General features: G+C 36.2%; 4 protein-coding genes across 4 annotated transcripts; 1 reads left to right on the forward strand and 3 right to left on the reverse strand.

Moving 5' to 3' along the window:
• Window positions 1–226: 226 nt before the first annotated feature.
• acte1 (actin, epsilon 1) lies at window positions 227–5,776 on the reverse strand. The gene is made up of 8 exons (XM_079413882.1): window positions 5,634–5,776; window positions 5,249–5,377; window positions 4,238–4,348; window positions 4,065–4,149; window positions 3,817–3,978; window positions 3,324–3,515; window positions 1,397–1,578; window positions 227–522 (listed from the first exon to the last, which is right to left on the reverse strand). Exons 1-8 carry the CDS (start codon window positions 5,760–5,762, stop codon window positions 379–381), a joined length of 1,134 nt encoding a protein of 377 aa, XP_079270008.1. The 5' UTR covers window positions 5,763–5,776; the 3' UTR covers window positions 227–378.
• A 7,738-nt stretch (window positions 5,777–13,514) lies between these two features.
• On the reverse strand, window positions 13,515–15,622 carry LOC306868250 (guanylyl cyclase-activating protein 2-like; the record flags this gene model as incomplete). The annotated part of the gene is made up of 4 exons (XM_079414337.1): window positions 13,515–13,636; window positions 14,932–15,022; window positions 15,101–15,250; window positions 15,425–15,622. The coding sequence occupies 4 exons, from the start codon at window positions 15,620–15,622 to the stop codon at window positions 13,515–13,517; spliced, it is 561 nt and encodes a 186-aa protein (XP_079270463.1).
• A 2,553-nt stretch (window positions 15,623–18,175) lies between these two features.
• LOC306868322 (transmembrane protein 263-B-like) lies at window positions 18,176–45,503 on the forward strand. The gene is made up of 3 exons (XM_079414427.1): window positions 18,176–18,334; window positions 19,383–19,476; window positions 43,633–45,503. The coding sequence occupies exons 1-3, from the start codon at window positions 18,329–18,331 to the stop codon at window positions 43,911–43,913; spliced, it is 381 nt and encodes a 126-aa protein (XP_079270553.1). The 5' UTR covers window positions 18,176–18,328; the 3' UTR covers window positions 43,914–45,503.
• Window positions 45,504–50,531: 5,028 nt separating this feature from the next.
• On the reverse strand, window positions 50,532–53,458 carry chst1 (carbohydrate (keratan sulfate Gal-6) sulfotransferase 1). Its single transcript, XM_079414493.1, has one exon. The coding sequence runs from the start codon at window positions 52,288–52,290 to the stop codon at window positions 51,028–51,030; it is 1,263 nt and encodes a 420-aa protein (XP_079270619.1). The 5' UTR covers window positions 52,291–53,458; the 3' UTR covers window positions 50,532–51,027.
• Between the last annotated feature and the right edge of the window lie 18,631 nt (window positions 53,459–72,089).

Below are 72,089 nucleotides of genomic sequence, written 5' to 3' on the forward strand. Positions count from 1 at the left end.
AAATGACATTATAATGTGGTAATAAGCAGGTTTGACGCAAGTTATTTAGCATAATTTCTTAAGCAAGTTAGTACACTGATCTCAAGGGTGTTTCGTGGTAATATCACAGCAGCAGTCTGCCATCCGGTGGTCTTGCTGAAGAATGATCTCAACCTTGAAAGCTGAAGAACGTACTGTCAATTTGTGGACAAGAAAGTGCTTATATATATACAAAGAGAAAGTTATTGAAAATATGTATTTATTAAACAATTTATTGAGGCTGGAGATGTGAATCCTTGTACAGGGGAACTTGAAACAAATGTCCGCAGTACAAACACAAGACGTGGTGCAAAGGCTAGAAGGAAAGTCCAGGACAGAGGAGAATGAAAGAGGAGGGATTTAGAAGCACTTCCTGTGGACAATGGAGGGTCCGGCCTCCTCGTACTCATCTTTGCTGATCCACATCTGCTGGAAAGTGGACAGGGAAGCCAAGATGGAGCCGCCGATCCAGACAGAGTATTTACGCTCAGGAGGGGCAATCATCTGTAGTGGACAAAGGAAAATGTAATTATTATTTACATCACCATTATCAATAATAATAATAATAATAATAATAATAATAAAACAAATGCCATTGTTGTTGTTGTTGTTGTTGTTGTTGTTATTATTATTATTAAATTATCCATAATGCAGACTGCATAATTATTTTGTGATTTGTAATAATAATACAAAATCAATAATCCATCATTACAATAATACCATGTATAATTATTATTATTAGTATTGGTATTATTATATTTTTATTAAAATAGCAATAATACATAACTACAATAATACAAAGTACATTATAAAAGTTTTTATTATCAATATAAATATATTCAACTACTACCTCTAATATAACTACTACTACTACTACTAATAATAATAATTTGTTATTGAAGTATCCATATTGTACATTGTGTTATTACATTGTGATTTAATATAATAATAGAGATTTAAGATTTTAAGATATAAGATTAAATATAATATTTTTTGTTGTTGTTGTTGTTATGATGATGATGATTATTATTTTATATCCATAATGCACAAAGTATTATTGTTTTGTTCAATTGTTTAGTCTGATTATTATTAATTTACTATATTGTAAGTAGAAATATAACAATAATTGTATATTTATAAATAAAACCTATATGTTTTGTATACTGGTCTGCATATCGGACACTTAAAAATAATCTGTACCTGTCATAAAAAATCATTTGGATCGTAAAACAACTTTGCATAAACATAAAATATGATTAAATATGAATCATAATAAAAATGATTAAAACAAAAATGATTCATTTTTTCATATTCATTATTTTTGTAGTGTAATGATTACTTATTGTGTAAAAAAAAACATTTTAGTCCTTTACTGTACCTTGATCTTCATGGTGCTGGGAGCCAAAGCTGTGATCTCTTTCTGCATCCTGTCACCGATACCAGGGTACATGGTGGTACCGCCAGACAGTACGTTGTTGGCGTACAGATCCTTACGAATGTCAATGTCGCACTTCATAATGCCGTTGTAAGTGGTCTCATGAATACCAGCAGACTCCATACCTACAGACAATGTAATTTAGATAATGAATGGGACTATACATGAAACATACTTCCATTTAAATACATTACATATGCAGTACCATGCTAATTCACGATTACATAAGTGCGCTGATTTCATTAAGGGAAGAACTGCTGGTTAGCCATTGTCCTATCAGCTCCACTGGATAAGGAAACAGTGATTGATGTACAATGTCAAGACTAAGAACCCTGTACACCATAAATAGCCCCTCAGCCTTTGGCCATATACTGAAACACTCCTAATTATTTCCTGACAAAAGGTGATCCGTCACCATGTCACCTCTCCTAAAAGTGCACTGTAATGTAAGAAAAAGCTCTGAAAATGCAGTTGGTTGAATTTTTCTCAGTGGGAAACTTGACCGCTTCGCTGTGCCCATGGAAGGTGGGTTTAACTGTGTTGCTGTGCATAGACTGATGTGCAAATGATTGAGAATTATTAATAACATGATTTTTTCATCAATGGGAATGCTGGCTTGGCAATGGCTGAAAAGGGAGAATATATTTTGAGTGTGGGCTTAGAGGTTCAGTGTAGGCCTCGTTTCAAAATTGCTAGAAACTTACATGAATAATTGATAAAAAACAAGGCATAATGTAGGGATATTCAAAGCTTGTCTATCATTAAGAAGAAACCTAGTCAAAAATCTGAAAGGAATGTGAACATGATTGTTTTCTTGTTATCTCGACATAACAAATGTTGTTTTCTCAAGAGCATGATTATGCCAATTAAATCATTTGTGCCTGACCAGCAAAATAATGACTGACTTATTATTATTATTTCTTATAATAATAATTATTATTATAAAACAAGACAGAAATAAATAATTATTGGATTACTTTAGAAACATCTCATATTTTAGATCTAGTACTGTAATTAAATAATCATCTAAAATATATCTAAAAAATAGAACAGCATAAATATATATATATATATATATATATATATATAATCTGGAATAATCAAGGAAGTAAAATTGTTACTCTTAAATTATTTGTATTTAAAATAATTTTATTATTTTATAAATAATCATTGAATTCTGATAGGAACATTAATCATAGTAACTTAGATCCAATTATAAAAGGTTAATCCCAAATAAAATAAAATAATTATATACATATAATAATAATTAAAATAAAAAATGTAATTGTTACTCTTTATTAATTTATTTTATTTTACTTTTTTATTATTATTTTAGAAATATTTACTGGATTCTTATAGGAAGACATATTAATCCTAATCAAATCTAATAAGAATCATCGAATAAAATAAAACAATCGAATCAAATAAGAATCATGTAAAGATAAAAAGTAAAATAACCTCATTACTATTGGCTCCTGAAAAATAATTTTATAATTATGATTTATTTTTACTCTTGTTTGATTTTAAGGTAGATATTACATTATCTTTATCAGCTGAAATTCACAGGAGAACTACAAGTTTTACAATCCTGTATAAATTTCTCTACGTTCTGCTACTATACAGGCCAGGGATATTTGATCCTTCAGGAAACATCCCCCTTTAGAGAAGTGTATTTTCTAAAATATTTTAGTCTAAGTTATGCTACATATTTTAATCCTATAGCCTACAGAAATTCCCATTAGGAATTATTATAATTGTGACATAAATTCCAATAAAATGTTGGACTAGGGAAATAAAACAGAACCAAGGAGTACAAGGCGGAGGCGATGAATTATGTACCCATATTCAAATGAACAAATGAGAAACTGACCAATGAAAGAGGGCTGGAAGAGGGTCTCGGGGCAGCGGAACCTCTCGTTACCGATGGTGATGACCTGACCGTCGGGCAACTCGTAGGACTTTTCCAGGGATGAGGAGGAAGCAGCGGTGGCCATCTCATTCTCGAAATCAAGAGCCACATAGCACAACTTCTCCTTAATGTCACGAACAATCTCCCTCTCGGCTGTAAAAGCGAGTTAGAAGGGTATTAAATGCTTTTTAATTATTAAAAAACAGCAGCTGGTTCAATTCACTTTTAACTGCAAATACTAGCATTGACCAAAAGGTGGCTAATGGAGTAGCTAATGGAGATTTCATTACAGCGTAAACAGTGAAACTAGAACACTTTACGACTACGAGACGTATAAAATATTCAAAATGAATCGATATTTTACATTTAACATCTAGTTTATTATCTATTAAGGGACTGCATTAAAATATAACCTTCATATCAAGTACAAGCTGCAGAAAGTGAGGTAATTTACCAGTGGTAACGAACGAGTAGCCTCTCTCAGTCAGGATTTTCATCAGGTAGTCAGTCAGGTCTCTGCCGGCCAAATCCAGTCTCATGATGGCATGTGGAAGGGCGTAACCCTCATATACGGGCACATTGTGGGTTACACCATCACCAGCGTCCAGCACAATACCTGGAGCATATCATAAAAGCATGAAAAACCAAATATATGCATTTTAGAGAAGAAACTGTATGATAGGCAATGTAGGCAAAGTCAACCTGTGGTACGGCCAGAGGCATACAGTGAGAGGACAGCCTGGATGGCCACGTACATAGCCGGAACGTTGAAGGTCTCAAACATAATCTGAAATACAGATAGAAACCAACATATTTTAATATTATGGACCTAATACCATTAATGCCATGATTCTGAAGTCTTCTAAAGGACTTGCCTGGGTCATCTTCTCCCTGTTGGCCTTGGGATTCAGAGGAGCCTCAGTCAAGAGGACGGGATGTTCCTCAGGAGCCACACGTAGCTCGTTGTAGAAGGTGTGGTGCCAGATCTGAGAAAAAAATACTTTTTTCATTATATATGGAAACACTCGTCACATTTACTGTTGTTTGGCAAATTTTTGAGAGCAAAATGTATGGGACTGCATTTGTGCCAAAAGGTCAATTGTCCATGTTGCATTCATTCTGTAGGCCTACTTGTTAAGATAAACTAATATATGTTGATATGTATGTTTATGTCGTCTTCTTCTGTCATCCTCCATGTCATCTTGTTCTGTTGTCTAAAGGCTGTTTCCAAACATTATAGCTTTCTATTTGTGCCAAGAAAGTGTTGACTCGAATATCTACTCTTAGTGCTGTTTGTTTCGGGTCGAAATTGTGTCACCCTCCTTGTTTAATGCTCTCAGTGAATGTTCTGCACCACATTTTACAGGTATCCGGGTAAACAAATAGAATGTTTACATTTTTTCAAAAATTTGTTTTCTCACCGTCTTTCTAAAACTCTGAATTTTTGTCAAAACACAAAGATGAAACCTAAGGATTATAGATTCATTCAAGTTTATAGAACGAAAACATAAATGCATCTAAAGATTTTAGAAAACTCATTATTGAAAAAAATCTAAAATCTGTTTATCTGGATGTTGCAGAATGCTTATCGAGTGATAACTTACAAAGCATAAAACTGAGCTTTTTGGCACAATTGTAACACCATAGAAATCCATTGATTTCAACTGGAATCCATGCGATTGTGAATTTTGTGTGAAGGCGAAAGGTTTCAACATAACATTTCGCAACAGGTTCAAGTTGTTCATGTGAATTTACCTCACTGACCAACAGAAAGTTACTTTGTTTGACTTCTTTGTGATTTGTGCTCCATAGATCACTACACTACTGACAATAGACATTTCTTGACCGCACATTGCTTCTTAAAAGTGAGTATTGGTATGGTCTACCTTCTCCATGTCATCCCAGTTGGTGATGATGCCATGCTCAATGGGGTATTTGAGGGTGAGGATGCCTCTCTTGCTCTGGGCCTCGTCTCCTACATAGCTGTCTTTCTGACCCATACCGACCATGACACCCTAAAAAAAGAGACCATAGTGCAAGTTTTCAGTCACAATCTTTCTACATTTGATTCACATACGTTAGCACTCACACTCCTTTTCTAGAATTAATGTTTGCTTATTAACATTTTGAAGCAAGGATTGATTCTAGCAGTGTATCGCTTTTACGGGTCAAAGGTCAAAGCGTAAGAACTGTGACTTAAGAGGTGTTTTACTGATTGGATCAAAAATAAGACTAAGCCCCAGATTACGTAAATGAACGTTGTCATCTCACCTGATGGCGGGGTCGGCCCACAATGGAGGGAAACACAGCCCTGGGAGCGTCATCCCCGGCAAAGCCGGCCTTCACCAGACCTGAGCCATTGTCACACACCAGAGCGGTGGTCTCTTCCTCGTCGCACATGTTTGCTTAGACAACTGGTGTTTGGGCACAAACACATGACATATCCATTAAAAAGCAGAAGGATATTCTCATGCCTATTAATTACTTGTCTTTGCTTGTTGAATTCATGTAGTACTTGAAGCTAAATGTAAATGATTCATCTTCTGTGCTTAAAAAGAGCTTTTCTGACATCTTCAGTTATGCAGACCTACCCTCCCTACGGCAGACTCACAGTGCGCTATAAATAATGCATATTTTATTATTATTTGATATCTTGAGTTGTGCATAAAAAGCTTTAGTTTGTAACATTTTTATAGCGCTGCTTCTGTATTTGAAGTTGTTTTAAAATGCAAAATATAAGCATTTCATTGGTCCACTGCGTACTGTATGTAACAAATAATTCATTAAGTAATTCATTATTAACAGGATAGTTCACTCAGAAATGGAAATTCTGTCAACACCCTTATGTTGTTCTAAACCTTTATGACTTTTTTTTTCTGCGGAATATGATTTGAAGTGATTTTTACAGTGAAAGTCACTGACTTTCATTATACACTACTGTTAAAAAATGTGGGGTCACTAAGTTTTTTTAAATAAAACTCTTATACACAACCAGGCTGCATTTATTTGATCAAAAATACAGTAAAAACATTAGAATTGTAATATATATATATATATATATATATATATATATATATATTACAAATTAAAATAACTGTTTTAATATATTCTAAATACAATTTATTCCAGTGATGGCAAAGCTGAATTTTCAGCAGTCTTTGGTGTCACATGATCCTTCAGAAATCATTCTAATATGCTGATTTGTTGACCAAGGGTCAAAATTTGAATGGTAGTGTATGGATAAAAAGTTCTTCAAAATATCTCCATTTTTGTTCCACCAAGTCATCAGGTTTGATCAGAATTTTCAAATTTGAATGAACTAACATTCCAAATGTCCAAAAGCCAAGCTTCGCTACACTATCTGCTGTAGTCCAACAAACTGTTTAAAATAAACCATCCATTGAAGTAAACTCACCCAGGAGAGCTTGCACAAGAGGCCTGGAAAACTTGCTCCCTCAAGAGCGGTAGAAAATAAGAGAGTGAGCGGCCAGTTCACCTGTCCTGTATTTATATAGGAGCCTTGTCACCAGGGCTTCAGAACCTCAAGCCTTTTTAGGATACATTACAACCCCGCATCACTCAAAGGAGGGCCGTCCCATGTGAAGATGGAGTATTGGAACGGGTCTCACAATGCAGACTGTCAAATGACAGTTGCATTTAATATTAGAAGATAATTTATGTCTCTCGAGAACAGTGTGGACTATTGTTGGAAAGAGAGGTGGCCAGTTCACTGGGAGAGAATGGCATCCCAGGGGCCGTTATAAATAAGACGCCGAGCATTGGTCATAATGGACGAATGACCATTTGTCTGTTGTCTGATATCTGTCAGTTGTGAGGAACTTCTAGCTGGCCTTCAAAGGAAATGCACATTGCCGCCCCATATGGGTGTGGACGTTACAACCAAAGCCTACCAAATGAGGAATGATTTTCAGCATCTCTTCCCAAAGTAAAATCATGGCCTCTTGGAAATTGACAATGTGCCATACTTTGTGATGTTTGTAGGGCTGTTTTATGTGTGGGTGGTCTAATAATTACATGGACGTAAAAGCTACTTGATTGCATAGTGTCAAGAGAACGGCATTGTGCTGCTAACAATGACTCGTGGCACATGAAGTTACTTTCAATGACTTTTTTATCTCTACAAATCCAATCTTTTACTCTTAGACATGTTTGATACTCCATTATCTAACATACAATTAACCTACTGCATAAAAAGGAACTAGTTTTAACAACATAAAATACTGATGTCTTGACCTTCCCAACTGTTTCTAACAATTCCTAGCATACGAAAACATAATTTAAGTTTTAATTAATGGTAAAATTTTCTTCCAGTTATAATCTTATTTTAATGACCAACAATATATTACATAAAATAAGCTAAATACATTTAGCCAATTTTATGCAATGCAACCCTGTTACCCAGTGTTGTTATTGTTATCTATAACTTTTAATAACTGAAATACCGCCAAAATAAAATATAAATATTAGATAAAAAAACTTAAACTTGAATTATAAACCAGAAATTAAATAAGTAATTGAAATAAGCTAAAGTACTAAAATTACGAAAACAATTACTTAATTTTAAAATGTATTAAGAAACTAAAGAAAATGAAAAGAGCACATAAATTACTAACATTTAAAATGGAAAACAAAAATATATGCTAATTCAAAATATGAATAAATATTATAATAGTAGACAAATAATACTAAAATAAAACTGCTGTGTTAAAAATTGTGACACCCAACAATATCATTATTTGGTGGGAAGACAAATAATTACTGTAATTTCATTCCATTTTCTCAGGAGACTAGCCTTCAACCCGGTTACCTGCAATATATGTCTATTGTAAACCACAAACCAACATTTGGTCCCAAATTTGAAAGCTCTTGTTGAGTAATAGAAAATTTAGGTTAAATTTTAGATAAAGCTAAAAATATTGTAACATAGCTTTCCCTTTTTCAAGCATATTTTTGGTATATGTTTATGTATGTACTTACAAACAATACATACATATACAAAAACCCCTCCATTTTTAAAAGTTTCGGCCCAGTTTTGTAACCAACACTGTAAAAAATGACCATGATTATAACTGTAAAATACTGTGAAAATGCTACAGTAAAAACCTGTTAAATGGTTAACGGTAAGTTAAGTACGGTAAGTAAACTGACCTTCCCAGAATTCCCTGCGTTGCATTTAAAATTTTGTCTGAATTTTATGTTTCTTCATTGAACTATGTTTCTTCTTAGTTTTTTCTTATCAGTTACATTTATTAGGGCTGTATATTACATCTAATGTTGTTAAATTAATGTTCAATAGGTTGGTATATTAACATTATATCAGTTAATAAAATTACAGTATTTAACTGTAAATTGAAATTAAATAAAACCTAAAATGCTGTTACCAGATTTTTTACGGTAGAATTCCTGCAACCACAGCTGCCGTTTTTTTATCGTAAATTTTACGTAATTTTTTCTACAGTGCAGTCTAGGATAGTGGCACATAGTAAATATCTTTCTTATGCCAAAATGGCTTTTACTCGATGTTTTAACAATAACACATTTAACTGGTTGACTTGTATGGAGCCTTAAGGTCAAATGTTAGTCAAAGTTTACATTTTCAAGGGCAGCTGGCCATTTGCATTCTTCAGCTCACACAGAGATAATCCACAATCTCCATCGTTTGACTCTCTAGAGGCCTACATTTTGGCAACGTGTCAGCTGGAGGCCACCCAGTAACGTACAATAGCGACAACCTGCCACCTGGCCTTACATTCTGTTCATGACACACTGACAGACCCACCAGCATTGACTGTAGATGGTAAAAGAGCCCCTCTCTCTCTCTCTCTCTCTCACACACACACACACACACACATTTGCTCATGTTGTTTTTATCACAGTTACCATTTTCTCTTATTTCAGGTTAAACGGTCATGCTGTGTCAATAGCATCAACAGCATGCCAATGAAATCACAGAAACCCACAATGCTTGCCTCATAGACTTCCATTGTAAGTACACTGTACAATATGCATTTTCCGTTTGTTTTACACACTGCAGATACTGACAGTAAAGCTGAAAAGTAACCTGAAATATTCATTTACATACTGACCGGAGTTTATGATTAGAATATAGTGCAGCATATACTGTAGTGTGTGCTGCTTATTTTTATCACAATGTGAAATAGTACACATCATGCATTGATAAAAAAATTAATTAAATATATTATGTGAGGAATAAAAAAATGTAAAACAAGGTAGGTAGACAGACAGACAGATAGGTAGATCTAATTACCTCTGGCCCCTATCCCACTGAAAATGGAAGGTCAAGTGGAGCACATTGAATTGTGGGATATTGCATTCCATGAAGCACACTCTGTTGCATACTGCTCATGTTGGCAAAGGTCATCCAGATATTGTATTTTCTATTTTACACATAATTGCATATTGTCCACAGTACCACACACTACATATATAGTAAGAATAGCAGTATGCTACTCTAAACATAGTAAATGTATACAGTACATAAACTCTGACCGTTATGTAGTTCTTCTGTTTCCTTTAGTCCAAATGGCCCTGAAGGGACAACAGTAGACTGCAAGAATGTTTGTACATGTGTTTGTAGCCAAACAATTGCACAAGCACACCAACAGCAAGATAAATATAAAGACTCTCACTGCAGGACTGCATGCAATATTTAACAGTAAAAAAAAAGACTGCTGCTGATAAAAATGCTGTGATCCAAATGATTGACACTTTACATTAGAGCCGTCATACTGTCCTGCCATCACATTAGAGCTTCAGCCTCCCCAGAAACAGTGACACATACTTTACACATTCACATATATGGTTACAATAAAAGGTCTTGTCAATCCTAGATAACTTTTGAGGGTAAAATTTGACCCCAAAGTAAAGCCACACACTTGTGTTCATGCATACAGGATCAGCTCTTGCCAGGGTTTCTCTAGTGAATAAAAACAAACATCGTTTTATAGTGGTTCCACATTGATGCGCTTCTGTCATGGATCATGTGACCTCAGTCCTCTGCTCTTCTGCTGCCAATGCCTTTGTCTCATAGCTGAAATTCCTCCTCACTAAACATAGATGCATCCATTCGTAGTGCCACAATGGTGCATTTTGGGATACAGATCAGAATGAGTTTCAGAATGCTATCTTCAAAAATATTTTATCATTCATAAGTTGGACTCAGACATGCTTCAGAGTTCCTTATGAGAAATGAAAATGAAAAGAAATAAGAAAAGAAAAATATTGAAGTTCATATCAAAATCTCTGACGTTTGATTGCACAAATCAAAACACTTTTTTTTGACACTGTTGATATCTCTCCTATATAGTAGTAAGGAACAAGAAGACAGATATTAATAAATGCATAACATGTTAAACAACCTGATAACCTGGAATACAAAGATAATAAATAGAAAGTACAATAAAATATAATATAAATGTGACTAATATAAAGTACAGACACTGTTAATATATATACATTGTTGTATATGAATTAATATATGCAAAATACTAATAAGAAAAGTAATTTAAAAAAAGATTATGCATTAACATATAAACCTAATGACCTGATATATAAATATAAAAATTACTAGTAAAAATAAATATTATATTTTTCATGCACTTAATTCATTATGTTTTGTTGAATATTAAGAGTGTCTGTGCTTCATGTCTCTGCACACCATTTATTTTTTTTATTTTATTTTATATTTTTCCAGTGTGTTTTATTGGTGCACAGCATTTAGCATCTTCCTGGTGACTGGGAGAACTATGGAGAATTTTAATGTGCTTGTTATGGAGGGCCAGGAAGCCACATGAATTTTGAATAAACTGCCAGGAACCGCTTCAGAAGGCTGTTAAAATGATATGTTACAACAGATCTGTTTCAAGCTCTTTGATGCAACAGAAATGCTTTTGAAATTAGATTAAAATTGATTTAATCCTTCAGGAATACCAAACCCCAGTGAGTTTACAGAAAATGAGATACAACAAGCTACAGTTGTTTTGAAGTGATGAGTCCAAATTTAGTTACATGTAGATTGCTGAAGTGAAAACTGGAAAAATAGGACAAAACACAGCCAGACCACTGAGGCGTTGGGACATGTTTTTCTGTATCCATGTTTAGGTAATTACAATATGCAATACCTTTACATAAGGACAATAAACCACATATTAAATATGCAGAACCACAAAATCCTTCACGGGTCAAAAGTTCACCTCCATTAAAATTTTATGATTTCTATTAGAAACAGCGACAAATCACCTCTGAAATTATAAATGAATTTCCTGTAGTAGATATTAATTACGAGTAACTCAATGTAATATGCAACTTAACTAATTTATATATGTATGAAATATGATCAAAAATATATATAAAAGTGATACAAAATAGGACCAGAAAATTAGATAGTCCTCGGATAGATGGATAGATACTCACCATGTTCATCTGTTCATCACAGAGAAATTGTGCAAGGAAAAGGAAAAGTAAATGAATAACAAATCAATCTGAGGAATGCAGGCCCTATCGAGATGATTTAAAGGGGTTAATTGTGGTTCGGCCAAAGGATGACCTCCATTTAGGCTTAAGGGTAAAAAAAAAACATTGTTTGAATTATGTCACTGTTAAGAATAGTTCATTGCTAAGCACCATCTGTGAACACATCACATACTGGGAGGCACCATGCTGGGGTAAATCTGTCTTCCAATTCAGGTCAATAAATCATAGAAAAATACAGTTTATTTCTGTACATAAATGATGCATGCACATGCATGAGTGGCCTGTGTGTCACATGTCCTGTAAACTTGGCATATGTGAACTCATACAGACATGAATTATAAATGTGCTTCAGGCTCCAGGCTTGGAGAATCCTGCAGAATCGTTTGATTACAGCTCTTATTCGTGCACACACTGTAGATTCTACAACAACACTGTATAACAAGCTGTGGCATTCAAGCATTTTGTTCCACTCAAAAAGATGAGCATTATTGCAAAATGTTGAGTCGCTCAAAATACGCACAAGACATCGAATAAGCAGTTTATGACATTTACCTGATAAAAGAACAATTTAAGGCGTCTACATGACCTTACATGCTGTCGGGAATAATCGGTGGAAGATCCTCAATATAAAAGCGCTCATTGTTTAAAATATCACAGAATTGGACAACACTTATTTGCATACCGTTTATACGCTGCACATTGGGATGTACAATTGAACACACACAGCACCTTTAAGATATATATATCTTAAATATATATATATAAATAAAGGAAGAATCTTCCATAGGCATTAAAAGTTGTATGTTATTAGTTAAACAGACAAAACAAACAAAAACAAGCAAACATATAAAGTACACACATTGTAGGATGACACTTTTGCCACTAATAATTTTATATAATAATTCATTTTAATACTGTATTATGTTATAATCAGTTTGTATTATATTTTATTATTTTAATTATAAATTATGTATATATATAAATATGAATATATTATATTATAATAATCTGACTATATCATAATTGTGGAAAAAAAACATTGTTTCTTACATAAAAATGAATTGGGTTAAATCATAAAATTACAGATGTATGAACATGAATAATTTAGACACACTGTATATTTTATGGTATAAAATAATCACCACTGTAATAATACTGTAAAGACAATTAAATAATACATAAAAATGTATTTTGATAATTATATTAATTTATGTAACATGATATTACAAGGCCTGCATAGGCCTGAATAGTCTGATAATAACATAATTGTGAAATAAATAATTTAAAAAAATGCTTCTTACATACAAAGGATGCAAATGGGTTAAATAGTAAAGCTGACTGCAGATCATAATTATAGTTCCTTCTATAAACATATGATTCAAGCTTTTAATGTCATTTTTGGGTAATTAAATATCAGCATCAGCACCACACCAAGAGGAAATGTGAGCCGCTTTTACATGTGCAGACCGGTTGAACATCAAGTCCTCAATGTATGATGAGGCACGTACTTGCTCATGACAGAAGGCAAATATTTTCTGACCTCCATACCAGGTCTCTCCCGTTTGCAGCCCCCAACATTTGAAGGATTGTAAAAGGTCACGCAGGTTTTGGCTCATGGGCCTTGACCTTATTGAAAACTCATGTTTTTTTCCCCCAGTTTTCCCTGAACCAGCTCCGTGCAGTAGTGTCTAGTTTTAAGAGGTCCATAATCCAGGCATCTTTTTGGGCTCCTTCCATGAACTCTGACAGGGATATTTGACCTGTGAATGAAGAGGAAGAGTCTTTAATGAATTCCTACATCAACCCCACCCCTCTCTCACAATCTCTCTCTCTCTGACCACCGACAGGCTTAATTTAGCAACATTATAAGCCTATACATATTTAGGCTGCCACACATGGGTTTATTATATAAGGCTGTTTACTTATCAATGTGGTCCTGTGGATTTTTAGAAAGTAAACATCCTTTTGACACACCCATAAGTTTATTTACTTATTTACTATAAATACAAACGCATGCATTTATATATTTCAGAAAAATATGTTATGTTTATATATTAAATATATTTATATACAATATAAAATATAAATATATAAATGTAAATTTATTTCCAAAATATATGCTGTATGTAAGTGCATGTATATATATACATAATAAATATACAAAGTACAAACACATATATTATGTAAACAAAAACTTTTATTTTGGATTAATTGTGATTAATCGTTTGACAGCACTAATACACACACACACACACACACACACACACATATATATATATATATATATGCAAATTAATTATGATTAAATTATTTATTATGAAATTACTTTAGTTTATCATTAAATAATATATAAAAAATATTACATGTTTATATACAACACATACATATATTAAAAATATATATTGTTTTAAAATTAAATTGGACTATTTCCAATTAATGTGATCTTCATTTAAGCAAACAAAACCAACCGTGTGACATAAGCACCCATAGTTGAAAATAACAAGATTAAAGGTCATTTGATTGATATGCAACAATTTAATAGTCAACCCATCTTCTGCGCTTTGCTGTTGGATACATTATATGGTCAAAACTGAGGAAAGCCCTTTAATTCCAGTAATGACAGATCTTAATGTAGGTCTATACAATGACACAAAGAAATGAAAGAAAATAAATATACAGAGTTTACTGTAGAAGGCCATAAATAGCCCTCACAAAGCCCAGACCAGAATCCCACTAAACAGCTTTGGGATGAACAGGAAGGCTGTCTGTAAGCCAGACCCCTTCAAACCAACATTAGCCCTTGACCTCACTGTTGCTCTCCAACAGAAGCAAATCCCTATATAGACATGCTGCAACATCTAGTGGAAAGCTTTCCTAGAAAAGTGAAAGCCTATGATTTGAATTTAAATTTTTATCAAGCTGTTATGAATGTGTTGTTCAATATATACTTTTGGCATGATAATAGCTGTTTACCCCAAGATAGTACATGTTTTGGTCTTTTGGTCTTTGGTCTCAAATAAATAATATATTTGAGAATGGAAAAAGAGGCACTTACCATCATTGTTTTCATCCAAAAATTTGAATATCCTATCGCAAATGTCGCTGGGTGTCATGTTGATGCGGCTTTTCTTAAGTTGGCAAATTACCTAGAAGCAAAAAGTGAGAAACCCATTAGAAGAGGAAATAAAAAAGATGAAAATGGTGAGACTCAAGATCACTCTTACCTTTATAACACGTTTGATTTCTTGTCTGTCCAACTTTCCATTGTCATCTCTGTCGTAGACTTTAAAAGACCATTTCAGTCTGTCCTCCAGTTTTCCTCTGAGAACCAGGTGGACGGCCGCTACAAATTCCATAAAGTCTATAACATCATCCTGCAAATAGACACGAATGATTTCCATCTGATCACACATGCAAATAATCACAGATTATGCATACAAACTGCTTTGCAATCAGCACTCAATTTTTAAGGAAATGAGAAACTTGCATTTTAACATTTTTAAATAAGTTATGTAAAAATAGTTGACCTTTTCAACTCCTACACTTACCCTGTTTGTGTCAAAAGATTTGAAGAGGGTTTCCATGTACAAAGCCTCATCTTCTGATGTGCTCTGAATTCCAAAGATCTTGCGGAATTCATAAAGATGCAGGGCTCCACTTGGGCACTCTCTCATGAATTTGGTATAAAGAGGCTGGATGTCTGCTAGTTCCACTTCCTTATCTTCATCGCTTTGAATTTGACCCATCTTTGTCTAAAACTCACAATGTTGATCGTATGAAAATGGCCACGATAACGGAGGCAAACCTGCTGTGCTGCATTCTCCTCACAAGTAAACTGATGTAATCCACTTACAACTAGAAACGTGTTGTCTTACTATGAACACACTGGTATTTTTAGAAGGCCTAAACCTCATTTGCTCTTTGATCTGACGTGTGGAATATTCACAGTGAAACTTCATGATCTAATAAATGATATGAACTTACCTGTTAGAGAACGATGAGTCATGTCTCAAACTTTTTATTAATTAGGCCCTATTATAGTGAGATGAGGTCTTGTTAAAATAATATAAATGAATAAATTATACATAATATATGTGCATGTATATGTTCTTAATAGATAAATAAATAAATGTTAAAGAAATACTCCAAATCCTTTTATATTATATTATATTATAAATTAGCATCAAAGTACAGCAAATACTATGGTGTAAAAATGACTTTTTTATATAATTTACATATGTTATTTATTGTGTAAAGGTAAAATATAAGCCAGACAATAAATAAATAAAAAATACAACAAATACTTCAAATCATATTATCTTATATTAATACTATCACTTGAATAATACTTACTTCACATATTATTTTTTGTTGCATTATATAATTTGATTTTGGTTTATGATATGATCTATACGTTTTAACATTCTTTGTGAGATTCGCCCATCTATAGCTAGACACAGCACTGAAACTTTCATATACTTCTGTGTAGTTGGCAGCACAAAAAAAATGTAAAAATAAATCAAGCTAACACCTCTCAGCCTCTTGTATGAGTCTCTCTAAATGATTCATCAATTCTTTTAGATGATTGATTATTCATGAGTCATAGTTGATTAGATCAGCGAGCCAACATTCTCAATTACACCAGTGTCAGAAAATGTCTTGCGTGACTAGTTAAGTTAAGCCCTGACCTCCTATCACTGCACTCTTCTATTGCCTTTCTGTAAAACATACGGTTTCAGTCGGGGTTTAAAGGGCCAAACCATTCTCACCAGTCTTACCTTTCCTCTACAGTATCTCAGGCAGTTGTCCTAACAGGACCTTTTAACTAGGGTGGCCTATAAATACACCCTTTAACAGGTTAAGATGAGAATCTCAGTTCATAGCTGCAGTCAGACAAGACTAAACAAATCTGAAGTCACGTTAACATCACTGTTGACATCATGAATAAATTATTAGGATGAGGTCATTTTAAATACTTGACCTGCAAAGAATATGCATACTTGTACATAAATAAATAAATAATTGAAATAATTAAATAAATAATCAGCATAATTGCATGAACAAAAAATAATTCCAATCAATAGAGAAAGAGAGAGAAATTTACGTTTTACATTGACTTTACTGCTGATGTCATGAATAGATTAATAAATTATTAGGAAACTTTAAATATTTGACCTACATAGAATATGCATACTTGAATAAATAGTTCAAAACTAAATAAATAACCTGCATAACCAGAACGAAGAGAGAGAGAGAGAAAGAAATGGAGTATTTTATAATGATTTTTTATAGTGTACTGTTCATGTCATGAATAATTAATACATTATTAGGAATAGGATGCCTATAAAGTATGTGCATTCTTCACAATAAATAAATACCTTATACCATATGGTAAGAGTAGCATTACAATTTATTATTTGTTAAATAGGTAAACAAAGACTTCAAATATAGTAGCATTAAGGAGGAAAAAACTAGAAAAATATCATTTTTGATGCCATATGGTAAGAGTAGCATTATAAGTGAATATTTTCTAAACGGGTCAAGTCCATTTATGCCCTCTCTCCACAACATTTCTGAACACCAATTTAACAGCAAAGTGAACTCTGGCCTAAATGCAGAATCACATCAATTTTACTTCTGGCCAATAAAACCTAAATCCACCCCCGTTTCACCTCCAGTCTTCTTTTGATGAGGTGATATATTATTTAGCAGCATGTAAGAGATAGTTTGTCAGGACAGACAGCGGAGACATAAAAGGTTTCTCACCTTTTCTCAGCTGTCATTAATGTCAGTGAAATCCTCCGGTCTGAATCACCACAATAATCCCACATCCTCATAAAACACAGGACTGTAGGCAAACATATTTATAAAAGTTAATATAACAAGATATTAAAATGTGTATGTAACACTAATATTTTATAAATCTGAACATACAGTATGGGTCCCCCTACATATCTTTTTTTAAACCCAGATAAACCTTAAAAAGCTTTAAACCATAATGTAACGTTAAACACAGTATTATTTGCTCTGTTTGTGCAGTTTTGTAATCATGTAAATCCAAACAGGCCTAAAATTATATTTTGAGAAACACAAAAAATTCAAAATATGGAACTCAAATATATCGTAGAATTCTGGTTCATCTAAGAAAGAAAAGTCACACCTAAAAATGTTGTTTTAGTCCCTAATGAAACATACAGTAAGTACAATTCTTCAACAGTCAGCGTCAGTGAGTATAATTAACGCGCTGCTGCCCCCTATCGACCAGCAGATGAACAGCCTCTCCAAATTCCGTAAACATCCCGACGTCACTTCCGCTTACATTCGCAGGAAAAACATAGCAAACGCTGACATTTATTTCGTATTAAGCGCTATTTCCATTCTGTAGTCTTGTGCATCCATCAGTATTGAATTGCAGAGACGGGCGTTCTAAAGCTGTATTAATAGCCTCAGTAATGAAGGTGAGTGGATTTGGTTTGTTTTGCGTGACAGTATAAAGCCAAACCTGTTCTTACCTGATTCTGCACGGATACAAACTGTTGAATATTTATATTTGTATTCACATATGGGCCTTTTTTATACTGTGCCGTGATATTAACGATTACGTCGGATGAATGTTGTGTTATCTCGCTTCTGTTATATAGATAGGCTGTAATAAAAGCCTAAACGAGGCTAGATATAATATTACATCAGCATGATAGTGCAAAATACACTGTATAAGCTATGCGATTTATATTTGCAGCCATAAAGTTTATGTTTCGGAGGCTGTAAAGGGAAGAGATGATGATTATTATTGTAGTGATTGGGTCATTCTTGCTATGCAGTATCTTTTTGCTCTCTATAACTTTGCAGAAAGAAGTAAATTGTGTTTGCAAGATGTATTCATATAAATTTGCATAGCAGACTTTCATAAATGTGTCATGGTGAAGCCCAAACATCTTAATTTAATAAAGTACAGCTTGATTTGACAAGAATGCCTGACAAGATGCAAATAAACATCAACTGGTTTAGTAAGGGCTTGACAGATTAAATTACGTGAGGGTGTCGACTTGAAATGAATTTTGATATTTCATACATGATGGGATGAGTTAAAGTGGAAACACCCAACGAATACTGCAAAACATCACTGAAATATCAAATCCATTGCTACTTACTCATGCTGCTGTTTTCCCACCAAAATGATGTCACTTCTTGCAAGATGATGTCATTAGTCCTTGTTTATCAACTTGAATTAGTGTCACATTAGTTCAAATGGAGGTATGATTGTGTGTAGTTCATGTTGTAGAACTATTATTTCTACTAAAAATAACTAATATGATCATGTAAAAATAACTAATGTAATAATAATTATTATGCAAACAGTTTTACATCGCATTTTATCCGATTAATGTTAAGACTCCATGGGAACTTGAAGATGTACTGCATAACAGCAATGACTGTTATTGTTTGCATTGTAGCGTGTGTATTTATGTATCGAGAGTGTGAATGGTATAATTATGTTAACTGAAGGGCCCAAGTGCAGATACTGAGGTGATCGAGGAAGCACCTGCTGACCTTAACAATGATGAACTTCCACCTTACCTGCGTGAAGAGCCACCTGAGGGTATGTTCAGCCTTATTTATGCTTACAGAGTATTTTGTTCTTAAATATTAATTCAAATATGTTATTGAATGGATTTCTATTGCTGTAATGTATGCATGATTTTTTTTTAATCAACATAAGGTTTTGGTAAATAAATGCATAAAGGAAAAATTATATTTTAGATCTTGTCACTGAAGTTTTTCATCTTTTAAGTCACTTTTTTGCCTTCACTGGCTTTTTTTTTTTTTTAAAGGTTCCATGGTGTAACAAATACTAGCTTTTCAAATGTACAAATGTCTCTATTTTTTTTTTGTCATTTTTAACATTTCTAAAGGAATATGTATTTGCGACAAAGATACTTTTGGTTCTTGAATATGAAAAAGTTTAACGGTTTTTTTTTTGTTTGTTTTTTAAACCAAAGCTGCATTAAAAAGAAAAATACAGTAAAAACAATAATATTGTTAAAATTTAACTTATTACTATTTAAAATAATTGTTTTCTGTTTTAGTTTATTTTCAGTGTCACATGATCCTTCTGTAATCATCCAAGACACATTTCTTAATATTTTAACATTTTTAAACATTTTTAATATTTAATATCGATGTTGAAAGTTGTGCTGCTTAATATTTTATTTTCAGCAATTTTGATGAATAGAAAGTTCAAAATCATTTATATGAATTAGAAGTGTTTATTTGTCACTATAAATGTTTTTACTGTCACCTTTGATCAGTTTAATGCGTCCTTGGTTGAAAAAAATTAAAATTAATGTTTTAATTTTTACTGACCCCAAACTTTTGAACGACAGCATATATTTGTATTTGTAAAGCTTAGTAAAACATGATTCTAATCACAGATTTTTGTCTAGCTTATTAACATTTAAAATGCACAGAAATCCTCAAGGAAATCTAGTCTATTTTTGTCAAAGAATATGCCATTATCTATTACTTTTTAATGTTGTAGTAAAGTATGGTGATCTGCAGAGGGCCACACTGACCAACATAAGACAAATAAAGATTACTGTAGTGAAAAATCGCTCTAATATTTGGAGTGCCAAAATGTACAAAGGTTTAAGTACGTTTAATTCCCAAATCCATTCATCTTTCCAAACCGCTTCCCAGAAAGCCCTGCAGGTGCCCTCTGATACACAGAGGCCTGCATCTGTAGTTAATAACGGGCACGTAGGCTCTATTAATGCCTTTCATTAAGAGCTAAAGATCTTTCAGTAACAGAACATGTTTAAGTTAAAGTGGACTTTTGTGCCCAAACCGTGATCAATGTCCTCTCTTTGTTCTCTGTACTATTTGATCTTTACGTCCAGGGACGGCACAAAGAAACAAAGCTCACTTGTCTTGTCTCTTTATAAAAAGTCTATTCGAGGAGAAGGCTCTGATGCTGCTGCTTTGCCAGAAACAATCTCTTTAGTTTAAATGGCTGCATTATGTTGCTATAAATTGCTTTGGGATCCTTGGTGCCTGCTGCCCACCAGTGCATCACAGGTGATTACATAACAGCAAACGCCTGCCCTCTGGGTTTTTGGCTGCTGCCTCGGTGCATTATATCGCTGAGATTCTGTCCGTCTTTGTTGCTGGGAACAAGAATCTCTCGGATCTGGGCCGTGTATATTGAGTTGTTTGTTCTGATTCAGGGTGTGTTGATCCGTAGATGTATACAAAGCTATTTCGGGTGAATCAAACTGTCTATTTTGGTGAAATTGTCATCGTGATAACTGCCGTTTTATGAGAGATGAGTTTTGAGCTTGAGCACACAAAGCACAGTGGGTCTGTTCACAAGGAGGGGAATTGTTTGGATCAGGCTTAACCCTTGTATTATGTTCCGGGTCAATTTGACCCATTTAGATTTTTGAGCTGTCGGAAATACCAGTTAACCTGTGATGTTATTCTTGATATTTTGTTACTTCTTCTCATTTAGGGCCATGAACATGCATGCAAAGTGAGGATACACTGATGTGTTTTGAAGTTTACACAAATAATTTTCTAACGATTTTAATGTTCGCGGGTCAATTTGACCCACTTTTTTTTTTGTTCCAAGGCAACTGTACAGACCCAAATTAAATATATTTATTGGGTATATATTGTTATGTTGGTGTTTTTCCTACCCTGGAAAGGGAAAAATTTGCTTTTCCTCACTATATTCAGTACTGAAAAGGACTTTCTCAGACAAAGATGGTAAAAGTGAACTATCATTTCTATTTTCAACAGATATGAAATACTACCTAACTTATCTTTTTCTTCAAGAAATTGTGTGACTTTTTCCCATTTAGGGCCATGAACATGCATGCAAAGTGAGGATACACTGATGTGTTTTGAAGTTTACACAAATAATTTTCTGACGATTTTGATGTTCGCGGGTCAATTTGACCCACATGTTTTTTTGATCCAAGGCAACTGTACAGACCCAAATTAAATATATTTATTGGGTATATATTGTTATGTTGGTGTTTTTCCTACCCTGGAAAGGGAAAAATGAGCTTTTCCTCACTATATTCAGTACTGAAAAGGACTTTCTCAGACACAAATGGTAAAAGTGAACTATCATTTCTATTTTCAACAGATATGAAATGCTACCTAACTTATCTTTTTCTTCAAGAAATTTTGTGACTTTTTCTCATTTAGGGCCATGAACATGCATACAAAGTGAGGATACACTGATGTGTTTTGAAGTGTACACAAATCATTTTCTAACGATTTTGATGTTCGCGGGTCAATTTGACCCACTTTTTTTTTTTTTTTGTTCCAAAGGAACTACAGACCCAAATTAAATATATTTCTTGGATATGTGTTGTTATGGTGGAGTTTTTATACCACCCCGAACTTTTCCTCACTATTTTCAGTACTGAAATGGTAAAAATGAGCTATTATGTATCTGAAAAAACTTTGTAAAACTAAGGTCCCGTTTCTACTTTCTCTCAAGTTACATGAAAAACTATTTTAATTAGTTTTATAATCCAGTCTTTTATATAGGTTAGAATGACACACTTGCATTTGTTCAAAGGCAGCTGCACAGACACAAAATAAAAACATTTCTTTTGATGTATGTTTTATGTCTGTTTCTCACTCCCCTGTGAAAGTATTCCCACACTTTTGCTCAGTGTTGCAGCAGACTTTTGACAGAGACAGCAGGAAAAATTATCTCAAAAAGATTAACAATCAAAGAAGTAATTTCAGAGATTATAGAGTCTGAAATTAGCTGCAGTTAGGGATGTATGGGATAAATGGATTGATATCCTGCCTCTAATGTACAATCCTGGACCACACGTCACAGTGGATGAACGCCTTGTTCCATTCAGAGGACGCTGTCCTTTTCGCCAGTACATGCTCAAAAAGCCTGCAAAATATGGCATTAAAATTTGGGCAGCCTACGATGCCAAATCTATGCATACAACATGCAAATTTACACAGGCAAGCCACTAGGTGAAACACCTGAGAGAAACCAGGGGATGCGGGTTGTTCTTCAAATGAGTGAAGGGCTGCAAGGTCACTGCATAACCTGTGACAACTTCTTTACATCCTACAAACTTGGTGAAGAGCTACTCAAGCGAAAGCTGACTAAAGATGCGAGGTGTGCCCCACCAAACATGACACCAAAACCAGCACCATGTGTGTAAAATGCAAGAAGTTCATCTCCAGAAAGCACATGCTTGCTTTGTGCACATCCTGTCAAGAGTGACTTTTTTATATTGTTCCGTCATCCTAAAGAACAAAAGAGCCCGTATAGGGAAGCCAGTTTATGGAAAAAAAAAATTTATTTAATTTCACAGCAATATTAAATTGTTTATTTAGGATGTTTTGAACATAAATGTGGAAAAAAAGAAAAAAAGAAAATGTTGAATAAAAAATTTTAAATGTTAAAAGTTACAGTAGTTTATTTTCAACATTTGTTAAAACAAACATGTTTAAAAAATTGTGGTTAAACATTTTTGAAAATCATACTTTTTGTTATTAATTGTTTGCAATGTCTGGCAAATGCTCATATTAAAATTGTTCTGTTCATACCTGATTCCTCCTTGTTTTTCATAATGTGATATTTAGGGAATTGCATTGAATTCAATTAGGGTCAATTTGACCCGCTCCATCAAAATCGTACCCGAAAATCGAACATAATACAAGGGTTAATATCACTGAGCAAATAGCAGAAGGGATTGAAGTACAAGGAGAATTATCCTAGTTCAGTATCTCAGCGACCTCACCTAGATCTGCTTTGGGTTTCAAAGCCCAGAATGCCGTTTTCTCTCAGGGTGCGGACTGGCATCTGTTTGTCGACAGAGTTCGGTTGGTGTGAAAGTGTACCGCACCCAAGTCCGCTTTGCTCATGTGAACAATTTAGTGCACTCTCTAAATCGAGTCTCCTTAAAACACCAAAGTGATTCCTTTGGCAGAAAGAACCTTTAATGAGTACAGTATGTATGTAATACTAAATCACTAAACGGCTTCAACTAACAATGGAATATTTACATTATGAAACATTTATAATATTTTACATTTTGTGTGTGTGTGTGTGTGTATATTTAAATTATTCCATCACTAATGATTGTTTTGATGATTGATCTATCAATTGTCCTTTTTTTCTTTGAATAAAAAGCCGCATTTATACAATAATAGTAGTTGTAATAGTAATAAATAGTTTGTGAAGTTACATGTCTGTAAAGTGTGTACACTAAAGTATATGTTTTCTGTGCATGCACAGATGCGGGTAATCAATTAAATTCATTGTTAATTGTTTTCATTAAAAGTTTTATTGATAATTTATTGCAGTCCTTAATGAAAGTAAGGATAGCTTTGTTGACTGATTCAAACAGCAATTCCTAAGTTTTTTTGAATGATTCATTAAAAGAACCTACTCTTAAAGGGATAGTTCACCGAAAAATGAAAATAACCCCATGATTTACTCACCCTCAAGCCAGCCTAGATGACTTTCTTCTTTCAGACGAATACAATCGGACTTGTATTCAAAAATGTCCTCGCTTTATAATGGCAGTGAATGGTTGAGATTTTGAAGCCCCAAAAAAGTGCATCCATTCATCATAAAAAGCACTCCACATGGCTCCGGGGGGTTAATAAAGATCTTCTGAAGTGAAGCAATGCATTTGTGTAAGAAAAACATCCATATTTAAAACTATAAACCATAATCTGTAGCCTTTATTAACCCCCTGGACCCGTATGGAGCACTTTTTATGATGGATGCACTTTTTTTGGGCTTCAAAATCTCAATCACCATTCAATGTCATTATAAATCTCAGAAGACCCAGGCAGATTTTGTTAATACAACTATGATTGTTTTCATCTGACAGAATAAAGTCATATATATTAAATGTACATATATTTTTTTAGATGTTTAAGCACAGACAGACTTTTTGAATTTAATGATCATAATTGAAATGCTTTCGTCATTTAAAATAAAATTAAATATTTTTGAGTGAGAGATTGCTTTATTTTAGCATAACTTTTTGTACTGAAACCAATTTCTTGTGCACTAAAAATGTCTCAATGTAGATTTTAGTGAGCTTAATAGGTACATTTACCCTAATGTGCAACTTTGCATGCTCCTGGTCACACTTATTATAGTGTGACCGCTTTCCATAACTCTGAATAAATTGGCTTGGGAGAGAAGTTCACATTCTCTGCATCACTTGCAGGTGCTGTTGTGTCTGTTTGTGAAGTCTTGGTGGCTAGTCCAGTGTGAATAAAACATGAATAAAACAGTGAAGCTAGAATGTTCTCGTCTTGAGATGTTACCTAGTTATAGTGTTAAACAGCTGCTAGTTCTTGCAGTGATACTCATGTTGATAACGCGGTTCGACCCAGAAGTACTTTGTGAAAAGTGTTCAGCGGGAGCGGGAAGTATCAAAACCCATTTCTTACACCCTTATCATTATAGAAACCATGTAGCCTATATGTTTTATCAAGCCAGTAAGATTTATTTCCTGAAGTGTCACTGATGTTGTAGATGTACAGAATGAGTCCCTTTAGGGGCGTATGGTCATCTGAGGTCAGACATAGTCACAGAGGATTTGGAGCGGAACCAGACATGCTAATATTCATGTGGAAAAATACAGCCAAAATGGAGCGGTCCTCCCTGAGGCGTTCACGCTGCTGCAGACAGTGTACGGTTTACAGACCGTTTCTTCTGTTGATGCACCTGCTTTTTCTACTCATGCTTGTACTGTTGCCTCATCTGTAAATGTCAAATGTGAGGACAGAACGAAAGGCAGGGTGGTAATTTTTAGCAAATTACGGGTAGCGAACATAGTTGTTTCACAATTATGTCCTTTGTGTGTTTTAGTGTGAGCGAGCGACAGCGAAATTCAATCAAGGTTAGATTGTCAAGCCCTGTCGGTGTGATTGCACTTTATTTTCTGAGTGAACGGGCTGAAACTGACGTAAACCTGAGAAATACAACGCCATAGATTCAGTCTGTAAGCTAATTTTAGCTTCTGGTACTACTGTTTAACTGAAGCGTTCATTTAGACATCAGTACCCTGTCTAAGTGTTTTTATGTTTGCCATTGGTTCTGTTGGTCCAAATGCGTAAAATATCAGCTAACTGACATTTTTGACAGAGTAATTACAGTACTGCCTCGACTTTCATAGCCTGTTTTTAGCATATGATTGGTTACATTCACCCAGTCCATGTTGGAGATTGACAGCTGTATTTATTAGCAGGTGTGAGTCTTAAATTGTCTTGTAGTATTTGTAACTATAGCAACCAGTAACTGTAGGAAATGTCTTAAAGCACTTTGAATTGCATTTTTAAGGATTTAATTTGTATTTCATCCTCACAGATAATAGGCCAAAAACTTGGTTTGGTTCAGTTCTGTCTTTTGTTATATTTTGTCTCACTCTACGACTGCACAATACCCCCAGTTAATCCTGACAGTTTTCATTACCTCGTTGAGGTTGACCATATAAATTTTGTGGTCAAATAGTTTAAAAAGTTTAAAGCACTTTATTTATATAGCACATTTAAAACGAGACTGCCCAAAGTGCTTCACAAAAGATACAGCATCATAAAAGTAATTAAAACAAGCAAACAGATTAAAACAAAGAACCCAAATAAAACAGTACCAGAAAAACTATACTAGGCAGGAATATAAACCTAATAAGCCAATGAAAACAGATGGGTTTTTAACAGAGACTTAAAAATGGTCAAGCTCAGGGCCATTCGAATTTGCACTGGCAGGTCATTCCAGAGACGAGGACCAATTACAGAGAAGGCACGGTCACCTCTACGTTTAAGTCTGGAATGTGGAATTAAAAGAAGATTCTGGTCACCAGATCTTAAGCTTCTTGAGGGGATATACTGATGCAACAGTTCAGATAGGTAGCCGGGTGCTTGATTGTGCAAGGATTTAAAAACAAATAGTACAATTTTAAAATGTATTCTAAATTGTACTGGCAACCAATGAAGGGCCTTTAAAAGTGGAGTAGCGTGATCCCTTTTTTTCTTTTTAAAAAAAAAACTTAACAAACAAGTAGTGGATTATTGAAAGTCAAATATTTTAATATAAAATATAAGTTAAAATAATGGTATGATGTCAGCGCCGATATTGCACCGGGTGATATACGCTGTTGCGCTTTAGGTGACCCAAGTTCAAGTCCTGGCTCTCGGTCCTTTCCCAATTCAGACCCCCCCTCTCCCTCCCACTTCATTTCCTGTTAATATATACCATATATATATATATATATATCCTAATAAAAGGTAAAAATGCCAAAAATGGACCCTTTTCACAAGACTGATGACGCATTTCAGTGGCCATCAGCCTTGTAAATCCTTTTATCGCTAAAACTAGTCAACGCTAATGCAAGGGTGTTTCTCTCTCAATTTTTGTCCTTTTTTTGAAAGTATAGAAAACACTATTGTGGAGTTTTTCCTCTGCTATTTGAGCAAATGGAAATGCAAAAAATATTTTTTTGGTACTCTCCCATTCACTGCTCTCGAAGTTAACCCAACTATGACAATTTCCACTACTGAGAAACCCGAAAATGTGAATAAGGTCCATAAATCTTTTTTTTTTTTATTACAGTGATACTATTATATATTGGTGTCATTTTAGTAGCATTGAGACAATAGTATATGTTTTACTAAAATTTTGAATATTTTTTTCCATTTTCGTTAATTATATTCTTTTAGGATTTGTGTTATTTTTATCAGTTTTATTTTTTATTTGTCTGTATAGTTTTCATTCATTTATTTCAGTTTTAATTTGAGTTATTTTAGTACGTCGAGGTAAGTTGTACTGGAATACTAGTATAATTTTTGTTAAAATTTTGAATTAGATTTGTTTTTTTTTGTTTTTTTAATTATATATTTTTAGTATATATATTTTGTCATTTTTATTAGTTTTTTAATGTCTATATAGTTTTCTTACATTTTTATTTCAGTTTTAATTTTAGTTATTTGAATTAAATGAAAATGAGAAATGTTTCCTTTGCAGTTTTTTTTTTTTTTTTTTTTTTTTTCTTTGACGTATTGTCAAGTATGGTGACCCATACTCGAAATTGGTGCTCTGCGTTTAACCCATCCAAGTGCACACACACAGCAGTGAGTAGTGAACAAATGCACACACACACACACCGTGAACACACACCCGGAGCAGTGGGCAGCCATGCTGCGGCGCCCGGGGAGCAGTTGGGGGTTCGGTGCCTTGCTCAAGGGCACCTCAGTCGTGGTATTGAGGGTGAAGAGAGCGCTGTACATTCACTCCCCCCACCTACAATCCCTGCCGGCCGGGGACTCGAACCCGCAACCTTTCGATTACGAGTCCGACTCTCTAACCATTAGGCCACGACTTCCCCAGTTAGCTGAAATAAAAGGTTTTATTTTAATTCAGTTAAAGTTTATTTTATTTCAAATAGTAAAATAGTTTTTGTAGATTTAGTCTTAGTTATTTACGTAATTTTACGTTGTAGTAACTATAATAACTATAAGTTTAGTTGACTAAAAAGAATGGTTTTATTTGTATTTGAATCAGACTGCCCTGCTCACGCTGTAGGTTAGTGCATGCAGTCCCTAAAGAGCAACTTTTATTTTAACTTCCATTATTTTATGGTATATGGTCTTTTTTTTTTTATCACAATTAATTCAGATAGCAAACTCTGCAGATTCATCAGAAGAAATGACAAAAGCACAAAGGAAAGAGTTTGAGTTTGAATAGTATTTTTACTAATCAACGGGTTGGTCTACAACTTCTATTTATGATTGACAGCAAATAATAATGCATATTCTGTGCTTATATGTCAAAGACATGACTGACAACAACTAGTTGACTGAAGTTCTGTTGATACAGCACAAATCAACCCAGCTTGCTGTCAAAATTACAGTTTTAATTCCTCAATTTAAGCTTCACTTTGGGCACAGAATGTAGTTGTCTCTCTCTTTCATAACCAAACTGTCTATGAACATACCTGTATTTAGCACTTCAAACAGGACCGACAACCTGTATTTTGCAGCTGTGTGTAGCCCAATGCTGAGCTTCTCATCTAACCTCACCCAAGCACAAGCCCAGCAATCTTTCAAACCGCTCTGTGCAATTACAATTCAAGGTGTGCATTTGCCTATGAGAGCAGCTGAAATTAAATCAATCTCTCTTTTATGTCGAAAAAAAAAAGGAATCAAGTTAATAATAGCTAAAAATGATGTTTTACTGAGTTTGTGTGCTTCTGTCCTGTTTGCTTGGAGCTGTGCGCCTGTTCCATCATCCTGACAGATCCAGTGCGCATGAGGGGCTCAATCTGATGTTGTGTAAAAGGATGATGGATGGACCATCAGCCGCACGAGGCTCCTGGTGCATCGTCCACCTGCGGTTCTGCCTCGCCGTTTTCATTAGGTCCCCATAGCCGAAAACACGGATCAACATATGCGCTGATCAAAGAGCCCCGAACGGGATGATGGATCGGTTCGAGTGTGGAAAGAAGCCGGTGGTTTCAGGTTCAGTCCTACAACTTGTTTTTCATCTTAAGTAATGCGTTTAATTAAAAATAGGCTAGCGGAGATGGATTACTTAAGATTTATCAGATGTTGTGGTGCAAAAGAAATTACAGCCTCCCTGTGAAGGTAAATTAAATTCTAGGTAATTTGGTGTAGATTTTATAATGTGTTTAGTTCATGTTGAAACCGATTCTATTGAAAGGTTATTTTTATTCTCCTCTCTGGCACCAGCTATCCATCACAGACTTAAAGCTGGAGTGGGTCGTTTCTGCACCACTAGCGTCACCAAATTGGCCAACTTATGGCTCCGCCTCCAAAATTAAGCCATTGGTTGAACTAGTGTTATATTGTTGGGCAAAGTTTTGATAATACTGCAGTCTAACATTTTATCATATCAACATATGAACAGGGAAGGGTTATAATAAACTAAAACTAAATCCATTAAAAAACATTTTTACTTGAAATAAAATAAAATATACCTTATAATAAACTTTAAAATGCACCTTGAACATATTTTATTTTAAGCTAGCTATTCAGGCAACATTTCTCATTTTCATTTAGTTTATCTTTACGTACTAAAATAACTACAACTATGACTGAAATAAGAATGAATAAAAACTATTAAAAAAAAAACTAATAAAAACAACACAAACAAAATTACCAAAACTTTAACTAAAATTTAACAAAGTAGTTCAACTAAAATAACTAAAACTATAATAGCATCTCAGTGATACAAAAATAACATTGGAACATGGTCATTGTACTTCTGATTTTTGAAAATTGTTTATTTTTATTTTATTCTCAGTTTGTCTAGCCAATTTAAAGCTGCAGTCCATAACTTTTTTTGTATTCAAAATTTAAAATATTTATATAGCGAGTACACCATCAATCCATTTTCCAAACCGTGTATTTGACTTATCATGAATCACTACGGTACACCTATAATAAGTGTTTATATTCGGACTATTAGACTGGTTGGGGAAGGTACCCCTGCGGAGTAGCCCAGTACCTGCGTGATTCGTCGTAGACATAAACAGAGAGAAGTAGCTCCGGCTACAATGTTCTTCCGCAAGACGCATGCAGTTCTGTTTATTAGCCACTAGAGTGCCAAAAGTTACAGGTTGCAGCTTTAATTTTAGTTAGTTTTCACTCAGTTTAAAGCAGGGGTGTCAAACCCAGTTCCTGGAGGGCCGCAGACCTGCAGAGTTTAGTTCCAACCTGCTCCAACACACAAACGATGTACTTTTCCAATTAGCCTGAAGAACTTGATTAGCTGGATCAGATGTGTTTAATTAGGGTTGTATCTAAACTCTGCAGGGCTGTGGCCCTCCAGGAACTGGGTTTGACATCCATGGTTTAAACTGTATAATTTAAAAAACGTTTCAAGTTAAATGCATTAGGGTGGCAAAAAAATTCCAGGTGATAATATATTATTTCAAATAATAATGTTTTAAAACATCAACTTTAAGTATATGCGGCTGCCTTTGTTTTATTTTATGTTTTTATTTTTTTTAAGGCTAGAGTTGCTCTCTAAGCTTCTGCCCCTCGAGCCTCTGAGCTTTAATGGCCAGAGATGAATGGAACCTGTCCAGTGTAACAAACCAGAAATGCATACCAACTAGGCACCTAGGTACACACACAAATAGATAGTCAATTTACTCTGGACAGTGGCTGTGGGCACCATCTGCAAACGACGGCTCTCCATGCTTGTCTGATCACAGGGAGACATTTGTCACTTGAATGCTTTGTCACAAACCGAAGGAAATGTGAAGTTTTCTGGCCATTATATGCACACTCATGCTGGGCCGTCTCGTACTCTCAAAACCTAAACTCAGAAGCCATCAGGACTGATGCGCATCAGCTGGCTTTACAGGCCATTTCATTATCTGTCACAACACAGCCCAACCTGGAGCTTTCCTCAGAACTTTTTGCTCTGTAGCCTTGAAGTACTTGTGACTGCTCCAGAGAGACAGTGCAATCTGAGATTTTCCTGTCTCTTTCTGCAAAGGCTGGACATATCGTAGAAAACATGATTTTATTTCCACTTTTAAAATCAGAGTTGAGTCTAGTATGTAAACATACTTCCACTGTCCAACCAGCCCATTTATAGCAGCTAAGCCATAAAAACAAATCAGTGATAAACTGTAGAAGTGTCAGGTCTGGAAAAGTTATTTGCTGATATACTATACACTACCATTCAAAAGTTTGAGGCAAGCTTCTGGAGGGCACATACATCTGAAGTAATGAATTTAGGTAAAGGGGTGCAAAGCCAGTGGTGGTTTTTTAGGCAAACGTCAATGCTTTGAATTTTATGCGAGAAGCTATTGGTAGCCAAAATGATGAACAGAAGTGTGACGTGCATTCTTTTCGGCACATTAAAGATTAATCTTGTAGCCACATTCTGGATTAATTGTAGAGGTTTCATAGAACTTGCTGGAAGACCGGCCAAGAGAGCATTGCAATAGTAAAGCCTGGACAGAACAAGAGCCTGAACAAGGAGTTGTGTAGAATGTTCCGAAAGAAAGGGCCTGATCCTCCAAATGCTGTATAAATATTTCAGATTCTGCTCTCATATAGCCAAATTATGTAGATAAATATATAGGTTATATTTACTGCAGATATTTTTAAAGCAATAGTTCCCATTAGAACAGTTAAATATATATTTAGTTGTTCTTCATGTCTTTAGGGGTGAGGAGTCATGTTGTGAAATTGTCCTTTCAGGAAATTGTGGGTGGAAGGAACGGACCGTTTATGAAAATGATAATATAAACAATATTCAGAAAAATAACATGAATATCTAGCAATAGAGAAGGAATGAAAAAGGGAAAGGCATAAACTTATCACATTCAAACAGAATGGATTTAATTTAAGAAAGGCAAAGGCTGTCTCTGACCCGAATGTGACCATGCTTTTCACATCCAATTATTTCCTCTGCCATGACGAGCAGAAATAATTTTTTTTTTAGAAAGGGAACATAATGGTGGGTGAAATGACAGGTCGAGTGAATGCATCTCTCTCTACGGCTGTTTTCAAAGGACTGACAGTTGCTCTCCACCAGCTCTTCGGCATAGAACAATGAAAAGCAGCAAGGAGCCGACTTGCCATCTGTAGTATGACTGGTAAATTATGACACTTCATTACAGCTTCCTCTTCCTCTATCTCTCTTTCCTTCTCTCTATTTCTCTTTCTCACTTTCTCTGTTCTTTTCCTCACTAACTACCTCTCTGTCTTTCTGGTTTTTACTCATTCTCTGTCTCGCTGTCTCTGTCTCTCTCCCTGACATCTGTCCTCAGCACTGTTGCTTGCTGTGGAAGAGTAAATCAACACACCTCAAGACTCCACCCCCATTTCCTGACATGTACGCGGTCATTATTATGTGTAAATTACATTTATTATTTTATTATATATAGACTGAAATATTCATTCATCAAAGGATGACTTGGATCAGTGTCAAAGCAATTCCTGCATTTCCATGCAATCATGTTGGTGCTTCAGTCTAAGCTGCTTTTGATATTGAGACTCCTAGCATAAGCCTGAGAAAAGAGGGGAAAAAAACCCACTGAGGAACATCTGTATCCTCAAATATGAAAGAATAATAAAGTTATTTTGTGCACGTCTCGCCCCCGGTCAGCAGAATCTCTCATTGGCGTGTTGTTGCACACTGCTATCATTGCAAATCCCTGCTCGGCAAAACCAACAGTAAACAAAAAAATGTGGTGGGGGTGAACTGGGGGTTTGCCTGTGCTGAATTATTTAAGGTCTTACCTTGACAATTCTGCACACCATCTGCTTGATGTATAATTCAAGAGACATGCTTAGGGTGGGATGTCGTAAATTAAGTGCTCTGCATTGAATGGTCACAGTGTTGCGGGTCCAAACATTATGTAGCCTGAACCCTTTGATGTGTGCGATTATGAGAGATCTCCACTTTTAAAAGCTTCACTCTTTGATATATATTTCAGAATCTGTACCGCAAACTCCAGTTACACTTGCTGTTTCATCTACGGATGGTAAGGTCCAAAGTACGTGGCTTCTTTCGGCACGCTCAGAGACTTTTTCTGCGAATTGACGTGTCTTTCTAAATCCCCAAAGCACCGAGTCTGACATGAAAAGCAGGCCAGGGCAAGAACCGCAAGCCAGGTTCTCCTCCAATAGGCTCAGCAGGAACAGCAAGATTTTTTTCCCTCCATCTGTAGCTACTGAAGTGCAAGCGTGTGTCATCTGCCTGTCAATCACACACTGTATAGCAGCAAAATCCATCTTGGGAAAATAGAGGCTGTTTGAATTATTAGCGGCAGATTGCTGAATCTAGATCAGTACTGTTTTTGCTATCTTCTGACTATCGTTTCTTACGATAAGCAGATGTCAGATCTGAGATCAGTGAGTAAGATAAAAATGCAGGCCTTGGTTTGGGAGCCAGTTTTGTCATATAACCAAGATCGAACGGTTATCTCTTTGAAGGAGTAAGATTGCGTTTCATTTCGATCTGCTGTTGCGGTGGACTGTGAACTGAAACTACTCAGCGGGAAGCTTAAGTGAAGGCTGTTGTACTGTAAAACGATTCGTTTGAAAGCTGTTTAAAGGAATTGATTGATATTAAAGAGACAGTTCACCCCAAAATAAAAATGGCATTACTTCATATCTTTCTTCAGTGGAACACAAAAGGAAATATTTGGTAGAACTGCTCTTTACAATGAAAGTTTATGGAAAATTACACTGCCATGCTTTAAAATGGACAAAAAAACAATATCCTAAAAATTGTCCATACGACTATATTTCAAGTTTAAGGCATACAGTAGTTTTGTTTTGAGGAATAGAACAAAATCAAGTAAAAATTAATCGAAAACCCCTCCTCCTTCTGTTACTCGTTTTGAAATGGTATTACGTTACACTAGGTTGACATTAAAAATATATATATTTTAATTTTTAAGACTTGACTGATTATTTGTAATGTAATTAATTGAAAATTATTTTATTAAATAATATACTTTGCTAATCTATTATATAATGTAATGTTCCTTTCTTCTGTTACTCGCAACAAAATAATAGCCCAGTACTCTAGTTTGGCGTGAAGGATTTGTCCTCAGACGTCTTGTGACTGATAGTGGTACATTTAAATGTTTTGAGTTGAGAGTAATTGAGAGCTGAATGACTTACACAGTCTGTTTGGCAAAGAATAACATTTGCTTGCTTTAGCTTCACTGAATTTGTGAATTAGCAGTAACGGTAGTAGCTCATCCTTGAAGATAGTCCTTGCATTCCACTTGTCCTTTTTGGTGTGTGTATTTGCAAATGCATTTCCGCTTGTCTCATTTATGTTTCTACTGAAGCTATTTAGTCTCAGTTACATCTTTTTGGGTTCAATTTTAATGGTGGCTGTAAAAGCGCATTGCTCCATATTCCCTATAGAAACACTTGGAGAACTCGCACCTTTAGGAAGTCCCCAAAGTCGTAGTCGTGATTGACGTTGATGGAACGTGTTTAAAAAACAGTCTCTCCTAGCTGAGTTGATGACTTGCATTCACAGAGATAAAGTGTTTTTACTGGATCCACAGCGTTGAGTTAGACATCTCACAGAAGATGAGTATTTGTAGTAATACCATGGTTAGTTTTCATAAGAGTCAATGAATATAGTGTAAGCTATATAGGTTAATAGTCATGAAGAAGTTGTCGACTACATGCTAACAGACTAATGTCGATATCATGAGAGGCTAATATGAAGATAGAAATTAGAATATAGCGTGAGCTAGGCTAATGTGCTGATGAATCTGGTGCAAGCTATAAGCTAATAGGAGCTAATAAGATAAAAGTTAAGGAAAATATCATAAGCCAGGCTAATAAGTTACTGAAGATTGTGTAAACTGTAGGTTAATAGTCTAGTGCAGATGTTGTCATCTAAATGCTAATAGGCTAATGAAGACATCATGAATAAGGCTATTGGAGATATTGTGAGCTATAGGTTATAGAACATAACATGAGCTAGGCTAATGAAATAATGAGTACAGAGTAATATGGTAAAAGGTTAATGATAATAGCATGAGTTAGGCTAATAAATAATGAAGACCGTACGCTATTGGTTAATGGTAAGCAAAGAACTTCATACTATGTGTTCAAGTCATGTTTTCATTGAAAACAGCTTTAGTTTTTTCCAAAAAAGGGCATGCTTGGGAAATTTTTATAGTTTTGTTTCGATTTTCAGTAAGCTTGTGCTAGTATTTGAAATCACACCATTGTGATTATATCTTGGACAGCACAGAAATCACACAACAGGCACGAAAGGTATCAGCTAATAGCGAGCTGGTGAATATTGTAGGATGTCTCTAAACCATGTTTTCATAATAACACAGCTTTTGTTTCCCCGAAAAGGGCATGCTTGTGCATCTTTTAACAGCTTTATTGGGATTTTCAAGGTGGTGTCCATGGGCTTCCATCGCAGGCTTGTGAAGCAGCTACGCTGGCATTTGAAATCACACAATAGACCCTGTCATCAATATAAATATCGAAGGCGAACGGCACGAGTGACTCATTTGCACGCATTATCAGATCCTGGCGCCGCGGGATTGGCGGGAAAAGGTCTTTCTCTGCTTACTGAAGTCAACAGACCTACATTGGGAGGACTGGGATGAGTAAGCACAAAGGTTCAAGTGTCATACGTGTCTCTCCCGATAGGTCAGATGCTAGCAAGCTTGCGCACCCGGTGGAAACATTGACCTTTTCGATAAGTGGTTCACCAGTAGTTATTTATTTATTTAATGCAGCTGTATCAAGCTAGCAGGGAAAAAGGCCACATTCAGACTCCATTTCAGCCGAGTTCTTGTCAGTCCCATAATTGCCAAAGTTCGTCATCGAATGCAGCTTCTAAACATAGCAGTAGTGGGCTCTGCAAAACTGGCTACCGTTGAGTTTTACGAACACTCCTCGAGGCTTTTTAATTCATTTTAGATGCATATTTGTCTCAAATATCTAATGTACTGGCACGTCAATGTTTGTACAATCAATTTTTAAGGTTTTTTTTTTTCTTTTTCATGTTTGCCCCCTTTTTTCCCCAGCTAATGTTTGTACTAACACCATGTCCAGCAAGGTCCAACGGTTATTCAGTACATTCCCTTCCAGGCCGTTCTCTCAAAACCTCATTTTAACTTGACCCTTCATTGTGTTTTGCCCCAGGCAACTCGGGCACAGGGATTAAAAATAGAGACCTCAGCAGGGACGGAGTTGACCCTGTTGGACTTGTTGGTGAGAGGAGTGGAGCGGCAGAGAACTGAATCCCGCTGGGGGTTTTTATCACTGGGGAAGGTCCGATTACCCCCTCCCTTCTCTCACTACTCTCTTTCTTATTTCTCTCTCTCTCGTTCGCTCCCTCGCTCGCTGTAAATCTCGGTGCCAAGTGAGGAGAACAATATTTTCACCATTATTTCTCGGCATTACAGAGAGATGATGTGGGTATTGATATAGACTCATAAATTTACAGAGGCGACAGATTTACACCGGAGGCTGGCAGCCCACCTCTCGTTCAGGAACATGTTCGGCTTTGATTGGTTGGGAATGGATTCTTGGCTATCCAATTCAGCTTAGGTCAGGCAGGTCTAAATCACAGGACTATATCACTGGTTTTTATAGAGATGGCCGTTTGGAACATACAGTAAGCTCAATACTATAGTCATACATCTCCCCATCTAGGACGGGCATCCTGCTGCATAATCCCTGTGTTTATTTATTAATTAAAAAAAAAAATGTATTGCTTGCTACCTTTTCTACTTTCTTTTTTTCCATTTTTTTATTTTTATTTATTTATTAAAATTAACTTTTGTATTCATGTTTTCGTATGATTGGGAAAAACTTTTATACTGTTTCAATAAAAGTTTTAATTTAATCACTCTGAAATGTCATGTGGGCAAGTATTTTTCTTAGACATTAATTACATGTGAGTGTCTTAATTATTATCTTAAAGGCATTTTAAATGTATTTCAAGGTATGTTTTTAACAAATAAAAATAATTATTAATTCATAAATACTGTAAGTAATGGGAGAGTCCTTTTACAACCTTAATTTAAGCTCGTCTCATCATAAAATAGTTGAAATTATCATTATATTTAATTGTTTTCCTACATAATGGTTGCCTTCCGGTTAGATGGATAAAGTATTAATAAGCAGTGAAGCTGATTTTTTCCATATTCCAGGTGTTTTTTAATTGTTATAAAAATTATTCAATATAATACGATATTTTTATACTAACTACTTAAGATTTTCTTTTCAAGACTTTTTATTTATTTATGATATTGTACAATTGTTTCCCTGACATTTTACTTTATTCTCTTCCAATGTTTTTTTTTTTTTTATCACAAATTAACAATGCTAATGATAAAACGGTATCCAAGCAATTGTATGTATTAATTGCATTTTTTTAGTTAATAGATATGCATCACATTCAAGCCTTGTGGCAGTGAGCTTTCAACACTCAAAATAACAATGCAAGAACACCCTTTTGTTGCCTTTTGTTTATGTACACCCAGTTATTAGAGGAGATCTGTTCCAGGAGATGCGGTTTTGGTGTTTCCTCCACGGTTGGTTTACTTATTATTTATGCCCCCAATGACCCCATCATCCTTACTATAGGCCTATTTGTTCCTTTTTCCTTTTACAAAATGTTCCCGTCTGAGTGGGTTCCTGGAGGAAAACGCATTGCATCTGTCTCTTCTGTTCTCTCTCAAACTTTATCTCCATTCTCTGCCTATCGGTTTGTGAATGCAGCATTGTTGGTGTTATCTAAAGGTCTTACTTGTGGCTGTCCTTGACAGGAACATATTATAGAGTTGAGGCCAGGGTTCAGGCACCAGCGGATCTTATGAGAATGTTCAAGTGTGCCCAGATAATTTTCTCAGCTCGCTCTGCGCACCAAGGAGACCACTTATTTTCCTTTATGTGGGGCTTTTTGGATCCTGTCACAACCTAAAACTTTATTATCCAAGTTTACTGCAGGCTTCTTACTCAAATTGATGTTTAGAGTGACTTGGGAAAGGAATCCGAGCAATATGAGTCAATGATTCCTTCCTCAGTTCTACAACCTTCTCTACAAGATTTGATCATCTTTATTTTATTTGATTTGGTTTTTGGTCAGACAGTGGAACTCTGCGGCTCTTTTAAAAGTTTTAGTGCTTAGGACATGTGAAATGTGCAATTCTGTTTCTTTTTGAATGTTTATTTAACTGTCGAGGCCAACACGGTAACCTTTGTACCGGGCTTGTTGAGTGGGTTTTTACCTACTGATACTCACCCTCCTCAGAACTCGGGCCGTCTTTCGAAAGAGTAACATGCCTCAGAATATCTTAACCTTTCCATCTAAGCCTTCAAATGTCACTGTTCTCTTTCCTTCATCTAAAGACAAATTGACATTTTCTATTTGCTATAGAATTGGATTGATCCCGAAGGTTCCTGTCAAAAAGAATAAATTGGTCATTCTTTCAAAGAAAGCTGTCTGGCGTTTTGTACTTAAGCATTATGCTTTGATGAATTGTGTGTGGTTAATAATTTTTTATATTGTTCAAACTGTGGAGGATCATTGTATTTGAGTAACTTCAAGGGTAGTTACTGAGCAAATTGTAGTGGATGTATGATTTGATTATGAAGAAAGATAAATGTTTTGTGAACTGTCCATGTGACAGGTTACATGATGCTGTTATTACAACAGAACAATAATTTAGACCTTTAGTGTGTAAAATTATGCAAAAATCATGTTTGGAGTAATACCCTTTGTAAGAGACATTACAATGTACATTGTTTTGAAAATATAGTCACAAGTTTAATTTTGTGTGTTAGCATGAGATTTGTGTCCAGTTAGTCATTCCAACCTGATCTCATGGCAATTCGTGCATATTTTACTTGGTGTCTAATTCATACGAATTTGTACGATTTGTGAAAAATCGTACTTATTATACGAGGTGGCAGATTTGTACGAATGACCACCCCTAACCCCGCCCCTTAAATCTACCCCTCACAGAAATCGTACGAGTACGGTTGTATGAATTCAGAAAAATTGCCACCTTGTAAAATACATACAAATTGGTCATGAGATGGATGGTCATTCCCTGATACAAAACAAAGCGTATTTTCAAAATCGAGTAGTCGGTTTGTGGCCTGAAAAATTAGTAGACCAAGTAGGCTTAAAGGAATTTACATCACTTGCTCGGTAATGGATCCTCTGCAGTGAATGGGAGCCATCAGAATTAGAGTTCAAACAGCTGATAAAAATATCACAATAATCCACATGACTTCAGTCCATCAATTAACAACTTATGAAGTGAAATATTATGTAAATTGAATAAATAATTGTAATGCTCCCCTGAAAACTAGACATTTATTCATTAGTCACCTTTCATTTCAAGGACTATTTAGACTACTGTTCAAATGATTGGTTTCATAAAAGATTAATATAAGCACTTTAATAAACATACAGTTAACATCAACAGTTTACATACACCTTGCAGGATCTGCATGTTAAATGGTTAGTTCACCAAAAAATGAAAATAAGTCTGTGTTTTACTCACCTTCGAGGCTTCTTAGGTGTATGACTTTCTCCTTTCAGGCCAATCGGAGTTATATTAAAAATTGTCTTGGCTATTCCAAGCATTATCATTGCGGTGGGTGTTTCTGTTAAACAGTCCAAAAGACATCAAATAAAGCACGCGCATCCATAATAAAATGTGCCTCACACGGCTCCAGGGCATGAATAAAGTCCTCCTGTAGTGAATCCATACATTTTTGTAAGAAAAATATCCATATTTCATATGTAATAAACACTTCTCTCAACAACTGAGGGACTTATATGCAACTATTCTACATTTTACTTATTTTGCCTAAAAGTCATATTTTTTTCATTCAGTACTGCCCTTCAGAAGCTGCAGAAGATACTAACGTTTACCAAAGACAAAACCAGTTAAATTTTCCCATTTTTAGAAATTCAACTATTATTTTCAATTGTGGAATATGTATGTCTTTTATGTGAAATATCTTATTCAGGTCAGTACTCCGTAAAAAAACAACACACCTTTTGTGTGATCCCTCTTATTTTGGTAAAATAATTAACATTTTGCAAATTCTGCAAGGTGCACGTAAACTTTTGACCTCAACTGTATGAGCTTCTTGTTCCTGCTTTATCCATTTTTGTTTATTTTTTACTCTGCAAATTTGAGACAAGTCATATTGTTTGCTGCAATCAACAGTGTGACAGGGATTCTGTCAATAAATATTCATCTATATCTATATTATTTAATGATCTACCACGATAAAAAATGACTCCTCCCAGCACAGCTCTGTGCTCTCCACGCTCACCCCCCTTCACTCACATCCCACCAGCTGTATTATCCCATTCTTTTAAGTCAGTAATCGGTTAAGTCAGATTAGGATGAGGTCTTTCCTCTCTGTGCTCAACCGAAATCATTCATGATGTGCACAGCTTTGTTATTGTCTGTGAAATTCATATGCAGCATATAATGTTTAACTATGCATAATGGAGGTTTGTGCCATGTATTGTTTGCATGTTGTCGGTGACTTATTATTGCAGTATTATTTGGCTGCCATATTCTATGCTATTGTGTTGGATATGTGTAGGATTGACATTCCAGAATTTTTGCATACATCGCATTGTTGTCACACTATGCTATTGATGACTGTTATTTGCATGCAACGTCCAAATTATAGATTCCTATTTATTTCACATTCATTACCCAAGTACCCATGGGCACATAGCCAAGACCATATTTATATCCTGTTAGTTTAATGGGACTTCCAATTCATGACATGGTAGCAGAGTGTTTTTGACTGGTTATCAGCAGTGTTATTGTAATTCTTGCACTGAATTTAACAGAATTACGATGGTTGTCATTTACAAAGTTGTTCCTGAAGCCTGTTTGAAGCTCACAATCAGTTGCCTCATTCATGAAACCCGTACTGTTTTTACGTAAATTGTTGCAGATTGTTACACCAGTTGTGCAGCATTATGTATAAACTTATTTACGAACAATTGACACCACAACTGACTGTCATGAATACAACAATTCATGTAAAAATCTATTTATGAATTTACAGGGAAACTGATTGTCGCACTTTAAACTACAATAGATTTACGAAAATTTATGAGTCACATTTTATGTTAGAATAATTTAAACAATTTATGCAAAAATCACTTAAATGAATACGAGTTGACGTAAGAATGGATTTACAAACATTTGAACATTTTTCTTAATATAAATGAGTTTAGAATGCATTTATGAACATGCAAAAATTGTTTGCTATATGAATGTCACATTTTATGCTAGAATGGCTTTACGAACAATTTACATGAAAATCGCTTGTTATATGTGTCAGTTTACGAAAGAATGGATTTAAAAACCATATACATGAAAATTTTCCATCATATGACTTTACATTACTGTGTATTTAACAAACAATTTATATACATAGTTTGGCATATGCATGTCACAGTTTATATTAGAATGGCTTTACAAACAATATATAGCCTAAAAAAATCGCTTGTGATATGAATTCTACTGTTTACGTGACAATGGATTTGCAAAAAATATACATGAAAATTTGCTTTATAATTGTGAGTTTACATTAGAATGCCATTTATATGAGAATTTACGTAAGAATGAATGATTTACACAAATTCAATTTCATGAACAAGGTACACAATGTGGATTCTGTATAGGTCTACTTCTTATGCTAAGAGAAACATGAGCCATCTTCATTTGTCTACCCTTCCTTCATTGGAAATAATGTTTGAAAATGGAAATTCTGAAATAATCTCATTCCTTTTTTTGAAACATGCCTCGCTGATTTTGTTCACTCAGACTTATTGCAAAAATGGAAGATCGCTTTGAGGTTTGGTAGCGTGGAAAGCGTAATTACATCTCCCCGGGCCCAGATGGCAAGAGTTGGGTCTTAATTGCATGTGTAGAGTCAGGACCAGCAAGTTTTCTTATCCACCAACATCATCTATGATCAGCCATTTTCCCACATTATCATTGACATCCTCAACTCCTGCCTTGCTTGTTGTCTAATAATTTGGTTGTTTTGCCAAAAAACAGATATTAAACTATTTTAAAATTGGTTCTTCATACCAGTTATCAGACATAAGACAAAACATTAGACGATCGCTAGTGTATGCTGAAAGTGAGCAACTCGCAGTATAGAAATGGTGTAGAAGCAAGAGCTTTATAGGCATGTTTCATACATATTTGCAAGAGGCCGTTAGGAGAGGAAAGCAGGCTTTAGTTAAATCCGTTCATTTCCTGTTTGGTCGCATCTCACAAATGTTTCACATCAAGGCTGGTTCTGTCGATCTCAGCGTGTGTCAGTTGTTGTTTATGCGCGCGCACGTGCGAACTACATGTGGGGCGACCTTGACTGCGCCCCCAAAGTTTTCCCTCCGCCGTCCCACAGGACTCATCTGAAGACACGCTGCTTGTCATTCACACGGCTTCTCGGTGGCACATCGATTCACCAGGGAGCTCATCGAGCAACCCAGCCACTGACAGTATTGATTGAATGTAAAAGATATAATTTCTGTTCACAGTCCGCGGAGTATTGTGGGATGTGTAAATGCTAGTTGTCTGTTGGAAGCAAAAGAGTCTCTTTTTTTCATGTATTCTGCCAAAGGAAAAACAGAGGGGAAAGATGATGCCATTTGGACAGAGAGTGTGTGTGTTTCAGAACACATCTGCTCAGTGTATTACTCAGCGTCAGGCGTGTAGATGTGAGCTGATTTCAAAATGCTGCCCTCAAGCTTTAAATCTCACATAACCAACACACTGAGGAAAATAAACAATACTTACATAAAGTCTATTTTTCGGTGTGTCCTGAAACGCGTTTAAAAATCATGGCTTTAGTAACCAAGTGCTCTGGAACTGAAAAACTGCACTGTTGCATTCAGATAATAATTATGTTTGCTTTGGATGGATTCATAAAAGGTGTTTTATGGGCCACCATAAGAATGGCAACATGAGGCTGGATTAGAAATACATTGCTGTAAAATAAAGTGCTACCAAAAAGTCTTATAGTAGCTTTGTGAAATTGCGGTTGAACCCCTGATGTCACATGGACTATTTTACTAATGTCCTTGCTACGTTTCTGTTCGTTTATTTTTATTATTATTATTATTATTTATTATAATAATCAAAATGATTAAAACTAAAATTTAACATTCTAAGTGATTGTTTACACTACTCTTTTTCAGACTTGGAGAAAGACCACCCTAAGAATGAAGCAGGCGTGGTGTGGAGAGTGACAGGTGGGCTGTTCAACCTCACCAGAGGAGCGGTGGGTGCCACCCTCGGGGGAGTGGCCTGGGTAGGCAGCAAGAGCTTTGAGCTGACCAAGACGGCAGTGACGAGCGTTCCTGCAGCCGGAGTGGGATTGGTCAAGGGCGGTGTCTCCGTGGTAACGGGAGGGGTCGGGGCAGTGGGGTCTGCAGTAGCCGGTAAAGTTACACCAAAGAAAAAAGACAAGTCGGATTAGACTGGCTGACTCACTCCCACCCTTTGTTCGATTCGGTGTGTCTGTGGTTGTCTGCCTGGATTGGTCTCACTTTCAAGAGGGTTGGAAAGCAGGTGGAAGGTTCATTTAGCCCATGGGAAAATTACTGTTTTGCATTCACCAAATACAACCCTACTTTAAGTTAATGTAAAGAACTGCAACACGTTATCTAAACACATTTTGATCCGCTACTGCAGAGGTACATGAGATAGTTGGGATCTTACGCCTTTTGTTTGCTTATATGTTTGTATGTATTTGTGTATTTTGAGTGTCGGCTGAATCTGTCTTATTAGTGCGGCGAAGACAAACTTTGGGACAAAGAGGGATCAAATGCTGATATCAGACACATTTTTCATGAAATTGTCCACTTTTTACAGAAGAAATGTTATACCAGCAGCTATTCTTAAAAGGAAAGCTTGGTTTAATTCATTTTTTCTGTAATATCAGTTCTTGTGTACACAAAATTAGCTCCAATTTCTGGGTAAAACGTCCATAAAAATTCAAGTTATTCCTTGAATATGTTGATCTTGTTTAAAGCCCATCTTTGAACAAAATAATGTGAGAACTTGGAAATTAAGTTGAAGTATTATTATTTAATTAATTTAATACACGACACTAGATTACCTTCATCATCTGATAATGTTAGGTTTAAACTACATATTCTCAAATGTTGTTCGTTTTAGTGTTACCGACCACAATACGTTTTCACAGTTTGCTGTATTATCATCACCACGTTCTAATCAGTCATGGTAAGTGTAGAAATCTCTGAATGGCAGTTTGCACATCATTGACGTAGATTACATTAATGCCGAGTCTCCAGTGTAAACATTCTATTTTGTAAGACAATGTTTGAGCTGTTGAAATTGAATCTGTAGCCAGGGAACCAGTGCCTGGACTTAAGAAAAAAAATTATTTGCATCTTAAAAGGATGCAGGGAAACAGAAACTACTCATTTTTTCCAGTCTAAAATACTTTTAAGCATGCATGCTTCATTTTCAGCTTGCGAAGCATTGCTTGTAGTTCATTTGAGATGGTTTTATTGGCCGTACATGTGCCTGAATGTCTTGGGAGTTTTAAAAGCTCACTGTGGAGTGTTTAGTGTTTCAGAACAGTGCAAAGTAACCGCAGATGTATTTCCTGCTACCCTTTTACAGCTGTTTACATCATAGAACCAGCACAATCAAAAATGTGCACATTTGAGTATTTGTTCATACGTTTCTGACGTTTTCCCCCACTGCTTAAATGTTTGTCTCCTTTTTTACATTATTTATGCAAAAACAACATATGGCTTATTATTATATTGCTGCAATGCATGCTTGAAGCTCTAGTTCTCAGAACAACATGCTGTTTAACTTACAACATGCTGTTAATTGTGAGTATGTATTTGATTTTGTTCATGTTTCTTTCTGTTTTTGCTATTTACACACTTTCTGGTAGGTATACCCATGTCTTGAAGATGCTGTTACTATAAACTGGACTTTTAAGACCAAGTAGATTTTGTCTATAATAGAACTATTTTTGCTAAATTGATGCTGTATTATACAAATAAAGCATTCTGTATTTTAGAAATGCATGGCTTCTTTGTATTTTTACATATTTTAAGAGAAGAATGTCCTGCAATGATCCTGTTCTGAAATAGGTGGTGATATTTTAATACCATTGATCTATGATAAATTTTTAGCTTTAATCATTTATGTAACATTGAATGCACTAACAGACCAGATCTGGTTTATAAAAGCAGTTTATAAAAGTAAGTGACTACATAATTCAGGTTACACAGTTAAATCCGCATTTTATTAACGCTGCATCTCTTTGACAAAATGGTACACTTTTAAACTGCATCCACTTCTATTCATAAGGTGAAAAATAAATGGGTTCAATTTTTATTTTAAATAGCTACATTAGAATATTTCGATTATGTCAGGTGTCCACTTTGGGCAAGTCCAAGTGCACATAAACCTTGGACTTATCATGGCATACTGAATCAGCAGAAAAATTTATTGAGCCAGTCAGGGGTTTTATCTCCGAAAACAATTGCATGCCTCAATAACATCATTGTTCCACGATATTAACCAAGGACATTAGTGATTTTAGTATCAAGTAGGAAATGCACCATAAAAGGGCAAGTTGTTTTGTGGCTTTTTAACCTCACACCGTGTAGTAACCAGGTGAAACGCAATAAAGCTATAAAAGTTATCTTTTCTGTGAAGGGTGAAAATCCTGAGTTTTTGTCTTTACCCACAGCCAGAGCCGTTTAGTTTTAGGGCCCCTTGCTGTACATTTAAAGATGAGTGAAAAATAGAAGATTTATACGTCACGGAGTATAGAGCGCAAACTTTAAATTTGAGGATTGCAGGGTTGTAGTAAAGTGGAGTAGATTGTATATTTTTTATATTTTGGAAAGTATTACACTTTGAATTCTTTTGTGACCTCTTATTACAACTGCAGTGTCCTAAAATGTAGGGTGACCTCTGCTAACGAGCTGATAATATGAATCAGGTGTGTTAAAGGTGACATGTACAAAATATGCAATGATGTGGCTTGAAATCCATTGTCCTAACTGTAAAAGAACTGCTGGATCATTGAAACAAAATTCGATCGATTCGATCGAAAGAATCAATTTATAGAAACAAGTCAGACTTCCCACTGCAAGCACAAAACGACTAAACAACATTGCATTTTACTAGATGTTCTAAACACACCTAAAAGGAAAATAAATAAATAAATAGGCCTTTTCCTACGCCCCATGCCGCTTTGCAAGAATTATTGGAGTAACATCCGTTAAACTGTAATTGTGTTCTATGAACACAATAAGCATTTTCAAAAAAATAGGTGGCATTCAACTACTGAACATTAAAGGAAAATTAAAAAATGTATAAACATTAACAAATTACCACAACAGACCATGAATAACCCCAAAAGCTTGAATATTTCCACAGCAATATTGACATGTTAAATATCACTGTAGTAATAAATGTCTGTATTATGTAACATATTTGCCTTAATGAAAAATGTTCATTAACATTGAGCAATACTATTTCAAAGTGATTTCCATCATTTTGACAGATAACATGCATGCTATTATTCATGAGATATAAATTAGCCTAAATCGGGGGAGCAGACCACAAATGTGCAGTACATTGTTCATATAGATACAACACAATACAAAGAAAAAATGAAAATAATGCAGCTGACTGATTCTCAGTCATTATTAAATTATCAAGCATTACCTTACTCTCCTGATGTCTGAAAATAAATCATGAAGGAAATTGTGTAGCTCATTCATTCAAGCTGATAGATAAGGATTACTATTTGTAGCCCAGTCTTATGATTTGAAATAATTTGTTTGGGCCTTTTTGCGTGCTGGCTATCCAAAGCTACTTGTTTTTGAAAAATGTGATGAATGAAAATGAAAACAAATGGCAACAATGGTGAATTTACCACAACTGCCAAATATTTCACTTAAATAAATTGTGTTTATATTTCAATCTAGAATGAAAAATTAAGAGGCGTACGAGAGAAACTGACGAGCGCGCACTTGCATATTATGACATATTAGATCAATAACTTTAAAAATAACATAAGAGTAATGTCTTGATAACATATAGGCGTATATTACTTACAAGTAATGCTGAATAAAAGCAATATGCCGGCTATTCAGATATGTGGAAAACACTTAGGCCGCGTAATTCTGAACTACGTTGGACGTCGTAATGAACGTAGCAAAGGTACGAGCTAACTTGATAATAGTTACTCTGCAGCATTGCGGAAATTTGTGTTCATAAGAATAAGAATACAAAATGTGCAATAGTGTGCAGAATAAAATACGAGCGTTTCATGACCATAACATTTTTGTTTATCGCGATTTCTTGTGGTCCAGCAAGGCAGCCCCCCCCCCCCCCCCCCCCCCCCCAGAGAAACTTTTTTGTTGTTGAAAACGTAGAATACAACACTTTTTCGTGGTAATAGCGACCCTTTTCCTACATACATAAAGGGAATTTGTGTGATATTATAAAGTTATGTTGTTTTGTACATTACACAGGCTTTTAATTTGTCATCGTAAAGCCTAAGGAAATGAATAAAAACAAACAAAACAATATGTAATACAGTTTATTTCAGCATTTATTAATTTGCTGCTTTAGAATTTTAATTATATAGGCTATATTTCTTGCATAACATTAATTAGGCGTTTTTAAATGAATATTTTTTAATAAATCATTCTGCTTCACAATTGTGGGGAAAGGTCATTAACTGTCATAAAAACCATGTCACAATGTAAAAACACAGGCAACACAGGCTGATTTTTCTTTAAGTAAGATATAATTGGAATGTTCCTGATAGATATTTCCAAACCTTATTATATACTAAATACTGCAATCATTGTAAAGGGTCCAGATTACTCTCAGGTGATACTACAGTACATGCAACAGCTAGCGAAAGCAATGAGTGTGATTCAGTGCACAGTGGAGTCTCTTGATCAGGTTTTCTTAATCACAATAAGTGGTTTAAATGAAATACATCTCTACTGAGAAGATCTCAAGCGTGTTGAGATGGGCAGTGAGGAGCATGATAAATTGTTATCCTCTGAAGAGCGCTTCATGTTCAACAAAGCAAAACTCGGCATCTGCTGCCGTTCATGTATATACTCTCAGAACGCCAGAATAAGCTTCTTGGCATTTCAGGAGACCTCTTTTGAGAGCTGGGAGTCGTAACATTGAACATCTCTGTATGTGTTAAGGAAATAAGCTTCCTCAGCATAAAACAGGCACTGTGTGATGCACAAAACAAATTTAAGTGGGTAATTTACACAAAGATTATCTGCTTTTAAGTAGCACTAACACCCTTGTTTTAAAACGTTGGTTGCTGGCATATTTTTTTAGCTGATCTCTCCACTGTTGTAGCCAAATTATTGGTGGCTTTTTTGGCAAAGGATGATGTGAGATGACTCAAAGAGCCAATTACTTGTGCATTTAATGGGGTTAATGGAAAAAAGTTCAAGTTTGCCAAACAAATGGCTTAAATGTGAATAGAAATTTGTGATACTTACAAACCTCAGGTCATAGAATAAGCCACCTGCCAAGAGAGTGTGTGTATGTAAGAACTTCTTTGGTTTTGGCCTTTTTATCACTTTCATTGACAGGGAGAGTCAATAAGTGATGGGAAATGACACAAACCAGATTGGAACTCATATTGCATGATTAGCACCACAGAATCAATGTATCAGAGCCCATGCACTAACCACAAGGTCGTAGCTTCAAGTTAATGGGATTATTATGGCTATATTTCTGGTACTAGTAGATATTATACATTAGGTAGTAATAATTATCCAAACTAAACTATGCAGCATAGCTAGGCTTATGCACAGAGTTTCTGTGACATTATTTAAAGCTTGCATAATTGATAATCACACTACAGTTTATTGGGTTCATTCTTTTCACCTGCTTTGTAAACATCAAGACTGAACAACTAGCACTTCCACCATCTCAAGATAAGTCTTTAGTGCACAATCATTAGTTCCTGAAGTACCTCCACTTAAAGATATAAGATTAATACTTTGAGCACAGAAGTGGAGAAATTATATAAGTTTAAGTGCACCTCAGTGTAATCATGGTTATCATTTTACTTTTATACCCTGTATTGTCCTGCAATGTGCTGTGTTTATTGTAATCACTGACTTTATCAGTCTTATTCAGAAAAATGCCATTTCAAATGAAAAAAAGTATTATGACTTGACAATTCAACTCAATTACCAAAGTATAGACATGATTAGATCTTTGTTTCACACCACAAGGGGGGGCCATTTCTCCCGGGTGTCATGAAAAATCAAAGAAACAAGAAAATGTCTATACAATGGAACCTTGTATGACATTAACACAGCAATGTGTATGGTACATGACTGTGGAAAATGTATATCTGATGACAATCTGGTGGAATGAAAGACAATTTATCCTCACACCCTCTTCATACTCTCTAATGCTGCTGACACTAATCTAAAATTGAAGATTGAACCATTAATATTCCCCATTAAAACTGAATGAGGGTTAGCAATTGAGATTTAAAAGACTTAAATGTGAATCCAGATGATCAAGATTATGTAAAAGCCATGAAGGATTTAAACAAATTAAGGCCATTGTGACAAACCAAGCAAGAGTCATGTACACAATTGTCTGTTCATTTTCATCTATACATAAAAAAGTGGTTTCGCCAGTGGTTGCATGTTATTTATGCTTCTCTACATTTATTAAGATTTCAAAAATAGCAAACGTCTCTTTCACATACATTGAGACAAACAATGTTCCATAGACACTAAATACAAATCTATATGCACTGAATCAATGAAAATTAGTGATATGATAATGAGGACAGCCACTAAATGAATAATTTCATGCATTTCTTATGAAAATCTCTAAATTTACATTAAACTAAAAAATTATCCACTCTAAAAACTTGATACACTGGACAAAAAAAAACTTATATCATTGTGATGTAACAGCAATAATTGATTGAATTGTACAATTTATTTGTAAATCATAACCACCCAAAGCAAGCAGAATGAAGTGCATGAGTTTACTTTAGATTAGCTTTTTTTTTTTCCCCGGATACAGCAATAAAGTATTATGCATTCTAAAAGCAAAAACCAAACACAAGCTTAAACCCCAAAAACTCTATGGCAGACAAGACTTTACACTGAGAAACAACCTGAGAAATAGTCTGACTGTGACATTCACAATTTTATTGCACGGCTGTTATTATACATGACAGCATTTCAGTCCCACATTTAAGATTTCTTGAGAATAGTCTGGGTTTTTTGACTGACAAAATATTCACATTCACTGTTGTCAAAGCAATGACCAGCATACAGAATTTCTTTGTCAATAGTGTGATGCTCTGCTCTAATATATAAATAATGAACATGAAGGTGAAGTTGAGATCTCTTTACAGCTAAGTGTTTTGGTTCTTGTGCTGTTCAGAAAATCATAGGGTGACTGCGAGGGAGTCTCCGAAGTAAAAAAAAGTTCATAGTGCAAATGTCAATCACATTAAGGCAAGAATATAAATGTAGAAAAATAGTTGTGCGTGCACATGATTACCTTTGTTACAAAAAAGGTATGAAGGTTTTGTCCTCAATGAGAGAGAGCGACATGTTTTTCAGCTCCTCGGGGGAGTTGACAGCTTTGTAGCCGAGCTCGTCTAAAATGTGCTGACAAACAGTTTGTGTGTAATCAACTATGTCATGAGACAATTTCAACCTCCAGCTCTCTGCGTTGGCCGCTGAGTCTCTCAACGTGCCGTACTTATGCTTTGCTGACACGTCATTATTGCCTCTTGTGTTGTTGTGTATCCAGTCCACCACACTTTTTTCCAAAGAAAGACCAAGGAATTCATAAACCTCCTTGGTTTTTTGGAGTGGATTCCTGGCCAGGTCCTCGTATCTCACCAGCATGTACCGTCCACGAAGCCACGGTGGTCGGCTCAAGCCGGTGGACACCGAGTTCAGAAAGTCGTCACACACTGTCGTGAGCTGAGTCAAATCCAAGTTGTAAGGTTTACGGCCTGTGGCTCTCCAGATCCGCCATAGGCGGTATGTGTCCCGAAAGGTTTCAATCCTAGAAGATAATATCCCACGCGGGTCCCTCACCAGCTGGATAACTTTCAGATTAAGCCGTGGGTCCTCGATCAGTGCTTTAAGATCATTGACCTCTGGAATACGCACTGTTTTAATGGCCACGTGCCGTCTTTCCCGACATGATTCGGTAGCGAGGGTCAAGTTAAGGGAGGCACACTTTCGAACACAATCCCCCTCTTCTATATTGCCATCGCTGGGGCTGAAAGCATCACAGACCGGCATAGAGCAGAGGGCTTTGCTGGCTCCTCGTCGAAACAGTTTATCCGTGGTATGGTTTGCTGGCTGTGGCTTGATGTAACTCTCTAAGAAATACAAGTCGCAGTTGTACAAGCTTCTAAGAAGGTCACGACTGGCTCCCAGCATCACTCTGCGCTCAACAGCATATCTGCTGGGAGAAAGGTGAGGGATTAAGGTCGTTTGAACATGATAGAGTGGTTCAAAAAGATAGAACACATCTGAGTGCTGGTTGAACAACTGTCCAACGAAAGAGGAGCCACTACGGGTGGTCGCCAAGATGAGGATGTGAGTCTTCCTGGAGGAATTGTAATTAAAATATGGGTACTCATCACACATCCGATCGAAGGACTCCACATCCTGTCCCAAGCCACAGTTCAAAGGGTTAGGAACAGGGCACATATGAAAAGGCTTAGCTGTGAAAGTCCTGATTGCTGTGTATTGGATCGCTATGGACACCAATGCAAGTAGAATCACAGCCTTCCAGGAACATTGCATGGCTGGGTAACTTCATTTAGAAGATGCAGTCCGATTTGATCCTATCGACAAAGACACAGCTGGAAAAAAAAAAAAAAAAGATCTCACAGTGAGTTCAATTACAAAATAAAGATATGAAGAGATTTTAAAAATGTATAACATTTGATTACATTTTAAACAGGTCTGAAATAAAGAAATTGATCTATGAAAAAAAAAAAAAAAAAATTTAAGTGATTTATAATGCATAAGTATCAAAAGCAAATAAAAACTTTAACTTCAGGTGTGAAAGACAAATTTAAACTTGAGCTTCTTGCTAAACTTTAATTTCTAGCCAAGACAAATGTGCTTTCAAAATATATATAATACTGCATTCTGCGATATGCTTCACAATGCAAGGCTTAATCAGTCGTTTATTGCAATATGACACTTTGATAAACTACTTCACGTTTTAATGCAACCAAACTCCTACAACTAAACTGCTTCCTACAGGCTTTTACACAAGCCCGAGGTATTTCGTTTTTCCCATGGGGAAATCAGCAAAGGTTCAAGCAAACCAGCATCTAGAATACAGACAGGTTACACAATCAGTTCTTTTCAGAAACTGGCACCAGTTCAGGCACCTGTAGAGAGATGCATTAATCGCAATCTCTCACAATACCATATGCATGCATATTATGATAGGTTTGAAAGGCAGCCGTCGACGACCGCGCGCGTCGACTTCTGATTTACCGCAGTGCAACACAACTCGGTATTCAGTTGGAAATAAAAAAATAGCAGATCCGATCTGACTGTCGACTGTATAAAACGGTGAGCAACTTCTCCCTTATTCCAGCACGAACATTTCAGACATCCAATAGACTCGAAAATATCGTGAAATAAATACTTCGATATACTTGCCTCATATAAAGCTGTAAGAGAACATGATGAAAATTTAAACAAAAGAAAAAAATCAGCTTAGCTATGCCGCGATGGCTTTGCGTAGTCGTCCCGTAACGCCCGTCATAGACGTTTTATAGCTTTAATTCATGAGTTCAGATGTCTAGGGCTTCATAATTCCCTAAAAACCGATGAAAAGGTCGTATATCCTCAAGCAGCTCCATTCATGCTCGGGGTAAAACATTCAAAGACGGGCTCCGTAGAGCGACAACGGATGAATAAGGTATTGATGCGCATCCTCAGACATCTCTCTGTGACTAAACACCGGACGGATATTTCGTTCGTTCGTCGTGAGGAGAAGACTGAAGAGAGGTGTGCCAGTCGGTCCCAGATTAAGTAAAATGTAGGCAGCCCTCCGAAACCCTATGCGAATATGCATCCCCTTCCTTCAAAACCACAGTTGACAAAGGCTGAGGAGAAGAAAAAAAACCAGCACGGGGGGAGGCAGATTTGGTCCTCCCTCAGAACATGTCTGTGCTCGATGCTAAAGCCTTTGAACATGGAGTTAGTTTGGATGAGGTGAACTGGCATCTAGAAATCTCAGCGTATTTTTCTCAGTCTTGCGTCGCTATATTGTTGAATATTCGAGGACAGATATGGCCAGCTGGTGGACTGAAAGGCTTAAAAAATAATAATGTAATGGCACAGTATGTGTAGAAATATTGTTTTACACATTATATGAGGTGTGTAACTTCCTCACATTAGTTTATACACATAATTGTTTTAGTTTTTTTCATATCATAAATTGGTTTTAACTATAAGTGCTATTTTTATTGAATAAGCCTTTTACATAGATTCATAGAGTAATACAGCAAGTACATCTGACTTTATTCATTGGAAAACAAAACAGAATGTTCTGACTGTTCTTGTTCGTATAATGCAAGTCAAGTTGCAAAAAGGGACCACAAACTTGTTGTCAGGGTGGTCCATGTGACTCATGTGCTACATTGTAAGTCTTCTAAAGTCACTAATAGCTTTGTGTTTGAAGCAGCCGAAAATTTAGGATACATGCTGAAACTCTTGCTCCTGTCGTAGCTTTGAAATTTTTTGTGTTAGGGTAAATCTGGTGCAATGCATCTTGGCACTTTAACACACTATATTTGAGAGATTTGAGATTAGAGATTTGAGAGCTACAAAGGAGAGAACAAATAATGACTCTAATCTCAGTCTGTTATTCACACAAATCTGTCCAGAGATGGGGTGTTATTTGTCTCACAATTTGTTTCAATATGGGCTTCACAAATGAATATAATCTTGACTCAGTATAACATCACTTAAAGTTGTGATATAACAGCAGTAGCAACAGAGATTTTCCACTTTATTGTGTCACAAATGAGTTTGAGGCTGTTTTGTGAATCATTTTGGCTGACTCGTTTAAAAGATCTGGGACTGCTATCAGCTATCCGTGTGTTGTTTTTGATACTTCCTAAAAATGCCAAAGTACTGCCTCCCAATATCAGTGTAAATGCAGAATTCAGTCAGACATTTTAGTAGAAACGCGTTTGATGAAGTCGGGCTATTGTTATACTCAAGATGGAGATTGCGGCCTCTGTTGTATGGTTGAAAATAGCGTTGATTAAAGCAACAGTGGAATGTAATGATTAACAAATAATTTCATTTATGATCACATGGACAGAAATCTTTTATTATTTTGAACTTTGCTGCGATATGGTGCATCATTCTTTTCTGTATATCAAAATTCTGTATATTGTCCACTCCCTGACTTCAAAGGACACATTTGGAACTGGTGCAGGCTCTCTTTCATTATATTGAGAATATTCATTTATTTTCATTTAAGGTGAACAATTCCTTTAAGCTTTAAAGGCTTTGTGAAACCCGATAATGTCATCATAATTGTCCTTTTTCTGCATTTTTGTTTTGATTTTAGCCTCAGGACAATGCAACTAGCAAAGTGTGATGGATGAAATCAATCTAAAAACATTGGACTTGGAGGAACCAATCTGAAACTTGACATACTTTTAGAGTTCATTTGGACCTCAAAGCTGCACTCTTCCATTCTTCACCTCATCTGCTGTGTTTTTCCTCTCTATCCATTCACCTGAAGCCAGACATTGGCATTTGAAATGGGGCTTTTCCCCCAGTTCCGCGTCTTGCAATCTCAGAAGCTGCCAAATGTGAGATTATGGCTGGCTTTTTGCGAAATCAGTTTTATCTTTGTGTGCTCAACGCAAGCCCAATTTCAATCAGTGTGTGTGCTCAAGCATTTGAAAACGTCAGCCTGCATATCGCCAAGGCATAAAGTGTGCAGTACTGGGGTGAAGATGGGTGTGTGTCCCCTTTATCCACCCTGCTGAGAGCTGGTAATGAGCTTTCAAACGCAAATGATCCGCCCCGCTCTGTCCACCGAACACTGCAATGCATCACCGATTCGCCAGTTATTTTCTAGTGTTCAGAATTTACGGATCCTCTATGACAACCGTGTCCAGAGGAATGAGGAAACCCAAAGCATGAAGCATGATTTCAATATGCGATTGTACTGTGCAAGAGGCAGTTGAAGCTAAGCCATAACAGACTTATGACAAACTCTGAAAGACCTTGTACACTCTGGCTTGGTTTAATGAACTAGCAGGAAGACCTACATTTAAATGTTTTATTTGTTCATAATTTCTCATCACATTCTATAAAGTATTCCAAAAATACTATGCTTTCTATGCAGCCAACATGACATATTATTGACCAGTAAAAGCTTGCCAGGCTTACAGCCAAATTTCCTTGGCTTAATAATCCAAACTTCACCTACACAGGCTTAATGAATATGAGAACTGTCCGAGCGTTGTCTCTGATGGTTCATGCGTGAATCAGGAACATGTGGGTCTCGGGTGGTCAAGGTTGTTCCTCTGCCAGATTTGGATCAGTGCCTCCAGACGAGACAGCTGACTTTATTTTCTGTAATTGAAAAGAGTTTGTGTGGGAGAGAAAGGGCTTGAAAACAGTGGGTCGTCAAGTCCAACTCTAATTAAGACAGGAGCTGCCATGGTGCTTTCCATTACACCAAACAGCTCCCTGGATCTGAGAACAGAAGCTGCATATAGCAGATTACCTGATTTTAGAACAACCCTCGATGAGAAGAAACCGTGCTGACGGTCTGTCAGTATTCCAAATAATAAGTGTCTTTTATTTATGTTTACATTTTCATTTTGTTTGCTCTAACAGAGGGGTTTAATTTTATTGGACAGGTGCGGAAATGAATATGGCAGTTGTTGAAAATGTGTTGAAAGCACTGTGGGTAGTGTAGCGTATAATTGTGTTGTTCTCCAGCAACATTTGCCACACAGAGCTCTGTGCTTAAGCATTTGAAAATGTCGGACTGCATATTATTGGCAAAACAAAAAAAGTAGTCATGATTAGCTACTGTATTTTTCCAGACCACAAGGGGGTGTCATTTCTCCTGAATGTCCTTAAAGGTTAAAAAATAGACATTAAAACCTTTTGCCAATCCAGTGGTAGCTGGGTAAACAAACATATGCATGCAAATAATGTGAACTTTATCATTGCTTACTCTGTAATATTTACTCATAGACACATGTTGCTTTTCTTGTTACAATGTTTCTTTATAGTGCTATATTTACTCTTGTTTATATTGCATTTGTGCAGTTAATAAAAAAGATGGTGAATGTGTGAAACTATTTAGAATTTGTTACTTAAATGTGTGCTTTCATAAGACATTCACTGTTGTTGAAGTAATGACCAGCATATTGAATATCTTTGTCATTAGTGTAGCGCTATGTTTATTATAGATATCTGTGCACATGATTGCTTTTATTACAAAAAAATGTATGAAGGTTTTGTCTTCACAATGTTTTTCATCTCCTCGTTGGAGTTGACAGCTTTGTAGCCGAGTTTGTCTAAAAATTGCTGACAAACAGTTTGTGTGTAATCAACTATGTCATGAGACAATTTCAACGTCCAGCTCACTGCGTTGGCCGCTGAGTCCCTTGATGTGCTGTACTTATGCATTTGTTAGCAGAATACCTCTCTGCTAACAAATAACTGAAAAAACTGAAATTCTGTCCACTATAGCGTATCTCCTCCCACTGATAGAACAGGTCCGGAGGGGATTGGCAGAAATGGAGGGCCGAGGGTCTGTGTGGCCGTCAATCCAGATGGCATCTGTTTTCATTGAGCATGTCAAGTACATGCTCAGTTCTCAGGACAGGAATATCAACCCAATCCTCCTTGAAGAATTTGGACCCTGTTGGTGTGTTGGGCATATTTAATGGCCACTTGTAATACATTCTGCATTCGTTCCAGCACAGTGTGTCATGGTTTTGGGGACCACAAAGAGCATTTTAAACAGCTCGAAGCCCGAAGGAGTAATTGCCTGAATGTGTTTTGATATGTATGTGTGGAGATTTTTGGCAGCAATAAATAACTGCACAATTTTGTAATAGGTCAGTGAAAAGTACAGGGTCAAGAGCGCGGTAATGAATAATTCAGAATCTCCTCTTCAAGATGAGGCCTGCTATTGTGATGCCTCCATGTAACATTGCAAATCCCATCAAAAATCCCAAACTGAATAAAATTTCCCATAAATATGTCTGGATATGACATACATGTTTTTTGTAACTTCACATGCTTCTCAAAAGCATCTAGGTTAAAAGTATTTATTAAAGATGTTTTAATTTTGAACCACAGAATATAAAATGGAATATCGAAAGGAGATTGAATAGTCGTTTACACTTAATTACACATCCTAGATGACTGGTTGAAGGCTCATCCCTGTTGCTAATTAACCCCACACAACCATCATGACTCTGAGATCTCATAAATTATTGCCATCGGAAATATTATTTTTGTTCAGACGTGACCGTGATTTCAATCTCTTTTTCATGGACCACTAATAATGATGTATGCCAAACAAATGACTTTTAAGTGAGAGCAATCACTTTTTCAGCCCGCTGCTCTTGTGCTTTGTTTAATTGAAAGAGAGTCATTACAAAAGCCATATCAGCCCTAATGCTACAAGAACACGAGCTGTAAGGATTTCAGGTTATACTGAAAGCATCAAGTAAACAGTATAAGAAAAAATCTTACTCAAATGCCATGCATTTTTCCTTTTTGATATCAGCTGAATGTTTTTATTTTCTAAGTATAGAAGTATGGTAGGAATTCAGTTTGATTCACTTGATCTAGATTAAACAAGAAGCTAGAATCTTACCTTAATTAACTTTAACTGTTGTGTCACTTTGTTTTATAGTTCTACACAATGATTTGTTCCTTTGTAACTTGAACGCTTATGAAATCATTGAGAAATGTTGCCCACGGTTGTTTAATATTTTAAGCTTTATAGTGACTTTAATGAGGGAGCAATTTAATAACCTTTACGATTCAGCAATATGAACAGCACCTCGCTTTAATACAGTGGCCCTGTCCCAAATGGAACGCTTCATGTGCACTTGCGGTCTTACGGACTTACAATGGACGCCGCGTATGTGTGGCCGTTAAGTCCAAGAGACCGTAGGCTGTCCCAGTCGTCATTTTAACGTTCACAAGGGTGCTCGCGAGTGCCCCCTTTGTGGCCGCTATGTGCCCTTGAGGAGGAGCGTCTCGCTGCAGCCCACAAGATCCAGGGGGCGTGGTTGGATCCAGATTCAACTCCTGCCACCTTACATTTACCTAAACCTACCCATCTCCACGCCCTGATCCCTAAACCCTCCCCATCTCCACCCCTAAACCTACCAATATGATGTCACACTTGGATGTGGGCGGGGTTGGATGTCCACCGCAGGATGCAGTGAGCCCTACTTGCCCTTGAGCCGCATTCTGCCGTTCCCACACTGGGGTGAGCTCCGCAGCAGACTTCTACCCGACAGTCAAAGCGGCATTACGTCACGAAAGTGCGGACTCAGAGAAATACTGTGAGAGTTTAGGGTGCGATTTGGAACAGGGCCAGCGTTTTGTTAAAAATGAGTCGTGACCCAAAATGCCATTGTTTCCTTTGTTAATGGAAACGTATGCCTATTGCACATGCATTCAAATTCCCCTTCTGTCCAACACACAGGGACAATATAACAAAGAAGCAATTAAATTGTTTCGACAAAAATTAACAGAGAGCAAAAGAATATGTGTAAACGTGAGTGGTTGTTGTGGGCAAGTAATTAATCACAGGAAGTACTGATAGCTTGATGTTGATTCAGTAGGCTAACCGTGTTCTGGCGGATTTAGCGAATTCTTTCACGGGAAAATAGTCTGTTTCAAACTGTAGCTTCTGTGTTTGTAAGAATTTTAAACGAATTATTAAAAGGAATGGCTCAAAAGAACCATGTATTTGATTCACTAAAAAGAACCGATTCGTAAGAGTCATTTGTTTGGTATTTAACGAGTGCAACCTGTAAAGACAACTCAGCAGAAAGACTTTTCTTGCTAATATTTCACGGCCACAACCTTTATTTTCATCACATTCAATTCGACCAGAAAACTCAGGTAACATATGACCTTTTCGTTTTGGGATTGTATATTCATTAGCTTTGCCTCATATAGTCAAATGAAGACTCCATATTTTTGTTTAGTTCTGATTTTAATGGAATCGCCTGCGTTACGTAAGACACTAGGGTTTATTATCGAACAGTAACTTTTCAAAAAAATATCTTAGGCAGAAATTAGGTTTCCATGATACCCCATATGCTTGTTACTGTTTATCATTGGTAGACTGTGTTATGTTATTATGTTTTGAGAATGCATATTATGTTTAATTTAAGTTATAATGCCGTTTTTTAATTCTGTGAAAGAATAGTAATAACCTCTATAAGAGCTCATTTATATGAGTGTTACATTAAAGAGTAATTATGTTGCCAAATAACAAATAAATTTCATGTCACAGCATGTACTTTCAGCATCCTACGCTGTGGAAATCCTTTCCCCTGAAATGTACCGCATCTCCTCCACCTACTGATGGAACAGGTCTGAAGGGGACACTCATGATAGGCAGAAATGAAGGGCCAAGGGTCTGTGTGGGCGTTGATCCAGATGGCATTCTGTTGCTTAGTGCGCAGAGCATGTCAAGTCCTGGAGGACACGCTTAGGTCTCGGGACAGGAATATCATCCTGTTCCATCTTAAAAGATTTTGGATCTGTCCTTGGTGTGCAAGAGAAAGGAGGAGCTGGACATATTTAATGGCCTCTTGTAATACATTCTGCCCTTCTTCTAGCACAGTGTGTTTTTGGGGGAGCACAGAGAGCATTTTAAACAGCCCGAAGCCCTTGACGAGGGAGTAATTGCACAAACGTGTTTTGATATGTATGTGTGGAGATTTTTAACTGCAATAAATGACTGCATGATGTAATAGGTCAGTGAAAAGAACAGGGTCAAGAGCACGGGTATGAATAATTCAGAATGTCCTCTTCAAGATGCCTTGCTATTGTGATCCCTCCATGTAACATTGTAAATCTCATCAAAAATCCCTCAATGGGATTGTTACATGTCTGTATATAACAGACATTTACATTTACATTTAGTCATTTGGCAGACGCTTTTATCCAAAGCGACTTACAATTGGGGAATACAAAAAACGATTCATCTTGAAGAGGCAATCAGACAGAGGAAGTGCTCGTAACACCAAGTCTCAGTCATTGTTCAAATAAGTACAAGCTAGTAAGGGAGGGAGAGAAAGATAGAGGGAAAGAGTGAGGTTTTTTTTTGAGTTTAGGATGAAGTCAAGTACTGCCGAAAGAGATGAGTTTTCAGTTGTTGCTTGAAGATTGCCAGGGATCCGGCGTTCTGGATAGGGGTGTGGGAAGATTATTCCACAGACATACTTTTTGTTGCTTCATTTGTGGCTCAGGTCTAAAATCGACTAGGTTATAATGTGTTTATTTAACACAATTTAATGTCGATGATGCAGAATTACTGAATATGAGATTAAGGAATGAAAGGAGATTGAATAGTCGTTTGCACTTAAACGAGATACTTAATTGCACATTCTAAGATGCCTGTGGTTGAAGGCTCATCCCTGTTGCTAATTAACCCCACACAACCATCATGACTCTGAGATCTCATAAATTATAGCCATCGGAAATATTATTTTTGTTCAGACGTGATCGTGATTTCAATCTGTATGACTTTTATAGACCACTAATAATGATGTATGCCAAGCAAATCGCTTTTAAGTGAGAGCAATCACTTTTTCAGCCCGCTGCTCTTGTGCTTTGTTTAATTGAAAGAGAGTCATTACAAAAGCCATATCAGCCCTAATGCTACAAGAACACGAACCATAATGACTTCATGGCAGATAAGTGTACTGAATATAAGATGTGAGGGTATTTAGTGACATTTGATCCATCAAGCCATTAATGGAGATTTTGTTTGTGTTTTAAAATGACTGAAATCGTTATGGTTATAGGTCATACCAGGCCAGTCCAAACAATGACATCACCATTTTTCTCACAGTCATTAGAAAGTTACATTAACATAAAGTGTTAATGAAATTCCTTTTTTTATTATTCACAGTAGACCTACCAATTTATACAAACATAAAACTACTTCAAAAGATTCTCTAATTCAAAAAAATGTTGCAAAACTGAGCAGCACAGTATTTGCAGTCTTTTCCTGAATGTTTCAGTGTTTTTGAATTGATTGAGTAAATTATTCAATGACTCATTCAAAAAGACAATTACTTTTAAAGTTATATTTTTGGGCTTTTTATTCCTTTATTATTCAGACAGGACAGTGGAGACATGACAGGAAAGTATTGGGTAGAGAGAGGGGAGCAGGATCGGCATAGGATCTTGAGATGGAAATCAAACTCTGTGAGTATATGTCAGAGCGTTAACCACAAAGCTATCGGTACCAAAAGACAATTACGTTTTGTGACTCAGCATTTCCGAACGAACGGTTGATTAAAAAAATTCAGTCGACTCATTCATTATAACTTATCACCAGCTACTGGCTTTTGCATGTGTATAATATACTGTCACTTGTCACCACCTACTGGCAGTTGTGTTTATATATACACTACCAAAAACTAGTCAAAAGATTTTGAACAGTAGGATTTTTAAGTTTTTTTTTTTTCTAAAGATGATGCTTCTGCTCACCAAGCCTGCATTTAATTGATCCAAAGTACAGCAAAAACAGTAACATTTTGAAATATTTTTACTATTTAAAATAACTATTTTATATTTGAATATATATCAAAATGTCATTTATTCCTGTTATTTCAAAGCGAATTTTTTAGCATTATTATTCCAGTCTTCAGTGTCACATGATCCTTCAGAAATCATCCTAATATTCTGATTTGCTGCTCATGAAACATTTATTATTATTATCATTATTATGTTGAATATTATGTTGAATTTTTTCAGGTTTCTTTGATGAACAGAAAGTTTTATCTGAAATAGAAATCTTCCATAACATTATAAATGTCTTTATCATCACTTTTACATCAGTTTAAAGCATCCTTGCTAAATAACAGTATTAATTTCTATAACCCCCCCCCCCCCACACACACACACACATACACACACACACACACACACACAAAAAAAAAAAAATATATATACAGTATATATATATATATATATATATACTGACTCCAAGCATTTAAATGGTATAATTTTACAAAAGCTGATCTTTGTGTCTTTCTATTCATCAAAAAAAGTACTCAACTGTTTTAAATATTGATAAAAATAATAATCATAATATATGTTTCTTGAACAGCAAATCAGCATCTTAGAATGATTTCTGAAGGATCATGTGACACATTTGATCATAGGAATAAATTACAGTTTAACATATATTCAAATAGACAGGAGTTATTTTAAATAGTACAAATATTTCACAATATTACTGTTTTTGTTGTATTTTGGATCAAATAAATGCAAGCTTGATGAGCAGAAGGGAATTCTTTAAAAAACATATTTAAAAATATTACTGTTCAAAAATTTGAATGTGAAAAATTACCATCATCATCTGTTAAGTCTTATTTATGTTTTTTGTTTTTTTTTTATTGAAAAGCTAGACATTTCCTTTCAATGGACTTTCTTAATGATGGAATCAAAGCTCAATTCAAACACTATATTGGATTCCCATATATATATATACATACCAAGGGACCAAGAAGGCAAAGCCATGATGGTGTTTTGCGCTCCCACAGTAACGATTGTCTCTCATTTGCATTGCCCTAGCTGCTGTCTCTTGAGGGAGACTCTTGCTTTACGCTTTTCCTCTAAAAAGCTTAACCTGCTTTACCTGCTGCTCCAAGCAGCTCAGCCGCATGACAAAAATAATGTTTAGAGCCACTTTAAACACTGAGGACATTTGGGGCCGAGCATGCTTCTTTACATAATGCGCTTCTGAGAAACCAAAGGCTTTGTGTCTTTCCTGAGCTAACTTTATTCCAGCTTTGCATGGAAGTTTTGGGGGTCTTCATATGAGTCACATTATGAACTGCTCTCTGAGACATCGTTCAAAGGCATAAGTATATAGTCTCATATAAAACGCAGGTTTCAATTTGTATTATATCAGCGCAATCAGGTCCACACAGCCATCATTCAATACTTTAAGCATTATTAAAATCACCCTTTTTCACCCCACAAGACCTCGCCACTCCCATTGCTTCACATTAGAAGGATCGTTTAGTGAAAATACATCACCTTCCTCTAATTACTTTGCCCTCTATTGGAATGAACTCTTTCCATCCATTTATTAAGTGCTACAGTTTACTTAAATTACTGGCATCCCTTTCTCTTCTCCTCCTCTTCCTCTTTTCTCCCTCCCTCTTGTTCCCTAAATAGATGCATTTCTAGCTGTCAGCAGAGTTTGTGGGACAGACTGAATTATGGAATCATACGAGCTTTGGGTGCTTTAATGGTTTTTCTATGGAGAAGATTACAGAAACAACACAAAGAGCCTATGTTGGATTAGGGCAGATATATTACATTGTGATGGATCGCAGAGCCAGGATTTGGCAGTCAAACCAAGCATAAAAGACGTTCATTTTTAGAAACATCCTATCAAACCCATCCCACCTGAGAACCATCAAATGTTCTTTTAATTGGAAATCTTTCATCCAGGCTTTAATGTGGAGTTTCTGACGTGGCTAGTGCGATGATTCAGTTGAAAGGTTTTTGTTTTGTTTTTTTAACTCTGAAGACAACTCTTTTTGTCTATACAATGAAAGTCAATGGGGTCCAAAACAACTTTGGATCATACTGTCTTTCATTGTATGGACAAAACCAGTTCACATTCAGAGTTTTTTTTAGAAGGAAAGTCATACAGATTTGGAACAATGCAAGATGAATAAATGATTTTCCTATTTAAAGCTTGAGTCTTCTGTAGTTACATCGTGCACTAAGACCGACGGAAAATGAAAAGTTGCGATTTTCTACGCTATATCATATCATCCCCAGCTATATCATAGTTACCTAGCTGGGGACTACTTTCAGGCGCTGAGTAATATCACTGCGCCTGCTGCACCCATGGTACTGCAGCAACTACTAGCCATATCAACCTAGAAAATCGCAACTTTTCATTTTCCGTCAGTGTTAGTGCACGATGTAACTACAGAAGAGTCAAGTTTTAAATAGGAAAATTATCTTAACTCTTTGGTAATTTTTGAGCGAGATGCTAATGGTCTAATCCGATTCAATGATCTATGCTAAGCTAAGCTAAAAGTGCTACCACCAGACCCGGAGATCGGCTGAATGGATTCAAAAACGGTAAAACTCAACTGTTTATCTCTAGGGGAGTTGTAAAATGAGCCTATTTCCAAAAAAAGCGGAGTGTTCCTTTAAGATCGACTATTAACCTAATCATTCAAGTATGTAAATGTTTCATTCTTTTCGGCACAAACACACCTCCTTTATATGCAAATGAGGCTTAGAATGTGCCACAAAAAAATAAAAAGGGCACTATTTGCCTGGCACAATTAACCTTGTGCTAAAAGCTCAAGTAAAAGCTAAACTAAAATTTATTTTAAAAATGCTCTTCACTATATGTCACCCCAGTCGTGATCTTTTATACAATACAGACAGTAGACTGAATAAATACATACTGCACAATAATTTAAATGTTCAAACCTGACAATCACCCTCACTTCCCCCTCATGAAAGGAAGCGGTGAGCTAAACCGCCGCTCAGGAGGCCGAGAAGGGCCTAAAACAGGATGATCCTGGCTCTTGAGTGGGATGCTAATGATGATAAATGGTGTATGTGTGGATTAATGAGAACAGAGGACCAGACGGGGGGAACCGGGAGTTCCGGAAGAAAATCTTTGTGCCGTCTCGCTCCAGACGCGAAGAGCTCAATCGTCGGTGACGGTACTTCACTGTTTGCCCTTGAAAAGCAGGTCCAGTAATTATCTCTCCCTTGTGCAGAAAAGGGGGAAGGGACAAACCTGCCTGGAAGCTTCCTCGTATAATTACATGCTGCCTCTCCAGTAGGATCAGATGAGATGATTTTACCTGTGAACCATCTGTGTTATACTCCACAGTTATTGGTGAGAGAGGATATCAAGCAGACTCGGGATTTTTTAGTAACAGGAACAGTCTTGTGGGTGTGCAGCATTATCTTAAAGACAGGAAAGAAAAGAAGAATGACTTATGAACAGAAATCCCATAGGTGTTTGTTGTATTCCATGATTTTTTCATGACTTTTCAAAATGGACATGACCTGACCAGAAGGAATCTGCAAACCTTATCTGCACCGATTTTAGGACATAATCTGCAAAATTGGCATGTTAGTACTAGACACTAATAAGCATATATACATATATATATATATACATCAGGTAGCAGAGCTTTTTTAATATAATTAATTAGTAGAATTAATTGATTTTGTCATGAATCTGGTCTATGAACTTCCGTTAACTCACCACCAGAGGTCACTTGCTCACCACATGGACTCTTCCACCACACTAACTGTTGCACGCGACCTCAGACTACAATTCCCATCATCCATTGCACTGACGACACACAGCTGATTGCACTGATCACACACCCTACATAAACCATGGACTTCCTCTTCCTCTCTGCCGAGTATTGTATTGCGTTTATCACTCCCCTAGTGTTAGCTGCTTTACCGAGCCTTCTGTGTTCATGTTTAGCTCTGAGTCTGGTTCTGCGTGTAACACTCTCCTAGTGTTAGCTGCCTTACCGAGCCATTCTGTGTTTTCTAAGTCTAAGTTTAGTTTGTTTTGTTTATAGTCTCGTTCCCTGTTTCCTGTCCTTGTATAGTGGATTTACCCTTTGCCTCGCCGTTTGGACTCTGTTTGCAGCTCTCTTGGACTACTGCTCGTATACCTGGATTATTTCTCTGCCTTGCCCTGTTGGATATTGATCGTCGACTCTCACTAGCCCTAGGATTGCTCTGTGTCTTGCCCGTACCATACCTATTTGCCATTGTTTGACCCTGCCTGTTTTTTGACTATGTTTATTAATAAAAGCTTGCACATGGATCCGCACATCTCACGTCTCGTTCGACCCGTTACGGATTTAAACTGTTAAATGAATTTCTCCAATGTGAAACAACATACAAGTATAGTCAATGAATGTCTTGTTAAAATATTATGAAAGAGTTCTAAACAGAACTTAATTTGAACTTTTCCATGATTTTTCTTGAATTAATAATTTTATTTATTTCTGTTTTCACTTTTGAAATCATTTCCCTGTGGGAACACTGATACCAGTTTTGAACTAACAAGAGGTTTGTTACCTTCTGTGCTTTAAAATATTATTTTCTTGTGTCTGTGATTTTATTTTATTTTTGTGGGGTTTATTGATGGAAATGTTTCAGCTCAGTGTTCAAATGAAACCGACTGCTCTGCTTATAAGGGATCTGACTCGACAAATCACACATTTGCATCTTTCTCATTTAAAACTGACAGGTCACCTTTTTCTGACATATCTGTGTATCTCCTAGAGGTTTATCAGGTATCTGGTTATTGTAGAATGTAGATAATGGCAATGGAAGCTTTATCATACTAACCCCAAATTTTTTGCTTTATGTTAGCACATAAAGCACAAAATTACAATTAATTGTAATCATACAGATGGATTTCACAAAGCTTCAGACTCAAATTAAAAGAAGATTAAATTAAAAAACCAATTCTATGCAAACAGATAATACAAACACGAGCAACACAGTCCAATTTTGCTTCAATTAACACTTTGATAGGCCACATTAATCACGAACTGCAACAATTCAGGCTGTATCTCTTCAGTGTGTCCCTAAACAAAACACTGCAAAAGAGGGGAACAAACGAGCAGATGAAGCAAATTGGATTGGAAATTTAGTCCCCCAAATGACCACGTAAATTATTGCCCATGCAAATCGTCCCACTGTTAAGCATAAAAAAAAGAGGATGTGCTCGCCATCCACCAAGGATAATTAAGTTCCAGAGTAGCCGGAGTCTATCAGAAAGGCAATGCGGCAAATGGACAATGCAGATCTAGCGCACGCATTACTTTGAAGACACAACAGCGACGCATGGCCGTGTATTGTTGTTGACGCATGCCTCCAGCTTGAATGCTGCTTTTTGGTGTATGAACATGAAGTGAAATTCAGTAAAATCCCTCAGAGACTGGCCAAAAGCCAGTGCAGCACTTTCATTGTAAACCTGGCCGCAGGAGAAATGAATGGAAATGTGTTCCGAAGGCGTTTTTGAATTTGCAGTCCTGAATAAGATATAAGCAATGTGAAGTTGTAAGTATCTCAAGAGACTCATCTTCTCGAAGCATTGAAATTGCATTCAACGTTTCTATAACCACCAGGAATCTCTCCTTTTCTCGACCATATAGCGGCCCCAAATGTGTTTAGGCTTCAGTTAGAGGCAGATGGGTTTTCTTTTCACTGGGCTAAATTATTATTGATTTAAAAGCCGAATCCTTTTCACTTGAAAGGTAAAAATATACAAGTGGGTATAATTTGAGCAATTTGTCCTGCAGAGTTGCACCACGTACAAAAAAAAGAATGATAACAGATCATTTCATTTTCCTGGAATACGGCTTTGTTGGAAGCCTTTTCAAAAGATATGCACTTGAACATGCATTTTTATGAAAATGACATGCAGTCATCAAATGTGCTTTTTTCATTAAAATGAATCAAAGAATCTAGAAACGCTACTATAATATGGCTTGAAATATTTCACATTTCATTTTCTGTTTTTCTTTGTGCACTATTTCCTCTATGCAATGCTAATTGCCACCACTGAATCATTTTGAGAGAACCTTATGAATTTGTTCTGATAAAAGGTGACATTTTCCCAATATTTTTCTTTTCTCAGCTCTTTCTTTTATTCAGATCGATGGCTGCAAACCTCCCATTCCCTCATTTTTGCTGCCCCTGATGTTCAGAGTTGCTCTAGGCTCATTTGAATTTCAACAAGAAGCCAGTTGATGCTTATGTCAGTCTACACAGATTAATGGAGTGGAACTTTCCTCACAGTGTGCGGGCAAACACAAGGCCCTGAATGTGTAAACAAGCAGCACAGACTCAGTACATCAGCCCAGATAAAGGCCTTCCACATAGAGCGCCAGTGTACTAAGGGATACAATCTGTGAGGCTGCCTCAGAAAATAATCATGAGGGTTGCATTTCAAGAAGCTGACTGGCTTGTCCTCGATTTCTCCTCTAGCCCTTCACATCAGAGCCCTTCTAGTTCGTATTCAAGTTTTGCCTTACTCTTTCCAGGAAAGGAAAGACACAACTGCAATATTAACTATAGTGCTTGGGTACCTAAAGGCAAGGCTTGGAGTGATCATATTTTTGCTCTGCGAGCGACCTTGTTGATTTAAAATCTCTTGCTCTTTGACATCGCAAAGATCTAAAAGGCTCTGATTTTTAAAATGTTCCGGATCAATGAACCGTTTAAGTTTTTGCTTCCTCTTATTCAACGGCTATAGTTTAGATGGGAGGAGCCTTTTTGCACCCTGTGGTTTTTCAAAGATCCAGTGTCATAGAATACTGTAATTTTAAAGGGAAGTCAATGTGAGCGGAGAATGCTAAGTGCCTCTGTAGCGATTCGCCATCTGTGGAATTAATTGTCTGTAAAAAGTTGAATGCTGGGGAAAGGAGGGGTTGAATTGATTCTCATTGATTTGCTCCAAAGCTTTGATCCATGAGAAAATGTCTTGTAATCATGCTTCAGGAGCCATAAACGGCACTAAGAGCTGAGTCATTAAAAGCAATGTTTTTTAGAAATAGTGTTCTATAACACCCCCCTTGGGCTGATAAAACAGTAGCATAGGTGTAAGTTTAAGCACCGTAGCCCTTTATAGGGTACTGTTTTCATAAGCCCTCAGACATATCAGCTGAATTCAGGAAACGGGGCAGAAAATGACAGGCTGAAATGGTGCCTTATGGAAATTTGTAGGTGATACCAGTCATAGTTCATTATTTACCCATCATTTCAAATCCATGCTGTTATTTTTTTCAGTAAACAGACAGAATTTTTATTGTTTTAAATGGTTGCTTTTATACAACAGTTCAGTAAACAATTATAACCAATCAAACATTTTAGACACAATATTGTCTATTACGTTAAAATAATTTTGTTCCAAACTTGGCTTTCTTGAATGAATCATACAATCACTTGTCAAGACTGGCATATGTTTTGTTTCAGAACGAATTTAGTGTTTTTGTGAATGATTCAATGACTCATTCATAAACACAGTCACTTGTTTCATTCCTGAATAAATCTGTTTTTGAATTAATCATGTAATCTGCATAAAGACTCGCTGATAAATCCCCACCACTACTAATACACTTTTTGTGTCCCATCGCAAAAATAACAGCAAGCTTGATACAACATGTTAGTGAGTAAACAGCAATTTTTATTTTTGCACGATCTGTTCCGTGAGAAGCATCTTATTAACATAATAGTTCATATTCAGACTTGATGAAATGTGAAATGATCTCCAATGATGTGTGTGCACATGTAGATGAGTAGAAGACGGCAAATCCGACAGCTGGATTTGAGACACGCTGTTCATGTCTTGCTGCTTGACCTCATTCTCTAAACACTTTGCGCTTGAGATTGACGCCAGCCCTAACACAGGCTTCCAGATTTGAGGTCAGAGCTGGCAACGGGGTTGGAGAGGACGTTGTTTGTCCCAGTCGATAACGCGGAGGCGCCATTGTAAGCCTGCCTGTCAGGCGCAGCTGTTTGTGTTTGCATTGGGCCATGTGTATGCATGGCAAAGACACCTAAACAGTCCTAGCACCGCAGAGCTGTCACTGTTTGTCACGTTCATGCGGAGCGGGACTGTTTTTGAAAGGATGCCAGGCCGGAGGACATGAGCTGGAGCAGAGGTTAAAATAACCCACTGAAACTGACGAACAGAACAGGATGGCAGCCTGACGGTAATTGGCAGATCACGGTAGCTTCCTCTGCTGCTCTTTTAATGGGGGGAAGTTGATCCACTTAATGTCGAAGCTCGATATCTGAACGTGCTACAGGATACGTTACGAATGATTAGAGAGCAATTGGCAACTGAAATCCCTGCAGACTCTAAAACAACATATGTCTTGATTTTGTAGCCTTGTGTTAATCGTGTTTTACACTCGCTTTGATGTACACGTAAAGTGCTCATCCAAAAGCTATTGTTTTTTCCTTTATAAGCTATTACATGTGCGGCCAGGGTCCAATCACACATGGTGACACATCAGGGCCAGTGGAAACAATTTGGTTGTATTATTTTACAGCCATTTTTGTCGGCTCCGAAAGAAAAGAAGAGAGGCCACTTAAGACCATTTTCTAAACCTAGCCATGTCGCTGTCGGATTACAGTGATTTTCTGTCATTCTCAGTCTGGGCTGGATTATGGGTAAATCCCATGAGTGACCCACCACTGCTTTAATACAGACCCTCAACAGTCTCTGTGTTTGATATTTATGTCAAAACAGCCTGTCCAGTCCTTGAAATAGTGTACTCTTGAGGGTTTTATCCAAGAATGGTGTAGGGACAATCAAATTGTCCCAGACGAGAACCCCTTTGAGAATGATGGCCTGGTTATGGCAAGATATTGTTGGAAAATGTATGCACACATACACAATATTGTGTGATATTGTAAAATATTGGGAAATGGGAGGAGACTAGGTGAGACCTGGAAGTGGCCCGAGCTTTTGCATGTGTGACACCTGTTCATGTCTCCAGCCATATGTGACATCTGGATGTGATAACGGTCTATATTCGCCTTGGTTCATGCATGAATATTAGTAATTTCCCCATATTTTTGCATATAAATTGCCTTTGCCATCATCTAACACTAAATTACAGTTAAAACACTAATAATTTAATAACACAGCTTAATGTACTCTTTAGCCAATCTCAAAATTTGCATACAGTGCATTATATCTAAATTCAGTGTAGCAATTATTTTAGCCATTTACCAGAATTTTAACCAGTGTTTTGCTAAAATAAATAATAATTTATATTAATATATCCATATCCCCTTTAAAAAGACTCTAGAAATAAACACGTAAATATTTAAATGTGCAATCTGTAAAGTGCTAACGCAGCACTACTAGGAAGTAGATTTACGTTTGAAAAACTGCTGCTTGGGTCTTCAGTGCCATTAATGGGCGAGCAGCTAGGTATTAGTTTAGGATTACTGTAAATCATTCAAATTATGTGTGTTGTCAAGTAGCAGAAAGACATTGTGACTCCTCACGGTTTACCCTTAAAAACTAGCTGATGTATAATAATAGTAATAATAGTTATAGTAATAATAGTAAGCACCATTTTCAGATTGTTTTCTCTTATTTCTACTTTAAACAATGTTCATTAACTTCAGCGTATGCTCAGTTTACACTCTCTGATGACCATTTATCTATTCCTGTTTTAAAATATCGTATGTTGCTCAACATTAAACAAGCCTGAAGAGATAATTTGATAGGTAATGAGTTGTTCTGTTCACTTCTCACGTACCTTGGT

This window comes from Barbus barbus (genome assembly GCF_936440315.1).
Source record: "Barbus barbus genome assembly, chromosome: 50".
Lineage (NCBI taxonomy): Eukaryota > Metazoa > Chordata > Actinopteri > Cypriniformes > Cyprinidae > Barbus > Barbus barbus.

Bases quoted from the DNA above. Each gene is read 5' to 3' on its own strand.
- LOC306868322 (XM_079414427.1), top strand. The intron at 19,477-43,632 runs GTATGTTCAGCC...ACTCTTTTTCAG, and splicing joins GCGTGAAGAGCCACCTGAGG to ACTTGGAGAAAGACCACCCT.
- acte1 (XM_079413882.1), bottom strand. From the start codon at position 5,762: ATGTGCGACGAGGAAGAGACCACCGCTCTGGTGTGTGACAATGGCTCA. The intron at 5,378-5,633 runs GTGAGATGACAA...CTCTTTTTTTAG, and splicing joins TGGGCCGACCCCGCCATCAG to GGTGTCATGGTCGGTATGGG. The intron at 523-1,396 runs GTACAGTAAAGG...TGTCCACTACAG, and splicing joins CCAGCACCATGAAGATCAAG to ATGATTGCCCCTCCTGAGCG.
- chst1 (XM_079414493.1), bottom strand. From the start codon at position 52,290: ATGCAATGTTCCTGGAAGGCTGTGATTCTACTTGCATTGGTGTCCATA.